Source organism: Peromyscus californicus, unplaced genomic scaffold, assembly GCF_007827085.1.
Source record: "Peromyscus californicus insignis strain IS unplaced genomic scaffold, ASM782708v3 Scaffold_6__1_contigs__length_162567912, whole genome shotgun sequence".
Taxonomy (NCBI): domain Eukaryota; kingdom Metazoa; phylum Chordata; class Mammalia; order Rodentia; family Cricetidae; genus Peromyscus; species Peromyscus californicus.
Genome location: NW_026294584.1, coordinates 149,105,598 through 149,177,686, shown reverse-complemented (window position 1 = coordinate 149,177,686; position 72,089 = coordinate 149,105,598). Strand labels below are relative to the sequence as shown.

Here is a 72,089-nt window from a genome sequence, read left to right as displayed (position 1 = left end):
GGCTGCTGATCCTACATAAGGAAGTCATCACAGGTCAGGTATCAAGTAATTAAAAGTTTAGCTGTGCTGTAAGCTGCTTAACTTCAGTGCTAATCCTGAAGCTTTCTTTGATGTTTCTGAAAATATACGAGAGTAGGAAAACACATGTTTTCTCCGTGTTCGGAGTGCCCTAGACAGGGTTTCCCACTTTTACTAATGCATATAGAGCCCAAGGGGAGCACACAACCTGGGTCCCTCTCTTCCTTAATGTTCCACATTTTGAGTAACCATAATAGAATTTTGAACCTTGAAAAGGGGTAATTTGTTACTTTAAAATGTAATATTCTCTTTTAGAAAAGAGAATGTAGAAGAACATTCCAACTCCTTCCATGAGGGAGGTCTGATTTTCCAAAGCATCAAATCTGAAAGAGATGGCAAAAATCTGACATGTACAAGCCAGTATCTTTAATGCATTTATACACAAAAATGCATAGCACATCAAACATAGCAGAATATGCAAATAATAATACACCATCAACAAATGTATTGACTGAAACCAATCAATATAATCCATCATATAAAGAATAATACACCATAAATAAATGGGTTGATTGAAATCAACCATAATCCATCATAATAACTAAATGAAGACTAAATTAACTAAATGACTAAAGAAGAAAAATTGTATTATCTATCAATTGATGAAAACACTGGGGGCGGGCAGTTAACAAAAACAAACTGTGTGTGAAGAAGCCATATGAATCCTTATGAGTTGTTTATCAGGAGTGGCTCTTGTTATTCCTCTTGGTCACCCACCAGAACTGTATGGCAAGCCCCTATGGCTGAAGACACCATGTGCGTTGGTTGTAAGCTATAGAGAAATCCAACTGAACTGAGCTGGGAGCTTCCTCCCAGCTGGTTATTTTTCACAATATCCGGAGGTGCCATGAAGGCTTCCGGGGGAGAAAAGGCATATGTGGTCTTACCCAGATGTGAATCCCACAACTTACAATACCAAACCAAGAGGCAAGGTTTGCCCACTGGTGTGATAGTGGCACAACTGTTATGGGGGACAACCAATCACTTTCTAGTTGGGTTCTAGGCCCACTCCAAAGGAAGCCTGGCTGTACAGAGTGCTGAAAATAAGGAACAGTTGAATATTCAGCCCTAAACAGGAAATTTACACCACTCCTCTGAAAGGTAAGAACTATGACAGAAGAAAGCGTGAAAAGGATTTAAGAACCAGATCATAGGGAAATGAGCCGTGACATGCTGTCTTCTGGGAGACAACAGCTGAGGTTGCCCACACTAGCCCTGCACAAGACTGGCCCTGTCCACAGCCAGCCATGGATGATGGAGGGGCTCATGAGGCCCTACCCTTCTCCACTAAATTATTGGATACTGATGAATTCTGGGAGGAGGTGGTGAAGGGAGTCATTATCTTCAGATATGTACCCACTGGTGAGCATCAGGCTCCATAGGATAGTTCCATGTCTCTAGTCACCCAGATTTCCCTAATTAAACTCAGTGGGTCACAAAATGAAACAAAAAATATTAATGTCAGAAAGATATTTTATAGAGGATGAAGGGCTTTCAGGGGTGGGTGGAAGTAAGAGTGCTCTGAATGCATTATATACATGTATGAAAGAGTCCAAGACCAAATTAATATAGCAAAAACTATTTGGCAAGATCCCAAAGTCTACTATAATTAAAAACAAAACAAAGTCAGCAAGCAAGCCAACAACAAAAACTCTCAGCAAAATCAGAATAGAAGCATTCTGAAATGATCCTGCAGATCAGTGAAACACTAGAGAATCCAGATATATGCTCTCGCACAAATGTGCAGAATTAGTTTTTGAGCAAAGTGCAAAAGCAAGGCAGAGGAGGAGGGCAGCCTATCTAACCAGTTGTGCTCGACCCTCAACACCAAGTCTACAGATATGCATAGAACAAGGCACTATTAAAAATGATCTTAACCTAAGCTTCACACATCTTCTTCACTCCAAATTTCACACCCACACCTCACATCCTGTACAAGAATCTGCTCAAAATGTATCACAGACATAAATGTACAACTATGAAATTTTTCAAAATTATTTCTTTGATTTTTTAGATTATAATTGCATCACCCCCACTTCCCTTTCCTCCCTTCAAACCCTCCATATACTTCTCCTTTCTCTTCTTCAAATCCATGCCCTCTTTTTTCATTATTGTTGTTACACACCACACACACACACACACTTTTATAAACAAATATAGCAGAAGATCTTCAGGACATTAAACTTAGTGAAGATGTCTTGGGTCTGTGAGTTAACATACCATCTGTAGCCACAGAAAGTGATCTGTTTGACCTCATTAAAGTTGGAAATGCCTGCTCTGTTTAAAACAAACAAATGAACAAACAAACAAAAAAACCTTGATGATTTAAAGATAAATGGCACTGGGAGATAATATACACCAATCACGTGCTTAACAGGGGACTGGTATCTAAAATAAATAAAGAACTCTTAGCCCGATGTGATGGCACACAGCTTTAGCTTCAGCTCTTGGGAGGTAGAAGCAGGATAGCACAAAGTTTAAAGTCTTTGACTATATAGCATGTGAGAGATCACCCTGAGTGAAAAGAGACCTTGTCCCAGACAACAACAACCACCTCTTGAAAACTCAATATTAAATGACTAAACACAGTCTGTCTTAGTAGTACACACCCTTAATCACAGTACATTGGAGGCTGAGACAGGATGGAAGTTCAAGGCCAATCTGGCTACATTGCATAACCTTGTCTTAAAAAAAAAAAACAACTACAATAAAAATATCTTAAATGTTTAATCTCAGTCACTATCATAGAAATGAAAATTAAATCTACACTGGGATTTTATCTCACCAAGAAAACAATCCAGAATGCTGGTGAGAACACACAGAAAGAGGAGGAAGCTTTAGACACTGCTGGTAGGAATGTAAAATAAAACAGCTTTCTAGAAGTCAACATGGAGGCTTCGCAATACACTAAAACATATGACCAGGCCATAGCACTCCCAGGTAGTAGCTGAAGGACTCCAAGTCAACAGAACACAGAGACATTTGCACATGAGTGTTCGCTGTAGCTCAGTTCACAACAGCTGCCATGGAAACAACCTAGGTGTCCATCCTAGGTTGGACACACACACACACACACACACACACACACACACACACAGCAATTGTTTCAGCGATAAAGAAGATTAATCTTTGACATTTGCAGCAAAATGGATACAAATGGAAACTACTACATTCATCAAATTAAACTTGTCTCAAAAAGACAAGCATTGCACGTCATCTCTCATTGTAGATCCTTGATTTTATAAACATACATAAAACCAAGTGCAGATGACCTGGAAGGAGAGGTGAGACTAGTAAAAAGAAGGCTGGCCAGAAGGGGAAGGAAAGGGAAGGAAGGGGAAGGCCAGCGGCAGGAGGGATATACTCAAGGCACACTATGTATTTCACGAAAATGTCCTTAAGAAACCCAGTATCGTGTACAATGAATACATGGCAGCTAAAAGCATCATTCAAAAGGCAAACAATTCAATTAGAAAATGAACAAAAAAACAGACACTTCATAGAAAAGGATTCATACATGACAAATACATACAATGTTTACTGTAGCCTACACTAAAGTGTGCATTAACGCACAGAAGGAGATGGCCAATGGGAATCCCTAAAAATGGAGATAGTCGGTGATGGCACGACGTGGAGAAGCTGGACTGCCTATGCTCTGCAAGTAGAATGGAAAACGTTCCAGCCATGTGCTTGGTGCTGGAAACCATCTGGCAGGTGTTTTTCTAAGTGTTAAACTAAAGTTAAACTTTAAAGTTTAAAGATTCTAAAGTTGAACCCGGGTTTGCTATTCAACCCAACCATTGCATTCCTAGGAATTTATCTAGGGAAAGGAAAATTTAGTTTCACTTGGAGACTTGTGCACAAATGTTCTAGCAGCTTTATTCATAGTTGTCCCAAACTGAAGCCTATCCAGCGTTCTGACAAGTAAATAAACTGTGGTATGTTTGTACCATGCAACATTGCCCAGCCCTGGAAGAAGCAGAGTACACACACATACACACACACACACACACACACACACACACACACACACACACACACATACACACACACACCACATACACACACCACACACACACATATACAACACACACACACACACACACACACACACACACACACACACACACACACACACTCCAGCTTGGATGAACCTTAAGGGAATTATGCCAAATAGAAGAAGCCAACTTCAAAAGTGTATACAATTCCATTTATGTAGTAGTCTTGAAAAAAATTATAAATGTAGACTAGGTTAGTGGTTGCCAGGGATTTGGGATGGTATAGGAGGAGGTGGGTATGACCATCTATAAATGAAACAGATAAAGATAACAAAAAGGTAATATTTGGTTAATGTTGATAGTTTATATCTTAATCATGGACAGATATACACACATGCACATAAATACACATACATACATACACACAGAGAGAAAAATCTGAGTAAGTGCTCCATGTTGTACCAGTGCCAATGTCCTGCATTGAATCTGGACATAACTAATAAAGATGTTGACAGTGAGAGACAGACACAGCCAAAGAAGAGGATGTGTCTCTTTACAATGTGCTATAAACCTATCATTATTTCAAAAGTACAAAGTTTTTCAAAAATCCCACTCTAAAGTATTCAGCAAGGAGACAAAGAAACATAACACAGAAGCAATCAAATCCATCACATTCAAAGCTTGAATGTAGGTGGCCTGGGTCAGCTGGCATAACTGCTCTGGACTCAGATCTCTCTCCACCCCCTGAAGCCATCCAGCTCCTCTTCCTCTTCCCCTCGCCAGTTACCTACGACTTCCCCTTTCACAGATTCTGTTCCCCAGTGTATGATCCTCTTATTCTCATCCTCCATGTTTGTTGATAGCCTACGATAAGTATGAGTAAGGCTCTAGCCCCTGAGAGAGCAGTGGATAGAACAAAATCTTTGTCCCAGGAGAACTCTCATTCTTGGGGAGAAATGGAAACTAACTAAGGAGAACATGTATAAAAATTTTAGATGTTTCATTTCGTACATGAAAATAAATATGAATGGTTGTAGAGCACAATTTTTTATTGCATTTATTTATTTTGGGGGGAGCATGCATGCTATGGCATGCACATGTGGACAACCTGAATGAGTCAATTCTCTCCTCCATCCTGTGGATTCTGAGGATAGAGCTGATTGTCAGCCTTGGCAGCAAGTGCCTTTACCTGAAAGGCCATCCCTCCAGCCTCTCACTATTTTAGACGTGTCATTAGAGAGGATCTCTTTGGTGGCTTAATATTTGAGTAGAAACCTAAATAATGACAGGAAGCAAATTATGTACGAGGATCTTGGAAAAGAGACATTCCTGCAGAGAGAATCAGTCTCCACACTAGGAGACAATTTCTTATGAAGAGACTGCAGTGGAGTAAACAGTGGCCAAGTGTAGGGTATGAGTTTAGAGTAGTCAAGAGACCAGATACTAGTGTATTAATTAGCTGGTGCCTGTTGTAGAATATTAGTTTGAGATGTGTTACATTCATTTATACTGTGGAACATTTGTTTAATGATGCAAAGATGTGTTGCATTCTTTTATGTTGCATTTGTTTAACTCTGTAAAGCTGTGCTACTTTGCAAGCCTAAAACACCTGATTGGTCTAATAAAGAGCTGAATGATCAATAGCTCGGCAGGAGAAAGGATTGGCAGGGCCAGCAGGCAGAGAGAATAAATAGGAGGAGAAATCTAAGCTCAAGACAGGAGAAGGAAGGAACAAGGAAAGGGGAAGGAGAGGAAGACACCAGGGGCCAGCCACCTAGTCACACAGACAGCTATAGAGTAAGAAGGAAAGAAATAAATATAGAATAAAGGAAGGTAAAAGCCCAGAGGCAAAACCTAGTTAAAGAGAAATGGGATAATTTAAGTTAGAAAAGCTGACTAGAAACAAGCCAAGTTAAGGCCAGGCATTCATAAGTAAGAATAAGTCTCCATGTATTTATTTGGGAGCTGGGTGGTGGGCTTCTAAAGAGTAAAAAAAAACAAAACAAACAAACAAACAAAAACAAAAAAACTACAGGTGCCACATGAAAAACAAGCCCCAACTTGGATGGGCAACAGCTTTCAACAATAATCATGTTATCTTTTCTGAGCATGTCTAAGGGTCAGTTCAGGGACACAGCTGGGTGGCTCCTGTCCAGGGTCTTAGACAGTAGCAAGCTATCATCCAGGGTTGTAGTCATGTGTAGCCCTGAGATTCACTTCTAGAATGGCTCCCTCACATGGTTTGAGAAGAAAGCTGGAGTTTCTTTCCCTATGGACCATTCCATAGGGTCCTAAGTATCATTATATCATAGTACCCCATTTCCCACTAACTGAGTGGTACAAGAGGGGTCAGAAGAAGGGACATGATGTCTTCTATAATGAAGCCTTGGAAGTGACACACCCTCACCTCCACCATATTCTATAGGTTACACAGACCAACATCACATCTGGTATGAAGATCAGGATCATTGGGGCAGGTCTTGGAGATTGGCTGCCACAACCAAACAATCTTCCAAGGCCACAGGAAAGACTCCATTTACCCATCCTTTTTGTTTTGAGACAAGATACCATATCCTTCTGATCTTCCTGCCTCCACCTCCTGAGGTCTGAGGTTAGAGTCATGTGTGACCATATCTGGCTTGTGCAGTACTGGGGATCAAACTCAGACTCCATGCTGGTGGGCAAATAGTCTACCACCTGAGCCCCGCCCACAACCCCCATTTATTCTAAATGGATAAATGGTCCCTAGCAGCTTGAAAGACTCGTGGTCTTGACTCCGTTCTGAGTGCTAGAGCTAGTGCTAGAGGCTATTGTGGAGACGGGAATATATGAAGAGGTGCTCTGGAGGTCCAGCTGAGGTACAGTGGAGGACCAGGGTGCCAGCAGTAGTTAACAGGCTGTGGATCTGAAATAGAGCTAAAAGAATTTCTGCAAGCTTGGAAAGTCTTTTTCTTCATTCCTTCTGAGTGATCTTGTCTGCTGCTTTGGTTTAAGTGAGCATCTCCGTCAACATTGTAGTTAACTCGACAGTACCTTCTGTCCCGGGTTCTTGGCTGGAACTGTCTGACCCATCCTGAAGCTCCGCCTGAGACAAGTTACTGGTGAAGTTATTAAGGCCACTCCACGTAGTTAAAAGGGAGGTTTATTTAGTGGCGTGACTTACAAATGAAGGGATAGGTAGGTTGCAGGGTCTGGGAAAGACGTAGCACAGTCCGGCCGTGTTCTCTGGAGAACTCTGCTCAGTCTACCTCCAGCGTCCAGGGTCCAGGAACCAAGAGAGCATGGCGCATCCGGATCTCGGGTCTTCAGGGTCCTCTCTTGGCCCCGCCTTGTAGGTGTGACAGTTACCGAAGCCTTAACGAAGGTTGGAACTTTCAGATCAAAGCTGGAATGGCTACCCACTACACAAGTGATGATGATTTGCCTGGATGCTGTGAATAACCCATCTTAAATTCCTATCCAGAGCCAGGTATCAAAATCCAAGCTTGATATATCGTCTTGTATGACAGAAATAATCTTACCAACACCATCTAAATTCAAACTCAACCCTCAGCAGATTCAAATGCAAGCCGTTATTTCCAATGACACATCAGTCCCTCCTTTCCAGTGCTCTGGATCAGTGGCTGGGACACAAAGGTCCCTAACAGGAAGGCTGGAAGTTGTCTGATATCCATGTGTTCTTCTTACCCTCATCCTTCACATCTGTCAATCACCAAGTCTTACCAGTTTCTCGTACATATTCCTGAGATCTGACTTCCTCTGTGCCTAACAGAACTGGATGGATCTTGTGCACAAACTATGTAAAATCCAGAGTGTATCACGTTCCTCCATCATTTTCGGTGATTGTCTGCCACTAAAGGCATGAAGCCCGAGTTCCTCATTAGTGTGGCTTATGTTCTAATGTGGTCTAGTGTGCTCTAGACTCTGAGCCTGCTCCTCTCAAACACAGTTCTCATCCTTCTATTTCAGACACTTTACATCCATCAGCCTTTGCTTCACCTCCTCTCCAGCTGCCCTGCTTTGTCCTTTTTGAAAAAGTCTAGCCCAAACTTTGCCTGGAACTGGATATACAGTACAGGATAGCCTGAAACACAGAATCCTCCTGCCTCTGCTACCTAATCGCTGGGATCACCGATGTCCAAAACCATACCCACCCATCCCAGCAATCTTTAGTTAGCGGAAGTGTTGTGAGATATTTGTACACTCTGTGAAGATATATTGCTGGGATTGGTTTAATAAAGTTGAACGGCCGATAGCAAGGCAGGAGCTGTAGGCAGGACTTCTGGGCAGAGAGGGGAAGCAGGAGACTGTAGAGGTGCAGAGGACACACCAACAAAAACTGGAAGGAGTCAGACTTACAGAATGAAAGAAAGGTAAAAAGCCACATGGTAAAACATAGATTAATAAAGCAGGTTAATTTAAGTTATAAGAGCTAGTGGGATAAACCTAAGATAAGGCCGAGCTTTCATAACTAATAAGGAGTCTCCGTCCTTGTCATTATTTGTGAGCTGGCGGCCAAGAAAAAAGCTTGCTACACCAAAGAGCCAGCAAGGCCCTTACAAACTTCCTACGCAAGCTGCTCCATTGTAGGACACCACGCCACGGCTGACACATCTCCTCCACATCAAAGGTCCTCTACAGTCCCCACTCTTCTCACCTGACCACACAGCACCAACTGTTCTTCAAACAGAGCACGTTGCAGTCACCTCCTCCAGGAAGCCTTCCCTAAGTCCTAATTTGTGTCCTCAAAATACCATGAAAACTCATTTTTCCTATTCTATCAAAAGTCATAAATTTGTTTCTGTCTCCGCCTTTATACTATTATCAAGTTTGGGGTCTAGGATTATGTCATACTTTCTTTACCTCTGTTCAGGACCTTTTACAACCTACAGCACCATAGATATCTCTCTCTCTCTCTCTCTCTCTCTCTCTCTCTCTCTCTCTCTCTCTCTCTTTCTCTCTCTCTCTCTGTCTCTCTGTCTCTCTCTCTGTCTCTCTCTCTCTGAGTGTGTGTGTGTGTGTGTGTGTGTAATGTTAGAGGAAATAAATGTGTGTAGTACCTCATACTTGAACATGATGATAAATGACTATGTTACTAATTTGCACACTGACTGGAATTTGGTGTTTTCCCTGCTATATCAGAGCACAGACCTTCCATTCAAAAAAAGAAAATTCACAGCCTCATGAAGGTCCTCAGGAGGATGTCAGAAGGTGTTATCAAGGAGATCACAGCTCCAAGACTGCCAATCCCCTGAAGACCCTGGGACAAGATGAAGTGGGTGGCTGTCACCCTGTCCGGCCGGCTTGGTCTAATGTGTATGCCTGTGCTATAGCTTGTAACAAAAAAAGTTCAAAAAGTTCAGATGAGAAAAGAGGCTTAGACAGGGTCAGACCAAGGTGCTGACAGTGGGCTCAGAGTGGATGTTTTCTCTCCTCTCTAAGACGGCTGTATCCGGACACATGTCAGAGCAGGCAGAGGTTAGTGCAGAAAGCCTTCTCTGAGTGTGTGTCTCTTTTTATGTCCTTTAAGAAACATGTCTGTGCAAAATCACGGTAGTGTCAGGAGCCAGCAGGGGAGGGTGGTGGTGGTGATCACTCTTAGAGGCTCCTGGCAAAGGTATGACCCTATGAAAGATTTATCTGGCTTTACCTTTCTGTTGTACCCTTGAAGGAGCTGGAAAATCCTTCCAGGGTTTCATCATTGTTCTGGAAATCCTTAAGCAGGTTTGTGAAGTTTAGTGACGTCACTTGGCATTAGCCTGCCTGTGTACTGAAACAGAATTCCTCTGACCACCATGAAGGTCCTGTTTTCTATCCACAGACTCTTGGATACAGGAAGCAAGCCTTGGTCAATAACTAATCCTTCTCAGCACGGGCTGTAAGGGCAGTGTCTGCTGTTTCAATCCTTAAGAAGGAATCTATTTCATTTTCTCCTCTGGTAAATAAATATAAAGAATGACCTGCTGCAGAAAAACACAGGAAGAGGTCAGCTGTGGAAAACGACTGCCATAACAATATTTTTGCAGATCCTATCAGTTTCCCTGATACCCACCATGTGGACATGGAAGGACAGATTCCATGAATGTATCACCAATATGATGACTGAAAGCAATAATCTTTAATATGTTAAGTTTGTAGACCCCTCTGAAATCGTGATAAAAATTATGAATTTCTCTGTGTATCAAGAGTGGTGCACAGACTACACAGGTCCATATGGGGTCCACAGCTTTTACCTTCTGATATGTTTCCCTAAAGTGCCTCTGTAACAGACTGTAAGAATACACTGGGCTAGCTCAGCAGGAAAAGAGAATCAGGCCTGAATAGTGGTATTGTCTCTCTTAGTACAAGAGTGAGTGGGCTCAGGTAGACCTTGACTCCAACCACTTCCAGGTTTTAAGTATGTTTTATTCTATTAATGTATTCTATGGGTTATTCTTTAATTGTCTCCCCATGAGAATGTAAGTTCCCCTGGACAGCAGAGGTTTGACTTTCATGTACCTTGGTGCCCCTAAAACTGTGTGGTAGAGAAATATTCAGCAAATAGTATCAAATGAGTAAGTATGACCCTCTTTTTCTCTTGGATAAATCATATACATTTTTTAATTTTTGATATTGTAATACAACTACATTTCTCTCTTCCCTTTCCTCCCTCCAAACTCTACCACCGACCCCCACCACACACACACTTTAAAATTCCTGACCTTTTCCCCCATTATCACATGTATATATATAGACATATATATATGCACATATGTACATGAATATATACTTTCCTAAATATAATCACCTTGCTCCGTATAATGTTACTCGTATGTTGTTTCAGGACTGTTTGGGTACTGACTGACAACCAATTGGTGTGCTCTTCTATAACCATAACTTCACCATCACTGAGTAGTTACATCGGTTTTCAGTACTTGGCATGGTTTTCCTCTTGTTGAGTGGGTCTTAGCTCCAATTAGAGAGTATTTTTACTTATAGTACAACAGTCCACTGTATTTAAAGGATTGTCTTCCACTTACATATTATCTTGAAATTTATAAAATGGCTCTGTTTGGGGGTTTTCTTAACTTTGCTGACTTTAATTATGTACTGTTTTCCTGTTTGTTTGCTTGTGTATTTGTTTGGGTTTTTTATTACTGGTGAGATAACCTTACTATGTAGCCATGTAGCCCAGGCTGACCTCAAATCTGAGATTCTCTTGACTCCGCCTTCTGAGTGCTGGATTTCAGGCATTCACCCTGACTTAGTTAGGGTCACTGTTGCTGTGATGAAACACCATGACCAAAGCACCTTGAGGAGGAAAGGGTTTATTTGGCTTACATGTCATAGTGCATTGAGGGAAGCCATGGCAGGAACTCAAACAGAGTAAAAACCTGGAGGTAAGAGCTGATGGAGAGACCATGGAAGGATGCTGCTTATAGGCTTGCTCAGCCTACATTTTTATAGAATCAAGGACCACCAGCCCAGGGGTGGTACCACCCACAATGGACTCAGCCCTCCCTCAGTAATCGCTAATTAAGAAAATGCCCTATATGACTTCCCTGCAGCCCAATCCTATGGAGGCTTTTTTTTTTTCCTAGTTGAGGTTCTTTCCTCTCAGGTGAAGTTGACATAAAACTGTCCAGCAGACCCCACATCCTCCGCTGTATTCCTTCTTCTACTTTTTCTAGGTTAGTCTGTTTTCTCACACCCTATGACCACCACCCAACCCTTGGTCACTCTGGTTCTAATTACCCTAGGGACCAAACGCAGTCCCCAGCAGTGACTTTCAAACTGAACTGGAGACCATGCAGGGTATTTGGATGAAGACAGAGTTATTACCGTTTTTTTCCAAGTGACTTTGTTGAGGTAGCAAGCACTAAGTGTATTGATACAAATACTGGTTATCGAATATTACTCTAAATGAGCACGCATTTTTGACTGTGGTCAGAGGAGCATGTAGAGTAAGTGAGACATAGAACACTGCAACTGTTTCTTCAGAAGCTTTGCATATGGCATTGGCAGCTTGTTCTCATTTAAATGACTTCACAAACCATTTCCTCAAATAGCTACAAAGTCAATTTTAGCATATATGGGATTATCACAGATTTCTGCGTTTGATGATGAATTAATGAAGTTGAATTTTCTTTTTCTATCTGCATTCCTAGATATAACCAATGGCGGTGGGGATTTTGTTGTTGTTGTTTTGTTTTACTTTTTTTTATTTCATTTGAAGGTTTGTGGTTCAATACACAGCAACATCTTAAAACTGGAACCAATAAATAAGGCTCCAAAAATGTCTGAAAATAAATTATTTAAATTTAGCACCAAGTATATACATTTAACTTTCAGAGTTTCTACTCTGCATTTCCTGCCAGCAAATTGTCTTACCAGGAAAAAAAAAGAGAGAGAGAGAAAGAAAGAAAGAAAGCTGGCAGGGGCCTCACAGAAACAGAAGTTAGTAGTACACACTAAAGCCTATACAAATTTATTACTACTCTTTGGGGGCTTCACGTCTCTCCCTGAGATTGTGGCTTTTAAACACACACACACACACACACACACACACACAATTATTCATAGCACGCATGGCCATGCGGACCATCCCCCAGCATGCACACTCATGCATCTCATGTCACATGGGCTGGTTTGCTGCACATGTGTCATTAATTGTCAAGAATGCTGCTCAGAGTTGGCTGATCGGAAGATAGGCAGCGCAAAGGAACAGGATTTGAGACAGCCCAGGGTTTCCTCTTCAAGTAGGTTTAAAACATTTCTCTCTCTCTCTCTCTCTCTCTCACTAACTTCCTTCCTGTTCTAACTGCCAGTACTCAGAAGTCAGAGTTGAGAGGCAGAGGTACCCGACAGAGACGCCCTGAACGTAAGTTGAATGCCTGAGGTGGGGGAGGCTGCAGGTGGGCGCGCAGAGCGGTGCAGGAAATCTCAGAACCAAGCTCCTGCCCCTGCTAATGAGCTGCTGCTGTTTTTCAGAAGGGTGTTTCTTTAAACCAAACTTCACGATAAGAAAGTGCTAAAGAGATTGCTGGAGCAGAAAAGGGGAAGTCAGAGCTGGGAATGGTAGACTAGCTGGAGGAGGTAGGGCCGAGGACCCTGCTACCAGAATGTTCTAGAGAAGGGCTTTGGGAATACCTGGAATGGGGGGCCACTGGGCTGTTTCCTTGCGTGGCAGGAGCTGGGATTTGGCCAAGCCTAGGAACAGAAAAACTGTACCTCTGCGCTGTGTTGGTGGATGATGGGTTGTGCTGGGGTGGGGCTGTACGGTTTCCTGTTTTTAAGCACACTTTACAGAGACTATTTGAAAAGAGAGGAAAAAAAAAATGTGTTTCAGAGCTGTCAAATACTAAGCCATTAGCAAAAGCGGAGGATTAAATTCCTGCAGTGGGATGGGCAGAAAGATATTCGCACTTACTGCCCAAAACAGTCCTTCACATCAGGGAGAGCCGAAGCAAACCCGGAAGATGCGGGGAAGGTTGTTACAGAGACAGGCTAGGAGACTTTGGGCTCAACTGTGAGTAGGGTCCGTGGCCGCCAGGCTGGCCTGGCTGAACTTTGGCCTCATTAGAAGTGCTTTAGGGATGACTTGACATGCTCTCCTCTCTTATCACTTTGCAGGCAGCCTGTCCTAAAGTCCCTATCTGGGGTAAGTGGTGACATAGGTCTGAGAAACCCTGAGCAAATTTGCAACTGAGGGAGGTAGACTACACTGGCAGGCAGCTCCCCTGACCGTCCTTTCACAGAGACACCAAGAGCCTGCCGAAGTCAGGGGGGAGCGCACATAGAGAAGTTCACTCACATGAGAGCTCCAGAAAAGATCAGTGGTGGCCTGCTGGCTGGAAATTTGTCGCCAGCAGGTGTCAATCATCTTCTCATTTCTTTCTGTGGAAAGAGTGGATCCCTGACAGTTTTAAATATAGCACAAGTTTGGAGACAAAACCAGCTTATTCCTGTGTGAGACCTGTGGGTTTCTGATAGAACAGTGATCCACGCTCCATCCACCCTGCCCAGACTCAGCCGGTGAGGAACAACCATGGCTAGCCAGCCTAAACCTCATGGGCATCTTCCTGCCCTTGGAATTTGGTCCCTCCCCATTTGCCGGAGCACGGGTCTGTCCCTAGGGAGATGTGCCTTGAGCAGTCTCTCGGTTTGGTTTTCACTGGAAGCTCAGAAAAAGAGAGTTATTCTGAGGGGAATTTATGGGAATACAATATGTGCTGAACTTCAGCTAGCAGGAAGGGAGAAGCCCTGTGAGGTGAAAAGCGAGCAGAGAGAAGACAGCCGGCCTTGCCTCAGGGTCTTCTCTGTGCCAAGCTGCTTGGTATTGAGAGACTCAAGATTTTCATCCTGAGCGATGGAGAAGGTTATTATTAAGAACCGGAGGTGTTCTGTAGTTTGACTGAAGTCATGTAGCTGGTACAATAAAAGAACCGATAGCCTTAGAAAACGCCCCCGGAAGAAGTCCCTGACCCCGACCCCCCCCCCCCCCATGCGGAATGCCTTTGTTTGATGTAGGGTGGCATCGCTGCTCTGTTAGGGACTGTGTTGGTGGACGGTGAGCTGGAGTCTCATGAAGACTCTACAGTGGCGGGTTCCAGGTCTTGCTGGCTTCTGGAACATCGGCACTTTCATCCATATAATAAGCTCTTACCAATTTGTCCTTTATTGATAACACTCTGATTTCCTCAGCCAAAGCTGGCTAAAGCTCCACCAGGTCTTCCTTGGGGGGTCTTACAACCTGAGTTCAACTGGTCCTGAAACTGTCTTTGACTTCTAATGCCTCATTCGTTGAAAACCTTGGTGACTATGTTGAGTTACTTGAGTCTAGTTTTTTGATTAGTCGTGGCTTCCAGAGCACAACTGTCTTTGAAGATTAAAGTATTATTTGTGAAAGAAGAGTGTCACATGGTGGGCAGTTGGAGAAGCACTGTAATTCTTATCTCCTCCTGCACCAACCCAGGGCTGGAAGAGCACGCTAGGAATGCAGAGGCAGGGACAGCAGACTGCTTCTCTCAGGAGGGGAAAGGTGAAATTCCGTTTCTGGGAAGTAGCGGCGCACACCTTTAATCCTAGCATTTGGGAGGCCGAGGTTTCTCTGTGAGTTCTAGGTCTGCCAGGGCTACATAGTGAGATCCTGTCTTTAGAAAAAAAAAGGGGAAGGTGGATTTTTGAAAATAGAAAGATAAAGAATTCTGTTTCTAGAACTATGTCCCCTTCTGGACAGATCACAACCTCCATTGCATCATACAAGATGGGTCCCTCTCAGTCACTAGCTTGGATCTTCTCAGCCAGTTTTAGAGTTTGGACTGCCTATGCAGCTGACTGGGTAGAGAGTGGCCTTCCGGCGCCAGGACGGGCCAAATCTTCCATGTTGCTAGAAATGCTGAAGGACTGGAGCTTACTCCAGAAGCAACCAAGAGGCCTTGTGGATGACCTGGGAGATAAGCCGGGGCCTCCTGAGACCAGGCAGCAGTCTCAATTAGCTGTGAGACCTGCAGCTTTCAGAAAGAAGCCAGCTCTCTGCTCTGTGCCCTACTGTGGGAAATCCCCTGCTCCAGCACCACCCCACTCCACCCCACCCCCACACCTCTCCCTTTCTCTACTTGCTACCTCTTCCTTGTAATGACTCAGGCGTGCAGGGTAACACCCTAGCAGGCCCAGCCTTTCAACCTAGTTAAATCTCCCCTGCATTTTCCTCCAGAGCCAGAGGGAGTTTCTCCGTCAATTGCTCTGCATCTACTGACTCATCTTACCATTCAGAGTGAGCGCTGGCTTCAGGCAAGCAAAGACTCAATAAATAAAATCCAAAATTAAATTGTTAATAAGAGGTATTTCAAAAACAATACAGTAGCCATCGTCCTATTTTTACATTCGACTCTACTTATAAACAATCCTCAGAAGTCCCTGATCTTCGGGTCTCCTCCTTAATCCTCAGAAAAAAGACTACAAATTGAGGAGGAAGGGCTGGACTCAGTTTATACCCAGGAGAAGCATTTGGCACTTAGGCAGCTACATACCACAAAACACATAGTGTCAGGGCAAGGAAAGAAATTAATATTTATTGAGCATCTACTGGCCAGTATAGTTCACAACTCACATTTTCTTCAACCTTTCAATGCCAGGAGGGAGAATCAGTTTTCCTACATCACTGGTAGATGTTAAAAGCTTACTTAGAGCTATAAGAAGTTGGTTGCAGAGCCAGGCTTCGAGCTGACCTGACTTTGTCAAAGCCCATGCTTTATCAAACATGAAGGTCGCTTCACTAAATTAGCCAGGGACAGGATTTACTTCCTACAAATGAAGAATCTAATTTATTTTTACGGCCAGCAACTCATGTGAAGCTATATTAATATCCATACATGTGTGTGTTGGCCTGAAGTTCAGTTGTATTTACTATTTTCTGTTTCTGTAACGTGTAGCTCCCTCACAGTGCCTGGTGATTCCTTTCAATAATTCATGAGCTGCACCAAGCATGTAACTGCTAAGTTTTGGTTCACAACAGTTCAGTAACTATCTGCAGCTGTTTTTATGATAATCTTTGTTATGCAAAGGGTTTAGATAAAGAAAAATGATTTACATTTAAGGGGAAAAAGGTAAGTTACATAAAATGTAAAATGTGGCACCTTTCAGAAAGTCACAGGAAATTTAAATAATTAAATGCTGGTATTATTCTCTCCCACACACAAATGAGGTAAGGTAACTGAATAGTAGCTAGGTGTCACACAATTTCAGGCAGGGAGATTCTTGCAGAGACAGGCTAGGGACAGTAGACCATCTAGAGACCATATGCCTTAGTCCCCCATCTCTCAAGATAAGTAAAGTAGAGTCCTCAAGGCTGAAACATGTGCCTAAGAGTTCACTGTGAGGAAGCCAGAACTAACCTCCATGTGTGATGGGGACTGTTCAGTATGGAGATAAACACCCCCAAATCGCACAGATCTAACCACAAGCCACATGCCCATACTTACGAGGCATGGATATCACGTGATGACCTCTGCTTCTGTATATCCAACATCTGGGTGAATAAATACAGTCTTGACTTCGAAGTTCAATCTCAATGATCCAGCAGAGCCTGGGGGGAAGAGCTTCCTCTTTAGCAATTAACCGCACTGCATTCACCAGGAAGTTACAGGTTCAAGGTCATATTTCCAACCTAGAGCTCTTAGGCCATGATAAAGATTACGAAGGGCTTCGGAGTCCATCAATCTATTGACTAAAGGAATAAAGACTTATATCTTGACTCTTTTCCTCTTTGGACTAAAGACCACAATGTTTGTCCTATTTTTGAAGAGTTTCTTATTTTTATATGTATGGATGTTTTGCATGAATGTTTGTGTGTGGACCCCAGTAGCAAGAAGAGGGTGATGGATCTTCCAGAAGTAGAGTTCCAGATGGTTATGAGTTGCCTGGGTGCTGGGAATCAAAACCAGGTCCTCGGCAAGTACAGCCAGTGCTCTTAACAACTGAATCATCTCAGCCCCTGCTTAGCAGTTTTTTTTAAGAGTCCTATCATCTCCCAAAAGATGACGGACCACCAGCTAGGCCTTTTGAGTGTGACTGAAGTTATCATCTTCTGTTCCTTCCCTGGCTCTGACCAGCATGCCAGTATGCTCTGAAGTAAAGGGTTTTGTAAACCGTAGGGGTTAATAGACAAGCCGTAGCCTCCTTTTTACTTAAAAGGTTTTGGCTGAGAGTTGCCTTTTCAGTTATTCTGTGTTTATTACCAAATACTCATCTTTCCACAGTGAACAACTTTGGATCATCTGGTCTCGTATCTTTTTCTTATGCTATAATCATGTCAAATTGTTGTAATATGGCTCTGAAATTCCTGCTTTTATTATACCAATGCCGGACACTGCCCATTGTCCTCCCTCTTCAACATCTTTAAAAAGTCTCCACAGTTTTATGAAATGCTTGTGTTTGCAATGAATTATGAAAATCTAAGTTACATCAGATTTAATAATAAGATGGAAACCCAGATGATGGAGGAATTGATTTGGCAATGGTCACATAGTTAGAAGTTCACAAGTCCTATGGCAGCCTCTCCCTCTCCCTCTCCCTCTCTCCCTCTCTCCCTCCCTCTCTCCTGCCCCCTCACCTCTCCCTCTCCCTCCCCCTCCCTCTCTCCTGCCCCCTCACCTCTCCCTCCCCCTCCCACTCTTTCCCTCTCCTTTTCCTTCCCCCTTTCTCTACTCTTTTCAAGAACTGGAGTCTAAAGGTGAAGAATGACAGCTCTTGCAAGCCAATGAGGTCATCTTGAACTGGTGAATGGGTACCATGTCACCATCTAACAGGCAGGCTTTCGATGAGGACCTGTTAGAACAGGGTGATGCATCCCACAGGTTCTTTCCCATGAACTGGGCCACCCTGGTCCCTGTAAACAGCCTGCTGCTCTATCCGGTGGGTTGTAGACTCTCCACCATACTCATCTGTTAAGCTGTTATGGCCACCAGATGAGAATCTGTCTCTTCTAATTTGTCTTATCTGGCTTGCTCTTTGTCTGTCCTCCTTAAAGCTTGTCCTTAAATTGCCCCCCAAATTACAAGATCCACCCACTGCATCCTTCTTTATTTTTCCTACCAGTTCATTCTATTTTTTCTCTGAACGTTGTTTGGAATATGAGCTGGATTAGTCATTATGTTTTCCCGGCCGCTCTCTGGAGTCTTGGCTGCTGATCTCTGGAGTCTTGGCTTTGAGTGATGTGGTTCAAGTTAGATAAGGGTTATCATAGGAATGGGCCTACATGCTTCCTTTCTGTGTAGGAAATGGACCTGGGCATTGCAATGTGGCTTTGAGAGCTACTCAGGGCTGTGGTGTTTGGCCTGATGTTTTGCTGAAAGATGAAGGAAGAGAATCCTTGTTTCTTTCTCTCCCTTCCTCCATTTCAGTCTTTCCTTCATCCCTTCTCCATACTCACCCCCCAATTTCTCTTTCTTTTGTTCCATTAAATTTGATTTTGTTTGTCTCCACTTACAAATTAATTTTCTTCTTATTGTATTAGTAACATTGAAACACAGAACTATAATCAAATTGGGCCATAAATCTCCTCATTCCTAGAGAATTCCCAGAAGTCCACAATGTCACTCACCATGGATGAGATGTGGTAGATAATGTCTTCTAGGTTTGTGGCTATGAGAAATGAAGGCTTTGCCTGTGGACAAGAAGAGGTCAGAACTTTGCCATCCTGGGCCAGGCATCACCTCTCATTGCCTCCAGCCACACACTGTCGCGTTCACCACTGTGTGACCAGGAACCTCTTAACCGTCAGTTCTCGGTTTTCCCAATGATTCAGTGAGAACTGGACTGTTTTACCTCTTACCTTTTGGGCTCTGAAGATCTAGTATCCACAGATGCTCATCAACACTCACATGAGGATAATTTTACTAGATTCCCTCCACAATTTTGTCTACACAAGTCAAGTTAGAGTAGATAATGATTAGAGAAGGAATGTCCCATGGTCCACCCAGAGGAGACCTTGTAGATAACACTATTATACAGTTCTGTCACATATAAACTTCGTGCTCAAAAGTCATGCCATCAAGTTGAAAATTTTTTTGTAAAACAAATTTCATAATCTTTTAATTAAGTGTATGATTCTCTGTTAGGCCACACTCAGAGCTAACCTGCAGTGGATAGAGAGCATAAGGTCACTAGACATCTAGAAAAATACTGCAAGGACTCAAAGAAAAGGGAAGGTTGACAGATGACCCCCTAATAACAAATCTGCACTTAGGATTTTGCCTAGAGGAATGTGAGTCCTTTGCTGTTTGGTGGCATGTCAAAAGAACACAGGACACAGAGTGAAATGAATACTCAATGAAAACAAAATGCAGAGCTGCACAAGTGTTACGGGGTTGGGGTGGGAACTCAAGGAAAACCTAGGACCCAGTGTCTGCCCTTAAGCCATGATAAGCAGTGTGTGATGGGAACCATTCATATATCCCAGGCAAGTGTCAGAGGTCTGTGTTTCTCTGGGTGTCATCTTTGAGGTCTTGCAAGTATTCAAGGAAAGAATAAGTTCATGAGAAGAAACCAACCATTTGACCAGAGATGCTCTACCTGTATATAAGTCACCATAACTCAGACTGTAATCAGGGGACAGCAATGGAGCAAAGAAAGCTAAAATTATTGGTCACTCGGACTATTTGGTATGTTTCTTCACTATCGTGTACTGTTCGCAGTGAGCTATTTATTGCTATAGTTTTATTTCTAAAAAGGAAAATTAAGACAAGTCAGAGAAATGACTGGAAAGAGTATATATTTCAAGAAATGTGTTGAGGAACAATTTGAAGATCACTGATGAGTACAGATCTCCAGTAAGGCAAGGGTGGCACCAATAGTAAGTCAAGTGGCTAATGGACCATCTTCCTGTCTCTAACATCAAGAGGAATCAAGATGACTGAGAAGGACGTACAGCCACAGCTGGACGAGGGGGACGATGACCTGGACAGCAAGCTCAATTACAAGCCACCCCCTCAGAAGTCCCTGAAGGAGCTGCAGGAGATGGATAAAGACGACGAGAGTCTAACCAAGTACAAGAAAACGCTGCTGGGGGATGTTCCTGTGATAGCGGGTATGTGTGCACGGGGAGGGGTCGGGGCAAGGCCTCCAGGGGGACACGATTGCTGTCACCCACAGTCAGAAGCAGAGGCTACACGGGTAGGAGGGTGAGGCACAATTTATACATGCAGCTTAAGGTCGTGGGCTGTATAACTAAGTCTTCTTTGGAGACTGTGTGAGAGTCAGAGGTAAGGCAGACAAAAATTACCCACAGGGAGCACTTAGAATTTCAGACCACAACTACACTGTATTCTGGTCTCCATCAGCCCCTAAGTTTTTTTCTCTTTCTTGTATGTTTCTTAACTATTCCTCTCTCTCTCTCTCTCTCTCTCTCTCTCTCTCTCTCTCTCTCTCTCTCTCTCTCTCTTTGTTTGTGTGTGTGTGTCTGTCTCTGACACACACACACACACACACACACACACACACACACACACACACACACACAGCCAGAACAAGACATGGCGACAAGGCCTGAATAGACAATGTCTCAGTATTTGAGACTTACAATTAAGATGAGTCTGAGTCTTAGTTAGCAACTTGAGAGAAAAGGGTTTATTCGTTTGGCTTATGCTTCCACAATCACAGTCCATCACTGAAGGAAGTCAGGCCAGGAGCTCAGGGCAGGAACCTGGAGGCAGGAGCCAATGCAGAAGCCATGCAGGGGTGCAGCTTTCTGGAGGCAGGAGCCAATGCAGAAGCCATGCAGGGGTGCAGCTTTCTGGCTTGCTCGCCATGGTTTGCTCCGCCTGCTTTCTTTTTTCTCTCTTTTCCTTTTTCTTTTTTTGTGTTTTTTTCAAGACAGGGTTTCACTGTGTAGCCCTGGATGTCCTGGAACTCCCTCTGTAGACCAGGCTGGCCTCGAACTCGCAGAGATCTGCCTGCCTCTGCCTCCCAAGTGCTGAGATTAAAGGTGTGCGCCACCACCAGCAGCAGCCTCAGCCTGCTTTCTTATAGCACCCGGGATACCAGCCCAGGGGAAACACCGTAACAAGTTAGACCCTCTCCAACATTAATCAATCAAGAAAATGCACCATTGGCTTGCCTGTATGCCAGTCTGGTGGCGGCACTTTCTCAAGCAAGGGTTTCTCTTCCAAAATGACTCTAGTTCCTGTCAACTTGATACAAAAGTATCCAACACAGTCAGCAAATCCCTGAATTAGAAAATCACAGCTCTGCCATTTCTATAGAGATCAATACCAAGCATAGTGAACCTGCCGTTTTGTTTCTAATGCTACTCCACATAGAGAAGTTATTTTCTCTTTATGTTCTCTTCCCTCGTTCACAACTCGAAACACACATACACACACACGCGCGCGCGCGCATGCACACACACACACACACACACACACACACACACACACACACACACACACCCTTTCCCTGTACTTACATTTTCTCTTTAACCCTGCAGACCCAACAGTCCCCAATGTGACTGTTACCCGGCTTAGCCTTGTTTGTGACAGTGCACCAGGACCAATCACCATGGACCTTACTGGTAAGTGAACACATCTCTACTGTTCAGAGGGGTCTAAGACATTACAGGGAAAACTTGATCTTCGTTCTCAGGCTCCGCTGGAGAAAACCATTAAGGTGGCGCTTGGAAACGTATATGCTGGGATCAGTCTACAAACCATTTGCACTCTGAGTGTCCACTGCTTGCCACTTAATGAAAAATCCAGCCCCAGACTCCATGTAATGGAACAGTTGAGAGCTAGACACCTTTTGTGTGTATACGCATGTGTGTCCATGCTTGTGGAGGCCAGAAGTCAGCCTCAGGTGCCAGTCCTCACAATCTCTCACCTGGGCTAGTCTGTCTGGCCAGTGAGCCCTAGGGAAGGGATCTACCTGTCTTCATCTCTCCAGAGCTAGAATGCCCAGCTTTCTTTATTTGGAGAGATTATTTGTTTCTGAAAATTTTTAACATGGGTTCAGGAGGTCAAAGTCAGGTCCTCAGGCTTGTATGGCAAGTACTTCCCTGGCGTAGCTATCTCCCCAGCCTCCATGCATTCACTTTTGATGTGTTTACTTGTACAATATTTACTTCAGATCTGTGTTTCCACATGGAGGAAGAAGCGGCTGTTCTTGTAGGAGAGACTGCAGATGGCAATTCTGACACATGCTGTGCACTTCTAGACGTACAGCACTTATATATCTGAACACCAGCAAAAGCTCCAATCCTCCCCCAGCTATAGCCTTAGCTGAAGGGGAGAAACATCCCAAGACCTCCCGAACACCGATAGATACTCCCCTGCTCAACACACTCAAAGCTCAAAGCTCCATGCCATAAACAATTTCTCCTACCAAAAAGAAAAAACAAAACCACAGTGTTTCTTTCACCCTTTGTGACTAACAGCCCAGCACTCTCCTTAGGCAGGTCTAGAGGAGATGGTCATTGACTGGGAAGGTGGACTTCATGGGAAAACAGGCATCTGCCGGGGGGTGAGAAGAGGCTCATGAAGCCAAATGGGGCATCAAAGGTGGATCTGGAGAGGAAAATCAGCTGCCAATTCAAAGTTTCACTGAAGTACAGGAAAGCACAGCTCTGGGCTGTACGTCTAGCACAGGAACTTCCCTCTCACAGAACATGTGCATTTTACCTTATATGGACTTTTCTGTCAGAGGGAGGAAATCAGGGCCTGAGAGGACAGGCTTCCTGTTCAACCGAATTCAGCAGAGCAGACACCACACACACACACACACACACACACACACACACACACACACACACACTCATAGCCCCACGTTGCAGCATCTCTCCAGGACAGAAACAGGCTCTCTCACCCAGACTCAGCCCTGTCCTGCGGCCAGGTACAACTGCCAGGTTGCAAGAGTAGGTGTGACGGTGCTGAGGACACATCCAGAAGAGAGTGAGAACACGGCACGAAAGCCTGCTCTTTCAAAATCCACATTTGGTTTCTGTCCTAGGGAAGCTGCTGAGATGAAGCCATGTAATAGTGTTTGTGAAGTAAAATACTTACTCAAAGTTGTGTGAAACACACACATGTGCATACAGACACACATATACACACACACAAACACACATACATACATATGCACACACATACACACACAGTGACACACACATACCTATAAATATACACATATGCACGCACACACACATATATACATAAGCACACACACAGAGACACACACGTACATACACATACACACATATGCACACATACATACATGCACACACAACTGAACTATACAGAAGTGTATAAAGTATATATATTATATAAAGTATAATAACCTCCCTAAGCAGGACCCAGGATTTAAAGACAGCTCTCAGGATTATGAACCCTAAAGCTGTTACAATTTAAATGATCTTCCTTACAGAAAATAGTGTGATATGACATTCCAAATGCAAGTCCAATAACTTCGAAGTGAGAACCTAATTAAATAATTATAAAAGTCAAAAGCAGTTTTTAAAGCTAGAATATGCCATATATTACCAATTGGTAATAATAATGATATCAATGATATGAATCAATGGAGGGAAAGCCTATTGAAAGCTTATCAATCTTATGAACACCAATAGCTGTTGTTCTTGTATCTATTTCCTCATATTTCTTTGAGAAGCCATCATATCTTTATCTGACTATGGATGTGCATGAAGTTTTCAATAGAAAGAATATTAACTAACTTTCCTCTAAGACGGCCAGTTAATTGATACTTTGTTGTTACTGGCAATAATAAAAAATATTTACCTTCATCAGGACTAATTGGAAGTTATGGGAAAAAAGGGATTTATCTTTATAACTACAACTAATTATAAAGCTTGTGTGTTTTGGGCATTGACATCAAACTTGCAGGAAAACCCTTTACCATGTTTCTATGTTCTTTTTAAATAACTGAACTATAAGATTCTAGGCAGTATAGGTGTGTGTGTGTGTGTGTGTGTGTGTGTGTGTGTGTGTGTGTGTGTGAACACTAATCTCAAATGCTATCTGAGTGAAGATCCTTATGAATCATGCAGCCCAGATGGGCCCAGCAGAGGACTCTGAACCTTGGTTTTCATTCTTTATGTAGCAGCTCCTGAGGATATTAACTTTCTAAATCCTCTCCTATAGGTGACCTCGAAGCCCTCAAAAAGGAAACATTTGTGTTAAAGGAGGGTATTGAATATAGGGTCAAAATTAACTTCAAAGTAAGTATCTCCCCCATGTGCTCTTAACTTTCCCATAATGCATTTCTTGCACTATTGCGCTGGGATTCTCTGGTTCTCACTATTGTTTTTGGTGGCGGTTGTTGCTGTCCTGACTTCCCAGCTTGGGTCTGAAACAATCTGTGCCCACCTCTCAGCTCTTCCCGTGGAGATCCACCCTTGCTTCCCACCTTTCTCCAGTCAGGACATCTCAGCCTCTCCCTCCATCACCCCACACTCCCTCAGAACGCCTGACGCTTACATCCACGAGGCACACACTACTGTGTACTGTGCCATTTCCTCCTTATGGAACCTGAGCAACCAGAGGCCTGCTAAAATCATGTGCCCCTTCCTTCCACCATCTCACACAGCTTTGTAAATGGTGGATCTTTATGGACACATCCTAGAAATAAATGGTTCAGCAAAAAGGAAAAGAAAGCAAGATACTCCAACTGCTCGATTATCACTCAGATCCAGGAACCATGGTCTTTTCAGAGTGGCTAGGAATTTCAGTGACATTTGTAAAGCAGGTGAGCAGATAATGTAGCAAAACTAAACAAGGAGTAAGCTGACAGCTCATGAATAGGCACACATCCCAGTGAGTAACGACAGTTCCCAGAAAAATAACCTTGACTTTGAAAGCAAATAAGTGAGAGATGCACTGCTTTGCATTCCGGGGTTTGTTTGCTTGGGCTGCCACTCATTGCCACCCAGTCATGTTCTCCGGGCTCCACCAGGGGAGACTCCATCTGCTCTCTCTGTTTGCACACTGGGCCCACCTTTCCCCTGGGTGCAGGATATGATTCAAGGTGGCTAGACAGTCACTCTCTACCACATGCTAAAATGCCTAATGTCTTTCCATCCTGTAAATGTTGGTTGACACCTACACAACCATCGCTTGAACTGTGGATGGCATGGCTTCCTGTCATACTACTCATTGCTAGAGCATCTGGGCTGCTGGTGGAGCCTCCTACCTGAAACCCATGGAACAGTTCCCGTCCGTCCAGGATTGAACCAGTTGCACTACTGTGCTGCTAGTTTAGAAAACTTGGGTTTGCAAATGAAACCCAACCGGGCGATTTTGACTGACTAAGGAGGCTAAGGGAGGTCACTGACTATGCGTGAGTGTAGAGCTGTCAGCGTTGTGGATCGAGGCATTTTCGAGTCCAATCCACTTCTGAGGTTTGCCCCAGTCTCCATCAAGATTAAGACCACTCTATCTGTAACTCAAGCTAAGGTGAGTCAGCCTATAGCTTGTCCCAGCTTGGAGCTACTGTTAGAAGGAACCCAGATCAGAGTAAAGAGTAATTAAAACGCAATTTAAATCTTTACTGACATTTCTTGGCAAACATTCAAAGAAATCAAATTTATAATACCAGTTACCTACAACCTTCCAGCATTCTGTTCCTCTCATGTTCTTTTTCTTATCCTGAAGTTGCCAACGCCCTAGAACCCTGACCTAGGGTGATTCCTTGGGTCTACACCCCATCCTCTGCCTCTTAGGGACATGAAGTCCTCCTGACTGCCACAGCCTCCAGTGTCATTCTTGTGCTTTGGGAGTTGGGAGAGCCAGTGGAGAGGCATGGGCAGAAGAGGATATTATATAAATATTCATCTTTTTCTGCCCTTGGTATGTTTCTATGAAGTGGTTCCTCTGTGGAGCACTGCTCCCACAGCAGATGCCTTCTTTTGAAATTCTTATTACTGCTTTTCCTGTTGTGTGGTCTCATCCCACCTGAACTGAACACGCAGGCCACTGGGCCCAAGGGGCGGGCTGAAGACTTGTATAAAACACATTCGTTTCTCCCATTTCTATGAGCTAGATAGATGTGAGAGTGATTGGGAAACGTGGGCTTCACTCTATCAACCATCTCTCCAGTAGATTCTGGCTGCTCTTGGTTGCTTTATCACACGTGCTAACCTAGACAGTGTGGAATCTGAGCTGACAATGTTCATTGTTGGTCTTTTTCACCTTCAGGAGGGTGAAGGACAGCCCTGGCAGTTTGGTTGTTAACTGTTGTATCCACCATATGTACCAAGAGACAAACTATTAACAGGGGAAATTATCGTAGGTGCTTTAATTTTTCTGCTGTTGAAAGTTTCCCAAGCCCTTCAGCTCATGACTCAGTGTCCTCTTTGACTTGTTTATGTAGACATGACCACGGTGAAAAGCTCACAGAGAGCCCAGTTCAGGCCCAGGTACAGTGAGTCATGGAAAACAAAATGCTGGACTGCCTACAGCGCCATCCCATCCGAGTGGATTTTCATTGAGAATCTAGGGAAAGCAGCAGTATCTTAGATAATGTCCAGTGGCGAGAAGCTGAGTGGGCTTGCCGGGTACCAGCAGACTTCATCCATATTTATGGGGAAGGGTGTTTTGGTGTGACATAGCTTTACCTCTAGGTTCCAGTCTCACTTCCACAGCCCTCTCCCAGGCCTGACTTTCCATTACCACTCCTCTCTCTGCTGTTTGTCTTTCACAGACGAGGTGGATCATTTCTGGGGATATGGTGTCTGCAGACTTACATAAAATTTTCCATTGGTATTTTTATAACCTTCTCTGAGACAGGGGCAGTGTTTTTGCTAGTATATTAAGGAGAGAGAGCTAGAAATGATTGCCCAAGCCACTAAAGAAGGAGAAAATGGTGAAGAATATTGAGACCCTCCCCAAAAGCAATTACATTGAGAAATATTACGGCAGTCAGTGATTACACCTGCATTGGCAACATTAAGTCTTGTGATTGAGTATCTCCAATTTCTAAGAGTAACACACTGAATTATTACAGAAGCACTTGATCTGTTTAGCTAGAAGAGGAAAGATTTTTTTTAAAAAAAACTGAAAATCTTTAATCTGAATTTCTTGGGGTCTTCTCACCTACAGGTGAACAAGGATATTGTGTCCGGCCTGAAGTATGTTCAGCACACGTATCGGACTGGGATGAAAGGTAGGAGAGTGTCCCATGCTTCTCACTGGTATTTCTGTCCCAGGTGTTGAACAACCTTTGGTTTTAAGCTTACAAGAGCTGGATGAAAGGTATCGGTAGATGGCAGGTCCACTCTAGGAAAACATACACAGGTACATCAGACCTAGACACTGAGACCAGCATTCAGGATGCCAGGTTCACATAAGGCAAGCCACTGGCCTTCAACATTCAGAATCTGGAATCCAAGTCTGTTACTCATTCATACATGAGGAGAGTAACCAAGATAAACTGAAGCAAAAGTCATCAACAGTGAAGAAATGGAAGAAATAACCCAGTCAGTGAAATGCTTGCATGAAGACCCAGGTCTGAGGCCCCAGAACCCCCAGAAGCAAGTCAGTATGGTGGCATGCATTTGTAATCCCCTCCTGGAAAGGCAGAGACTGGGAGATCCCTGGGCATCATGGCCAACATAGATTCATTGGTGAGTTCCAGACCAGTGAGAAGGCCCCATCTCAAAAAAACCAAGGAAGGTATTACCTGGGAAGAACATCTGAGGTCAACTTCTGCCCTACGCCCCCCCCACACGTACCCCCCCCCACACACACACACACTCAAACACACACCACACACTCATACACACACCACACACCCATACACACACACATACCCATACATACACACACATACACACACACACACTCATACACACACCACACATTCATACACACACCACACACTCATACACACACCACACACCCATACACACACCTAATATTCAAAAGCATAAGCAGTCTACAGTGTAAAACCATGACAGAAAGACAAGAAAGACCTGCCCAAGGCCTATGTGCTGGGGTGAGCTCCAGGGACTCCATCGGGAGGAGGAGCAGAGTGACAGTGTATTGGAGCAAGCCTCGGGGTACCATGGGGAGGAGGGACAGAGAGGTAGTGTGTTGGGGTGGCACCACAGGTACCATGGGGAGGACAGGCAGAGAGGCAGTGTCTTGGGGTGGTATCCGGAGTGCCATGGGGAAGAGAGACAGAGAGGCAGTGTTTGATCTCTTAACAAAGAAATGGGAATACAATCCTTTCTAGGGCTGAGAAAAAGCAGTGTCATTGAAATGTAGACCCCCATAGTCCTTCCGCTGTCATTCTGGACATTCGTGGGGCAGGAACGTAACCCAGACACTTCTACACTCCTTCCTGACCTGCCTTACTTTCTGCACCAAACCTGAGCACAAGACAACTTAGCCCAGTCCCCCAAATCAACAAAGGAGCCCGGAGAAATTATTCTTTGATATGACTTCGGGACAGAAAAATCACTCTATCAAATTCCAGAGACGATTGCAGACGTGAGAAGCCCTGATTGGCCTTGCATTATAATCCCTGGTCTCAAGAAAACCCAGCTCAATTTCCTATTTCCTTTGAGCCCAGAGGCTGCGCTGACTCACTGAATGCGCAGCTGCCTCCGACTGTGCAGCAGTCAACAGGCCAGCTGCACCCTCCCCACAGCCACTCACTGCCATTTAACCTTCTCAGCCCGGGCGGGCATTCTGAACCCACACCCCAGCAGTCCTCTCAAAAGCGAGGTCGGTTGACTGTTTCCACCATTTGTTCCAATTCCCCACTTTTAAACTCCTGACCAACTTGCTGATTCTCCTCCCATCTAACATTTGAATTCCTAAATTCTACCTATTCTGATCACCGGATGTTGCAGCAGCCCCCTCCAACTAGGATTTTCTTAGAATGACAAGGGGTCTTTAAAGTCCATGATATAGAGAAAGAAAGAAGGACCCAAGTGCTGCAGAGCTTGGACAGCTATGAGGGAGACTGAGGCCCGACTGTCTGTCCATTTTTAATGGAGCAATCTGCTGTAGCTCTGTAAAGAGGCTTCAGCCCCACTGATTTAAGTCACTAATACTCTACCTTAATAATCGGAATCAACTCTGATACTTTTTTTAAAGACTTATTTTTGGCATCCACAGGTTACTGAACCTCGGTCCCCATTATGGGGAAATGGCAACATAAATCGCATTTTCTTAAAGGAATTTTGTTTTTTAAAATGCTCTAATATATCTGCCTCGGGGGATTATTTGGTCTTTGAGACAAGATCTCGTATTCGTGCAGCCAAACCTGCTCTTAAGTTCCTGCCCCAGCTTCCTTGGTGCCGGAAATGGAATCATGCGCACCTGGCTTAGTAGAAAAAAAAATTAAGAAAAAAAAATGCCCCAGGGAAAACTGATGTTTGTCCAGGCTCGGGCACCGTTGCCTTGGGCTTCCAGCCATGTAAGCTGCACTCCAGGCTCTCTCGCTTTTAGTATGCCTTTCCTACACCAGAGTCTTAACACTAACGGACCTTTCTTTCTTCCTAGTGGACAAAGCTACATTCATGGTTGGCAGCTACGGCCCCCGACCAGAGGAGTATGAGTTCCTCACTCCAGTAGAGGAGGCTCCCAAGGGCATGCTGGCCCGAGGCACTTACCACAACAAGTCCTTCTTCACTGATGACGACAAGCAGGACCACCTCACCTGGGAATGGAACCTGGCCATTAAGAAGGATTGGACAGAATGAGGCATCTGTCTATCCCTCCCTCTACTACTTCCCCACCAGAAGAATCCTTCCTGCCACGTCGGTCATGTTCTCCCTCTCCCCTCCCTGTTCACAGCTGGATCCCTTCTCTATCACACACACACACACACACACACACACACACACACACACACACACACACACGCACACACACACAGTCTCCTCACTAATGTGTTTTATATTACCCCATCTCTTAAGGTGTTCTCTGCACATGAGACTTAAAACCGAGGCTTTAACCCAGCTTGTTCTCTCAGACTTTCTCCTCCTCAGCAGGGCCAGAGTTCCGAAGTTCTCCATCTCATTTAGCATTACTCTCTTTTCTCCCAATCTGAGTACCGAAGGCCAGAAAATGGGCAAGCTATATCATTAATGGCTCCCTTGCCTTCTGTTCAGAAATTCATCCTTGCCACTGGGTTCTTCTGGGTCAACGAATCCCGCCATCACCTTCCCTGCCAGTAGGGGCTCTTCTTTTGGGGGAAACACTGTAAACAAGACGTAAGGAAAAGAATAAAATAACTGTATGTGTGACTGAGGACCTCTTTTCCCCTCCTTTTTCCCTCAAACAAACATGGTACCAGAAGCTCACATTTTGAGTCGTCTTACGGATGGGGGTATGGGTAAGATCCACAGTACAGGGGATGTACAGATCCTTGCCAACAGGTTGTTACATTATAACGATCAGTGAGTGCTAGTAATACAGAGATTGAACATTCTAAATTTCATTTATTGTATAATATTTTCTTAGGGGACCTTCATCTAAGATTGAGATGTACACCCCACTACCTCTCATCTTAGACTTGATTTGTGGGCCAGATCGAACTCTGACTCCTGCTTGGGACTCTTCCATGGGCTCTCAACATCTACTGAATGAAGTAGAACCCTCTTTGCTAGTTTAGTCTATTCCATAAATGCCTTTTGCAAGATGGCCCCGACATCTATCATTCTATTCCTTTCCGTAATTCTCAGTGAGTAATATTCGCACACTTTCTATTTTCATGTCTGGATTTTAATTCCTCCCATGAGATGTCTTGTTAATATTGACTGTCAGCTTGACAGAGTCTAGAACCACCCAGGGAAAAGGCCCCTAGGCACGTCTGTGAGGGAGCTTCTAAACCGGGTCCATTGAGGTGGGAAGACTCACCCTACCCATGGACAGCATCACTCCATGCTGGGATCCTGGACTGAGTAAAATAAGGAACTTGAGCTGAACCATCTCTGCTTCCTGACTGCAGATGTATTGTGACCAACTGTTTCGCGCTCATACCGACATGGCCTTCCTTGTCATGACTGACTGTACCCTCAAACTGGGAACCAAAATAAATCCTGCCTTCTGTTAAGTTGCGTTTGTCAGTTATAATATTTTGTCTTGGCATATAAAGGCAATATGTGTCCTTCACACATTTTGATGTCTGGACAATCGTATTCACCCAGGACTCTGTTTGTACCTCCTGCAGGCAGATATCCTTCATCAAACCCTTCACTGCCTCAAGTGTTCTCTGTCTCTCACAACAGCCCATGAATTTTCCACATTTCACCACTCACTGTCTCATATTTAAATCATCAATTTTTGTGTTCACCTCCCCCATCAACAGTCTAAGTTGAGAGACACTGGAACAACTCACAGCTATATTTGTAGCCTCCTACTTAAAATCAATAAGAAGCACAGAGTATTTATATATTTTTATTATTTAAATGAACTAACCTGTCTTTCTTCTGGTTGGATATGTTCCAAAGCCCTGCCACTTTGAGCCATTTATCACAGAAGGTGAAGGTTCCCTTGGAGCCAGCTGTAAAGTTCCCAGAGCACTAATAACCCACGGCCATTTCACTACATCAGGCTGTCCTGGATCGGCACCCCCAAACTCAACATCTAGGGTTGGAACAGGAGAACAATGAAAATCTCCAGGCCCAGGTGCCTAATCCTTTCGTTTATCCTCTTCTGTGGGCTGGTCTCAGAAGTTACAGCAGATGTTGAAGAAGCCTCAGGTAAAAAAAAAAAAGGGGGGGTGGACAGTTGCTCCATAAGGAAGCATGTCATAAAGAGAAGAGAGAGGAATATGAAAATACTCTGGGTATTTTCATTCAAACCTAGAAATTTTTCCAGAAGTTTCTGAGTAAGGACGTGTGTTGCCAAGCATCTACCCCTCTTACTGCAGATGGTCTCCACACTACCCGGGAACCCATATGGCTCACAGACGTCTCAGCCACTGAGGAACTCATCAATGCCGCTGAAGTGGCCATCATCGGCTTCTTCCAGGTTTGCACATACACCCTACCTGCTATTCCCTAGGGTCAGGCATGTTCTGCCTTAGGGTAGCCATGATAGTGGCCTGTTGGGCTAGTGATGTTGATTTAGAAGCAAGAACGCTCAGATTCTGCCTTCAGCTGGTCATCTGAGGCCCCTTCATTTCAAAACAGTCTGCCCTCTACATCGGGTCTTCCTTGGACCTGCTTCAGGATCTCTGAGTCCCGTGGCGGTGTCTCCTTATCTATGGGCGCTTTGAAAGAAAGTGTCTGCAGGAAGTCAGCTTCCATCATTCCTCATCATTGTCCTAAATAGCCTCAGCCTGTAGTGATTGCAAATGCACTATTTAAATTTATTTTTTATTATGTATTTCAGATAAGGTCTCATAACTCAGGCTGGCCTGGAACTCTCTATGTAGCTCATACTTCCCTCAAACCCACAATCCTCCTGCCTCAGCCTCCTGAGCAGTGGGATAATGGGAATATGCCATAATGGGACTAGCCAAAAGGATAGGCTAACTCTATTTTTTATGACCTGGAAACACTTTTCACAGGCTGTGCTAAAGCAACTAGGTAGACTCTTGTTGATCTTTCTCACCCTCTCTGAACACTGAGGAAGGTGAAGTGGTCACTGACAGCTTCCACAGTGGCTGTTGGGTAGTACAGACCATTGGAAACAAGAGGGTCTCATTCCAGGCTCTCCCTCTGTCTCCGCTGAGACCGCCTCTCAGTCCTCACAGCTAACCCAGTCCCTGTTCTCTTACCTCAGACCTTCTTGTACACTTCCCTCCCTTGATTCTAACTCACATCACCCTGTCCATTCTGGGCACAAGGCTGGAAATAGTGATGGGTGCTAATGGGAGAGGAAAACGGGTTTTGGTGATGGGCAGAAAGGGAAGAGACTAGAAGGGTGCATTAACACAAACAGCCACCAGATGACGCCATTGGGTCCTTGAGTGATTCTATTCAAAAGAACAGATTACAAACCAACAGATATCCACAACTTCTAAGTGAATAACCCTCTTCCTTTCAAAAGAGCGAGTTGCCAACTCTGTCTTGTTGATCCCAAATGCAAGAATAGCAATCTTTCCTTCTCTTTGCACATGCCCTTTAGTTCAGTGAGATGCAGGGAAAACAGGCTGACTACCTGGAGCGTCTGTGGACAAGCATCCTAACACAGCATGGAAAACAGGGCCAGTGTCTGTGGGAGGACAGCTGCCACCACTGATGAGTGGCTGTTTGGGTCCCTAAGTGCATGCCTGGGATGCCGTAGATGCATGAGCCAGGAAGTACCTTCATGCACAAACTGGAGGACCCCTGGAAGGAGAGGACCTGATCCTCAGCCCCCTGCACATGTCCAGTGACTACGCTAAGCACCTGTTTCTTTATTTTGCATTGCCCTGTCCCTCCACGAATTGTTCCCAAAACATTTGCCTCCCTGGATGTATGAGTGACTGTACAGCCCAACTTCACAGACCTCTGGACGCCAAGACTTCCCTCAGCTACTATAGAATTCAGGCTGTATGATAGGGCCACACAAAAGAACCCAGGTTTAGACATAATTTTCATAATCACCTATAAACTCACACAGCCTGGGAAACTCAAAAACGCCACTGCAAGTGTAGCCTGCAAGTGTAAGGATGACTTTCGTTTGCTAGACTAAAACCCGGAACTGCTGGCATGAGCACGTTTGCCTGCCATGTTTCTTCTCTCACAAATGACCTCTGGATTTCTCTCTCTCTCTCTCTCTCTCTCTCTCTCTCTCTCTCTCTCTCTCTCTCTCTCTCTCTCACTCACCATTGTTGTTTGTTTCTTTTTGTTGTTTTTAGGATTTAGAAATACCTATAGTGTCCGTATTCCGCAGCATGACACAACAGTTCCAAGACATATCATTTGGAATCAGCAACAGTTCTGAACTTCTGACCCACTACAACATCACCAGAAACAGCATCTGCCTCTTCCGACAGGTAAGCTAGGTGGGCAGCTCCAGCCTACTCCTAGATTTTCCTTGTGAGGCAGGAAAGAACCCTATGTCCTTAACACCACCACTGGTGCCAAGTTCAGGGACACTGCTGACAAGGACAGTGACTCAATTCAGTGTAGAAAACAGGGCTGAGGTGTACAGAGAACGGCAATGCAGAGCTAAGATGTGGGACTAATGTAAAGGCTAGGTCCCTGACCAGGCAAAGGGGCAGTGAGCCACTTAGCATTTACTAGCTTTAGTTCTTACATCTATAAAATGAAATGCATGGCTATATTATCTCTACAGTCATGTTGAGCACTGAAGTTATACACACACACACACACACACACACACACACACACACACACAGGGCAGGGGGGCAAGGCAGACAGACACACAGAGAGAAAAAACAGGAGTTTTATAAATACAGGCGTGTGTGACAAGTTTCCATGTAGCTCAGGATGGCCACTTGATACATAGATGAGGATTACCTTAGACTTCTGATCCTCCACTTCCCAAATACTGAAATTACAGGCATGTGCCATCATGCCCTATTTATGCCTCGCAGGGAAACCAAACCCAGGGCTTCATGTGTACTAGGCAAGCACACTACCAAGCCCCACAATTTTATAATTTTGTATGTTGAGAAGTTGACCTATGTTTATCAAACATTTTACTAGACAACTCATGTGTGAAGTACTGATAATAGTAACATTGAATATACTCTCTGTTCTCATAGAACTTAAAATGTAGCAAAAATTATAACCAATATACTATTAGAAAACATCACTATAAACCTGGGTGATGTGGTGCACACCCTTAACCTCAGCACTCAGGAGGCAAAGACAGGCAGGCAGTTACCTGTGAGTTAGAGACCAGCCTGGTCTACATAGTGAGTTCTAGGACAGCCAGAGCTACATAATGAAACTCTGTCTCAAAAAACAAAAAAAAAAATTAGAAAACATTACTATAGATAAAATGTTATGGGAATGAAAATAGTGTGGAAATTTAGAAAAATAATACAAAAGAAACAATTAAACTGGAAAGTATATGCTAAAGTTGGCCACTCTAATGGAGAATCATGGTCAAAGGAGGAAACGAAATGTAGATAGGAATCAGTGATGCCAACTTGACTGGATCCCAAAGCACATGTTACAGGCAAAGGAGCATAAGACAGGGAAGTTTCATTAGAACATATCTGTGCTCAAAGCACAGTACCAGTGTCCTGGGTTTACACTTAATTTAACTGGCACCAGAAAGCTCCCCAAAGCATTTGGATCGGGAGAGTAATGTGGACAGAAATGAGATTTAGCAAGATTATTTTGGAAACAATAAGATGGATTATTAGACAGAGATGTGGGAAGCAATAACTCCTGCTAGCTAAGCAAAATAGACTGTGAAACTCATCAAGAGTCTGTGGGGGATGGAGAGGTGGCCCAGAGGTTAAGAGCACTGAATGCTCTTGCAGAGGACCAGGGTTTGATTCCCAGCATCCATTTGGCAGCTCCCAACTCTAGTTCCAGCTTATCCAACTCCTTCTCACCTCCTCAGACACCAGGCATGCATATGGTGCACATACATGTAGGCAAAATAGCCACATACATAATTTAATGAGGTAGAAAGGGTCTGCTGTGGAGAAGCAGTGACAGAAATGAGAAAAAGGATGATCTGCCTAGCTTGGTGATGCAGCACTGTGGTCCCAGGACTCAGGAGTGTGAGGCAGGAGGACCGGGAGTTCAGGAGTTCAATGTCAGCCCCAAAAAGGGGCTGAGCAGACCTAACCGTAGCGTGAACTCTGCTTACAATGTACTCTTTATGAAGCCCTGGTGGTGACTCTTCGAAGACCCTTCCCAGCATCTGTTTTATGTTGACCACTAGTGACAGCCCTGCTCCGAGAAAAGCCTTGGGTCTTCGGTGGACAAAATTTATGTGCCATGCCAGCAAACAAACGGGCTGGTTTTGTGCCACTTCATTGGCAGCGCTGGGAAAGGTTGGAGATTGTTCAGGCCAGCTGTTCCATAAACACTTTTTCTCGGTTTACATTTTCAAACTTTGGGACATATTTTAATAGGATCATTGTTCAGGAGTCAGAATAACTTTAGTAAAGAAAAATTGAGACCATTTTATTTTACATTGGGAAATATGAGCCATTTGCACGCTTTCTGGAACCTCCTTTTAACTTAGACCCACATTTTATTATTTGCAGCTTTCCACAATTTGTTTATTTTCATGTCTGTCTGTCTGTCTGTCCATCTGCCTGTATGTGTCTCTGTGTGTAGGACTGTGTCTGTTTGTATCTAATCTATGATAGGCACTATTATAATTCTCACAAAATTTGAAGAAAAGAATAATAATCCTGCCAGACAGTGGCGGGTGCATGCGTTTAATCCCAGCACTCAGGAGGCAGAGGCAGGCAGGTAGATCTCTGTGAGTTCAAGGCCAGCCTGGTCTACAAACTAAGTTCTGGGATAGTCAGAGCTGTTACACAGAGAAACCTTGTCTCAAAAAAAAATCAACAAAGAAAGAAAGAAAGAAAGAAGGAAGGAAGGAAGGAAGGAAGGAAGGAAGGAAGGAAGGAAGGAAGGAAGGAAGAAAGAAAGAAAGAAAGAAAGAAAGAAAGAAAGAAAGAAAGAAAGAAAGAAAGAAGAAGAAAGAATATTATCCCTGAATTTTCAATAAGAAAACTAAAGTTCCAGTAGATTGAGCCAACTCTCCAAAGTTTCACAACTGCCAAGTACTGCCTGACTCCATGCTCAACCTCCCCTTTCTTCTGTGCTATAACGGCTCTCTAAAGCACTCAAGGAAATTCTTTTTAAAACTAATTTAATGATTCTTTTAAATTTACACATGTGTCTCTGTGTGTCTGTGCATCTGTATGTATTTGTATGTTCTTTTGGGTGCTGCAGAGGCCAGAAGAGGGCGTCAGAGCCACTGGAGCTGGGGGTATAGGCAGTTATGAACCACCTACAATGGGTGTTGAATCTGAATTCAGGTCCTCTGCAAGAGCCCCAAGCGTTCTTAATGCCTGAGCCATTTCTCCAGCCCCCAAAGAAAATCTCTATCATTTCTAGGTTGTATTTATTTAGTGTTTCTCATTCTGAAGTCTACATTTCAAAAACTTTATCACAAACCACTTCCCTTAGCCCCTGGCATTAATTAAACCCCAGGATTATATCTCAGAATTTAATCTAGATACTATATAGTTTGGTAGCAAAATTCCAGAATTTAGAGTTACTTTTTTGCAACAGTAAGAATATAGTTAAAGGTATGATGAAATAATAATTACGTAAAAATACACTGACTCATTATTATCGGGCCAGCGAAAGCTGTGTTTGTGGACCGTCGGGGTTTCTATTGCTCTGATGAAACAATAAGACCAAAACTAACTTGGGGAGGAAAGGGTTTATTTCTTCTTACATCTCCCAGGTTACCCTCTAGCACAGAGAGAAGTCAGGGCAGGCTCAAGGCAGGAACCTGGAGGCAGGAGCTGAAGCAGAGGCCATGGAGGAGTGCTGGTTCCTGGCTTGTTCTTCATGGCTTGCTCAGCTTGCTTTCTTATGTACTCAGCCCACCAGCCTGAGGGAGATACCGTTTTACGGAGGCCTAGGCCCCCCACCATCAATCATTAACCAAGAGAATGCCTAACGGTCTTGCCTGTAGGCCAATCTTAAGGAGTCTTCTTTCCAACTGACTCTCGCTTGTGTCGGGTTGACAAACACTAACCAACACAATTGACTCCTTGTCAACTTGACACACAAATACATCACTCTTCAACTGTTGCCTTTGGTTCTTGTTCATCCTCAAAATCTCATATTAATATCACAAAATAAAGCATAAAGAGCTTTGAAAGTCCCAGTCTTTACAATTTCAAACACTTCCAGACTTTAGTCTCTTTAAAAGTTCAAAATCTCTTAAAAGAACCAAAGTCCCTCTAATATTCTAAAGTCTATGGGCTCCTGTTTAAAAAAAAAAAATTTAAAAGTTAAATATTTTTCTACTCCAAGAGGTAAGAACTGGGGCACAGCCACAATCAAATCAAAGGAAAACCAGACTTCAACAATATCAGTCACACACTGTCCGTGTCTGGAACTCACAATCTTCCAGACTCCAGAGGTCTTGGGAAGCTCCAGTTTTCTCAGGCTCTGTCAGTCATGGCACACATAGCTTGTCTGGGAGGCTCAAACTGGTGCCACTCCACATCTACCACTGTACTTGGCGGTCATCACACAGTCCTGGTATCTCAAATACGTTGGGGTCTCCACTGCAGCAGAGACTGAATCTTCACCAGGGGACTCTGTGGTCGTTTGAATAAAAATGGCCCCCATAGGCCCATAGGGAATGGCACTACTAGGAAGTATGACCTTCTTGGAGGAAGTGTCTCATTGGGGGCAGACTTTGTGATTCAGATGTTCAACCCACAACCAGTGTAGCATCCTCTTCCTGCTGCCTGCTCATCCAGATGTAGAATTCTCAGCTCCTTCTCCAGCACATGTCTGCCGGCATACCACCATGTTTCTTGCCATGATGATAATGGACTAAACCTCTGAAACTGTAAGCCAGCCCCAATTAAATGTTTTCCTTTACAGGAGTTGCCATGGTCATGGTGTCTCTTCACAGCAATAGAACCCTACCTATATAGCCTCTCCTGGCCTCTCTACAGAGACTTTAACCTGTCCCACATTGCCAAGCCCCCAGTTTCTCTCCATGACCCCTTCATTCTGCCAAAACCAGTAACACGTGGAAGTAACATTTTTACATAATACCAAGTTCAGTAGCCAACAAGAAGTGCAGTCTTGGCCCCTGTGAAATGAATGTGTACAAATAAACTAGTAAATGAGAAAAACAACATGTCAAATTATCAAAACACTTTTGTAAAGTATGCATTTAGCGGGGCATGGTAGTGCACACCTATAATGCTGCCCCTTAGGAGACTGACAGAAGGAACCAGAGTTAAGGTCATCCTTGGCTACACAGCAAATTTAAAGCCATCCTGGGCTACAGGAGACACTGTCTCAAAACAAACAAAAGTATATACGTGTGTGTATGTGTGTGTGTGTGTGTGTGTGTGTGTGTGTGTGTGTGTGTGTGTGTGTATGTGTAAAAATACATGGCAGCTGAGCATATATATCATATATACACATATAAAATCAGAGACATGAGGGAATTGTTGAACAAATCCTTTCTCAGTGCTACCCAAGTTGCTTTATGACTGTAGTGTAAACTAAGACCAACAGGGCGTGGTGGTACATGCCTGTAATTCCAATACTAGGGAGGTGAAGCAGGGAGGGCCTCGTGATTCAGATTCATCTTTGGCTACATTGAAGACCAATAACGAGCCTCACTTCATGAAATCCTGACTGAAAAAAATAAGTAAAACAAGAGAGAACATAAATAAACTGAGCCATAATGATTTTTCTGAAATGATTGTTAGAAAGCTCGCAGGAATGCCAAGAAGTACCCTCAGAGCAAAGAACAGAACATGCTGGGGTCTCTACATGCGCAGTGTCCAAAACACTTGAGCTTGTGGCCCTTCCAGAAGGCTCTTTTCGGCTTTTGTTGTCTCTGTTCCTGGGAAGGGTATCTTAAGTAAAATTCCTTCCAAACACTCAAAAAAATAGATGTTTCAAAAACGTTCCCAAAGTCTTGTTCTGGAGTAGAACTTTCTCTCCAGTGCATTATGCAAATGATCCCCTTGACGGAAAGCAGACTTCCTGTTCAAGACTTGCCTCCAGGAGCCCTACACACAAATGCTCCTGAGTTTATTAGTTTAGGAAATAATGAAATAGTCGGGTATGTTTCTTTGGAAGAACTTGAGAGGCTGTAGAGGAGGGGGCAGTTTACCAAAGTGCTCTCACCGCCCAGGAAGGAACTTTATCCCTGCTGCACACCAGGGAGGGGGCGGTTTTCCAAAGCGCTCTCACTGCCCAGGGAAGGAACTTTACCCCTGCTGCACACTCTTGTCCTTCCTCTGCCTTCCTGAGTCCAGAAATCCACCTGGAGTTCTTGGCGCTTCAGTTCTCCAATTCTGGGAAACCTGAGGAACTGCCTGGAAACCGGCGGGAGGGCGGGGCCTCCTGCACACAGGAGCCAGGCGTCTATGTCCTAGAAAAATAATCTTCAAGCATTTGGACACACTCAGTATTAAGAGGGCCTTGATTATTATGATGATGATGATTTGAGTGTTTGCAATAGCAGAGTCCTAAGTGTGACATATTGTGCCAGCTGGCAAGCTCCTCCAAGAGCAGTAGAGAAGATTCAAGAGAACAGCTCTCTCTCCCTCCCTCCCTCCGTCCCCCCTCTCTCTCTCCCCCTTCTCTCCCCCCTCTTTTACCCCTCTCTCCTCCTTTCGTGTGTGTGTGTGTGTGTGTGTGTGTGTGTGTATCTGTCTGTCTGTCTGTCTGCCTGTCTTTGTGAATATGTCCGTATGTCTGTCTGTGTGTGGAACAGGTGCTGGCAGATTCAGCAGAGTGCCCCATCTCCTTGGAGCTGGACTTGTAAACTGTTGCGGGTCACCCAACCGGGGGTACTGAGAGCTGAATTCAGACCCTCCGAAAGAGCAGCAAGTTCTCCTAGCCACTCTCTAAGCCCCTGTTTGCGTTCTGATTCTTTAAGACAAGGTCTTGTTCTATTGCCCAGGAGGGCCTACAACTTCCCATGTAGCCCAGACTGCCTTGAACTCCTGGCAATCCTCCTGCCTGGTCTTCTAAGTGCTGGGATTAAAGACATGAACCCCCATAGCAGCCTTCTACTTATTTAATGGTTTGGTAAGAATATTGGGAATATAAAGCTGAATGACACTTTTTCTGTTGTTCCTACATCTTTTTCTCAATGTTCCTACTGAGTGTTTTGGATTTTAACACAATTGTTTTTGTACCGGGTGGCTTTACCCACTTCAATCTCACTGTGCAGCATCAGTACCTTGAGTTTCTGATCATCCTGCCTCTCCTTCCAGAATGCTAGGGTTACAAGAATCAACATGTCTGTTTCCTACAGTGCTGGAGATCAGACCAAGGGCTTCCTGCAAGCTGGGCAAGCCTTCTACCAACTGGTCTACCCATCTCCAGCCCCATTTCTGTGTGTTTGCTGCTGGGAATTGAACGTAGGAGCTCACACATACTAAGAAAGCACGTGCTCTACCACTGAGCTATATTGACAGCCAGTACTTTACGTTTTAAAATATCCAGTGATTTGGGTGATTTTCCCAAAAAAATTCTAATTTAGAAGTACATTTCTATACTTTGACATTTATTATTTCATAAGTTTAATTTGCTTAAGATAATCTTTTAAGTTTTTTTTTTAGTTTTCTATCTTTGTATGTATGTTCTAATGTTCAATGGGGAGATGTAAATGCCAACTAATATTAGATTCTGGTAACTTAAAAGCTATGTGTTACATAATGGCAGTCTTTAAAGGGATAAACAAAGCTTGAGCAACTTCCCAACCAAAGGAAGAAAAAAAGGAAGAATTGGAAGTAACTAAGTGAAAAATAAGCCAGAGGTTAAGAAAATGGAATTCAGAACAGCTGCACTGGTGGAAAACGCATAATTTAGTATATCAGTGAACTATATTACACAAAAATAGCCCTTAAGAGATGAGTAGAGAAAAATGCCCCCGAGGATAGGAAACTTACTTCCTGTCTTTGGAGCTGTGTTCAGAGCCTGTCACATCCTCATCATCAGATGTCATTGACCAACAATCTCAGAGATGCTGCAGGGGTCGCTCGGCCCTTCATTGCGTCTTGTTTCTTTTCTCCAGGTTGATAATGAAAAATTGCATTTGGATGCTGAAGACATTGAGAACTTAGATGCCGCCAAGCTGAGCCGTTTCATTCAGATGAACAGCCTCCACTGGGTGACGGAATACAGCCCTCTGGTAAACACTGACCCCTGTGATGAGTCCTTTTGCTTCCTGTGTGATGGAGGGTCCTTGCCCCCACAGCAGAGATGTTCTCGCCACTGTTAGTAACTGTCCCTCACTGAACACCTGGCACATTGTTTATGTTAATATCCTTACTAACCCTTTAAGATTGATCGGTTTGTCCTTTCCTACTCAACAAAGAAAGAAATAGACCAATACCACAATTTGTAAGAAAAAAGCCCAAAATGCAAAGCTAAGGTACCTGGATCAGAACCTTCGGAATCTGGAGTCTTGCTGTGTGAGTGTGCTCTGTGAAGGTCATTGACTCTGAGACAGTCACTAAATCGCCTTTCTCAAGCTATGACCAAGAAGGCTGTTTTTATTTGTTGCTTTTCTTGCTGCTGCTGCTGCTGCTACAAAGGCAACTTAAGTAAGGAGGGGTTTGTTTTGGCTCACAGTTTGAGGGGACACAGTCCATCATAATGAGAAGGTGTGTAGGCAGGAATGTAAAAGAGCTGGTCACAGTGCATCCATAGCCAAGAAGCAGAGAGATAGTTACTGGTCCTCAGATCACTTTCTCCTTGTTTTACTTTTTATTCTATCCAGGACTGAAGCCCATTGGCTTGTTCTACCCTGGTTTGTTCTACCCACTTTCATGGTGGCTCTTCTTTCTTCAAACCCCTCTGGAAATGCCCTCAAGACATGACCAGAAGTGTGTCTCCTAGGTGTCTCTAAATCCAATCAAGTTGACACTCAAGAGTAACCATCATAGCTTTCTTTACCTAGAGACTGACTCTTGTCTCTGTTGTGTCCACAGAACTGCATGTGAACTCAGAAAAGATGGCCCAGTGTTTCCTGTGCACATGACCCTGGTGTCATAGTTTCCTAGATGCTAGCCAAGCAGTACAAGGACACATCTTCCTAAGCTCTTAGAACTAGCCCAGCTCTCAGCTTACAAAGTAGCTTTGTGTCTTTTTCAAATTTCAAATTATCAGGGACAGCAAAACACTTCAAGAGAAAGCCAGGAAAGAACCTCTTTAGAGAAGCATGTTTAATTTTTCTTAGGACTTTCACATCTCAGAAGTAGTCCCTTCTCATTTGGAGAGCTGCCCCCTCAACAACCAGCCATGCCCTGGTCCTGCATGTACATTTAATGTACACACTCTGTGTGGCTTTGCTGTGCAAACCAGGCTGTGTCTGATGAGATTAAACCAGCTACTTCTGCACTCTCATTCCTTCTGTAGAGATGGCTCTGCCTCTGACTCCTTAGCTCTTGTCTCTCCACTCTTCCCAAGAATCCTCTCTGCTTTACAAGTGTGGACGCCACTCTGAACTTAAGTAGCATGAATCTGTTACTCTAACCACAAAGACTGTTATAAGAAGAATCAATTATTTACCACCCCGTGTCCCTAATGTAAACTGAACCTGTTGTTGAAGTCCAACACCAGGCCTTTAGGAAATACTTCATCTGACCACACTTGCCTTGGCTGCAGTCCCTCTGTGGCCAGCTCACACGCTTCCTTGGGGTCAGCCAGTAGGCATGGAGTGCCTGGATGTTTCTGGACATCTGGATCTCTGGACAGATTGCAGGCATTTGCCAGGCTGATGTCATCTGCAGGCTCCACCAGTGCTGAAGAAACTTGTTGGAAGAAGGTTCACTCTTGTGGCCAGCAACCTGTTCCTCTTGCTGCTGTATAAATCCATCCTTAGGGCTGCTGTAACCATACAAATCCAGCCTTAGGGCTCCCTGACAGCCTCATGCTGGACTGGCTGTCCCTAGAATAAAGGGTGTAACAAAGAGTTATATATTTTATGGCCTAACCTTGGACTTTCCATCAAGTCCACAATGTCCTCTTAGCTACTCAGTTTGGTTATATTTAGTGAGGGGCAGAGGATCTACACAGCTACCAAAAACTGGATGGTTGTACCCAGTTTTAAGATGCATTTTCATTATTTTTAACACTATGCATGTTGTTTATCTCTTTGTTGGTATGTGCACCATATGCATGCAGGTGCCTGCAGAAGCCAGAAGAGGGTGTCAAATCCCCTGAAGCTGGAATTAAAGCCAGTTGTGAGCCACCCAGCATGGGTGTTAGAAGCTGAACTTAGGCCCTGTGCAAGGATAGTACAGGATCTTACCCCCTGAGCTGTCTCCCCAGCCCCCAAATGATTGTACTTTTTTTAAAAAAAGATATTAGTATTTATTTTATGTATGTGTGTATGTGCTTGAGTAAATGTATGTGCACCACATATGTGCATGAGCCAGAGGATACCAGAAAAGGGTATTAGATCCTCTGGAACTGAAGTTACAGACAGTTGTCAGCCACCATTTGGGTGCTGGAATGTCCTCTACAAGAAGGATTAAAGTGCTCTTAACCCATGAGCCATCTCTCCAATATCCAGTTAATTTTACTTGTTAAAAATATTTTTATTTATTATTTGATAATTCTATACATGTATACAAGGTGTTTTGACCACATTTAAGGTGGTGAAACTTAAGAGCATCTTAGAGGTTATTTGCCTTTGTATTATTCTGTTCATTGCATTGGCATATCTCTGTCTCTCTGTCTCTCTGTCTCTGTCTCTCTCTTTCCCCCTCCTTCTCCCTTCTCCTATCCTTCTTCTTCTTTTTTTTTTTTTTTTTTTTGGTTTTTCGAGACAGGGTTTCTCTGTGTAGCTTTGCGCCTTTCCTGGGACTCACTTGGTAGCCCAGGCTGGCCTTGAACTCACAGAGATCTGCCTGGCTCTGCCTCCCAAGTGCTGGGATTAAAGGCGTGTGCCACCACCGCCCGGCTTCCTATCCTTCTTCTATAACACATTTTAATTTTCCAGATTGCAGCTGGCTTGTTTAGCACTATGATTCAGACTCATCTTCTCCTGATGATGAACAAGGCTTCCCCAGAGTATGAAGAGAGTGTGCTGAGATACCGGAAGGCAGCTAAGCTCTTCCAGGGACAGGTGAGTTGGGAATGGTCCCCACCAGAGGAAGATGGCGTTAGAGAGAAGGACTATAGTATGGTTTCAAGGGTATGAAGTAAGGAGTGGGAGGTAAGAAGTGAAAATTTTTGAAATTAAAGAAACTTTCTTTTGCAATATTAAGACCCCAGTGATCAGTGTTCCTTCCAGCTGTGGCTATGTGGCTGTCTGTCTGTTTCACACTGACATGTGAGGAGACAGTAAGTATAAATATGCTGAAGCCAAATCACCTAGTCAGAATTTGTTTACTCATCATACCCTCTGAAGGCTGGGACAGACAGCAGGGACTACTCCTCACATGAGTACCTACAAAACACCTGGTGCCTACCTCAAGCGCACCATGATCTTGTATCTGCCTCCCTCCCTCCTGGGTGCAGTTCTGCTTGAGGTCTCTGAAACAATCATGCTCATCTACCCCTGCATTGCAGAAGTCAACCAGAAACCTTTTTAATGAAAGCCATCACATAAGCTGTCTTGGGGAGGACTGGTCCCCTGACATGGGGATCACTGAGTGTTCCTGAATACAGACAATCCTCTGCTCAGAAGACCTCAAGGATTTTCACTTTGGGTAGACTTGACTTAATAAACAGCCCATCTTCTCCTCCCCTCCCCAGCTCATTATGGTCTCATTTTCTACATTTCAGTTACCCACTCACCCATGGACTCAAAGTAATAAATGGCGAATTCCAGAAGTAAACAATCCATGTGCTTCAAAGAGCTTTCACTGTCACATATTAGTACAATGGTTTTGTTTTGTTACCAGCTGCTATATTCAAAGTTTGTACATAGAGCAAGGAAGAGCACTATCCCTGACTCTGGGGAGCCACTGTGGTGGGGGGTTCTTACTATGTACCACAATTACTGAAGGTAACATCTCCTTTCTTCTCTGCCCCCACCGGAAATTTTACAAATAAGAAAACTGAGTCTCAGAGAAACTAAGTTGCAAATCACACAGCTAAGAAGACAGCTGCATACTTCACCTCATTCTCTGCCTTTAATCATTAGGCTATACTTCGTTGCTTAGGGAATCATCAATATGTCTTCAAAGTCCAAATTCTTTTTTAAAAGATTGTCTTTATCTTTAATGGGAGGCAGAGGGGGTGGGGGGAGGGTGTAAAAATGCCCAGAGAGACTGTAAGAGTGTTGGATCTCCTGAAGCTAGAGTTACAGGGGGTTTTGAACTACCTGGTTTGGTATGCTAAGAGCCTAATTCTTAACCTCTTAGCCATCTCTCCAACCCCAAATTCCATTTTTTTAATTTTTTTTTGTTGTTTGTTTGTTTGTTTTGTTTTTGTTTGTTTTGGTTTGGTTTGGTTTAGTTTGGTTTGCTTTCTCTAGACAGGGTTTCTCTTTGTAACAGCCCTGGGTGTCCTGGAATTTGCTTTGTAGACCAGGCTGGCCTCAAACTCACAGAGACTGGCCTGCCTCTGACTCCCAAGTGCTAGGATTAAAAGCATGCACCACTGTGCCCAGTCAAAAATATGTAGCTAAGGCTGGCCTTGAACTCATGATCCTCCTGCTTCCTCTTCCTTCAGCAAATCCTACCGGCGTGTGCCACCACAACTGGCCAAAATTCTTGTAGTTAAATTTGACTAGAGGGATAAAATACCAAAGCAACAAAAATAAATTTCAAATTCATTTAAATTTAATCAAGATGTGTTTGAAGGGGGTTGTTCTTATATAGCCCAGGCTAGCCTCAAACTTGCTGACTGGCTGTAATTAAATGTGACTTTGAACTCCTGGTCCTCCTACCTCTGCCTCCCAGGTGCTAGAATTACAAGTGTGCTCCATCTTACCAGGCTTTAATGAATTCAGTCTGTGTAGTGACAGAGACTACTGGCATCTCTTTGTCCCCTGGCTCTCAGCGGGACCTTTTCCTTTAACCCCTTCCCATCTACAGATCCTCTTTGTTCTGGTGGACAGCGGCAGAGGGGAAAACAGAAAGGTGATCTCCTATTTCAAACTGAAGGAGTCTCAGCTGCCGGCTTTGGCCATTTATGAAACTGTGGATGACAAGTGGGACACACTGCCCATCACAGAAGTTACAGTGGAGAAAGTCCGAGACTTCTGCGATGGATTCCAAAAGGGGGTGCTGCTGGTGAGTGTGGGGCTTCAGGTAAAGCGATCACTTGTTGCTCTGCTCTGTGCATTTCCTTTCAGAGCAGGGTGACTTTGAGCAGATAGTTAACGGGACACCATTAGCTAGAGACAGTCATTTGCAAAGGGTTTGTATACGAAAACTCGACTTGGGATTTCTCCATTTTCTATTCAGGGACCAAGGGGAAATAACCTAAATCTTATATAAAGAGCTCATGCATGAGGTGTGGTGTGGCTCATGCCAGGTACTCTGGAGACTGAGGTGGGTAGATTGCCACAGTGAATCCAGCTTGGGGTACATAATAAGTTTAAGTCCAGCCCAAGCTGCATAGTGAGACCTCTTCAAAAAATAAAACAAAACAAAACAAAACAAAAAAACAGCATCAACAACAGAAGGGCTCAGCAGTTCAAAGTAAAGGTGGACTTAAGGTTTTTTTTCAAGAGTAATCAAGTCTGTTCTCTAAGTTCAGCATCATTGTGTTTTTCAGAGAGATCACAAAGCAGAAGAAGATGCTGGGAAGGAGGAACTCTGAGGCTCCCTGGTACATGTGTCTATTCCGTGCTGAATAAAAAGGAGCAGTTCGAATCTCTGCAGCAGTAAACACGGTCATCCCATCCGGTGTTCTAACAAGGGGCGGGAGGATGGCCATGCTCCCTTTGTGTCTGAGCGTCTCCCTTTCTTGCCTCTTTTGTTTTCAAATTCCCATCCTCTCTCACACAGCCTAGATTCCTACATGAGTGAGTACTGAGGAAGAGGGGCTTCAGAAACTGGGCATCTCTGTGAAGGAGAAGCATTCCTAGAGAGAGGCTGTTCCTGTGCGTCACTAACATTTTAATTGGTACCCGGCACACGGCTCACACAGTAGTTCCTTTTCCTTTGGGGTCATCTGAGGATAGAAACCTCACCCTCCTTCATAAGCACATATCCTTCTCTGACTTGGGGCCAAGAACAAAAACATGTTTTGAGTTTATTTCTCTCCAAAAGTTCGACGATGTCTCCAAGATTCTGAACACGTCAGAAACAGAGCATGTCAAAAGCTACACTCATTTAGTGATTGCAGCTCCCCGTGTAAATCAGCAACCCGTGGAATAAATAAAATCCAACACTGCTAAAGGAAGAGTGGCATCTCTCTGCAAGCCAAACCCTTTGGAGGGAACCCAGCTGCCCAGCTCAGCAGTACATGCCCCGCCCTCCAGGGCTGTTTCCTTTTAGGTCAGGACCCACTGATATGTTGTTCCCTGTGTGGGTGAGATCCCATCCATCCTGCGTGAGGACTGATACAAATGTGGTAAAGGAGCCAGGAAGTCAATTAGGTAAAAGGTGAGGGAAAGAAAGAAGTTGGGGGCATTTGGCGCCAGGGCACGCTGGGACTAACCACGGTTACTGCCAGTAAGGTGTGCGGTCCAGCCCGCGGGATGCAGGGGAGTTTGACTGTGGGTCGCTGGCCCACAGGCTGTTACTGTGGACACACAGATGCTACATTGTCACAGCCTTCCCGCCCCCTCCAGGTCCTTGGCTCTAAAGAAAAGGGTCTAAGTGCTGAAGAGCTGAAAAACCACAGATGAGCAGAAAGACGGCTCCGGGCGAGGGACAAGGAGTGAAAGGGTTGCTTGTTCCTTTCTGTGGGCTAACCCCATGGCCCCTGGGCGTGGTCAGTGGCTGGAAAGGAGACTGTGAAAGCAGCTCTTGCAGTAACACAGGAACCAGGAGCTTGAGGGGTCACCGGGTCTATCCCAGGGCTGCACAGTCACAGGAGCACGCAACAGGCTCATCTCAGAATGCTTCCTGGACATTTTGACATTTTGACATTTCCACTCAGGAATTATTTCTGACGGATGATCCCCTGCTGAGTGAGGTTTCCCAGACTCTCAGGATGCCTTTTCTTGCAACTCTGAAAATTCCTAACACCACGAAGGCAGTGGTTCTCAACCTTCCAAATGTTGTGACCCTTTAATACAGTTCCTCATGTTGTAGTGACCCCCAACTGTAAAATTATTTTTGTTGCTACTTCATAACTGTAATTTTGCTATTGTTATGAATCGTAACATAAATATCTGATGTGCAGGATATCTGATATGTGACTCCTGTGAAAGAGTCATTGCACACTCTTGTTGGGGTTGCGACCCACAGATTGAGAACCATTGACCTAAGTGCCCCTTCAACTTCATGGGGTTTTTTGTTGTGTTTTTCCTTTTTGGTTCTCTTAGGAATTGAACCTGGGGCCTTGCTCATGCGAGGTGAGTGCTCTACCACTTAGCCACACTCTCAGGCCATCTCCTGGTTACTTTTAAGCCCATTTACATGGTGTCCAGTCTTCCACACAATCCAACCTTTTACCATTTTCATTTCCAATGTATTTATCAATTGATCACTTTCGCTCTTCCCTTTTCCTCAACTTTCCCTCTTTCTTGCTTAAAATAGTAATACTTCAAGCTTTAGTAAAGCCCCCAAATTATATTATGTTTAAAAATGGGTTAATTTTACCATTTTTATCCTAACATACCCTCCGTCACATGCTGACAGTCAACACAGCCTCCATAGATATTAACAAAATCCAGTTGATTTTGCTGGTTGATGGTGTTTTGTAGCAATTTTGTCAGATATTATCTTGTATGCTTATGTTTGTGGATTTGTAGCGTTGAAATGAATTATTCCTTATGAGCTCATGGCTCTTCAAAACGGCCAGGAATTCTCCATGTCTTTGTCAGTGCTGATCCTGTTCTTTATAGCTTTGAGGACTCAAGACCAGAGAATGGAATTCCTTTAGAGAGAAGAGATTTGGGGTTATTTGTGTGTTTGTTTGAAGTCTTTGAGGTTCTCTACCTGTGTAACCAGACCCTCCTGCCTCTGCCTCCCAAGTGCTGGGATTAAAGGTGTGTGCCACCACCGCCCGGCTTGGGAGAACCACTTTTTGTCTCTGAAGGTTAATTTAAAGCTTGTTGAGGATAATAAAATAGTTTCCATACGATGTTTTGAGATTCCAGAGTGATGATGCATATCAAGGAAAGTCTGGAAACCCTGACACATCATGTCACTTCTCCAATTGTCACAGCTTACGGAAACAGAAAGGCTCATTACTGACTTCCTTAAATGAATGAGCCTTCCCAAAGGAAAGTTCTGGAGATAGCTGTCTCTAACGCCCTTTCGCTATTACTCAGCATAGTTAGGCCACCAGGTCAGAAAACAACCGCCAGTGTTAAGATTATTGGTTATGCAGCATTTGCAAGAAATAAAAGCTGACTATGCCGTGGGGGAGGGTATGCAAGGGAAGCCCCTCCAGCACATGGGTGGCAGTGTGAGCAACAGGGTGGTGTGGGCAAAAGCCTTCACAGTGCTTCCCATGAGGAAGAATTGCCTAGGAAGGGTGAGGGCGAAGGAGGGCAAAAAGCTGAGTTGAATAGTATGCCCAGGCTCACAGGCACAGGGGACTGTCCTTAGATGTCTAGAGCTTGGCTCTGGGCTGAGTAGGACAACTGTATGGTGGTTAGAACATAAGATCTCATCAGGAAGGTAGGTGGGGTAAGGACTCGCTATGAGTTAGTTTGCATCTGAAACATGAATAACAGGTGACTTGTTTGATATCTCTAGAAACTGGTTAGTCCTGGTGCCCTTGGATTCCATGATTCCAGAGTCATCCATCTCCTCAGACAAACACAGAGACTTAAGTAGGAGCTGATTTGTTGAAGCAAAGGCAGTAGCTGCTCTCTCAAGAAGGGCAGGACACCTGCCAAGCAGTCAAGTGACTCTGGTATTGGAGTAGAGAGACCTCACAAATTGAAGGAAAACTTAGGCTAATCTCATGTACATCATTGTGGAATTCCCTGAAACTTTAGAAGATATTTCTAGGATCCAGAGGAAAAGAAATGGTTTCACCAAACATGGTACTTTCTAAACCAAAACAATAGTTTTTGGTAGGCGCATGAGTTCAACCTTAGCAACCATGGAATCCACAGGTAATTCTCTGTATTAGTCAGGATTCTCAGGAGTAGCAGAACTTACAGAATATATATAAAGGAGATGTATAAGAATCACTTACAAGCTATGGTCCAACTAATCCAACAGTGGCGGGCTATGAACAGAAAGTCCAAGAATCTAGAAGTTGCTCAGTCCATGAGGCTGGATGTCTCAGCTGGTCTTCAGTAGACACTGGAACCCTGAAGAAGTAAGCCCTAATGCCAGTGAAGAAATGGACTTGCTAGCCAAGGCATGAGCAAGCAGTCAAAGAACAAAGCTTTCTTCCATGTCCCTATAGGCTTCCAGCAGGTATGGCCCAGACTAAAGATGCATCTTCCCACTTCAAGATTCAAATTAAAGACATGTGCCTTTCCTACTCAAGATCTGGATCATAGATGTGTGACTTCCTACTTCAAAGGTCCAGACTAGAAGTAGATTCACCCACTTCAAATCAAGCAAGGAATCTCTCATGTAGTCAAGATGACAACAAAGAATAGCCATCACACTCCCCCAGAGAGAAGAGCCCAGTACAACAGTAGGATATTATAAAGGACTTGGGATAAACTATATTATACATTATCCTATGCTCAGATCAGGTCACACAATCAGATTAGATTTAAAACGCATTGTTCTTGGTCTCTCTGCCTACTCAGGTTTTTAGGAAGGGAAGATTTTCTAGGACCAGTGAGGTCTCAGAAGTCAAAGCATCATAGTTATAAATTATCCTATCATTCACTTGCTGTAGAGTGCCTCTCCCAGCTCACCTCATTGGGCTGTGCCTCAAAGGAAGGCTGTGTCCATGAAATCTGTATTAATACAGATGTTTGGGTAGATGAAGGAGAGGATGTGTGTTGTACAGTATGAGAAAGTGTCATTTATTCATGTACTCAATCATTCATTTAAATATTTATTAACTAGCTATGAAGGTGCCAAGCAAGGTTGCCTCTTGAAGGAGGGAATAAGCTTGGCCTTGGATGAAGAGCCATTGAGCAGAGAACTTTCTGTTGTAGTGTAACACAGAAGCCTTCAGACTGTGTCTGGGCCATGACAGAGATCAGCAGAACAGAGAAAGCTGGAGAAAGGAGAAGAGGTATGCTGTGGGGAGCAAGGAACAGGAAGTGAGCAACGGCCCAAGGAGTCTCCAGGGATGGAGGAGGAGCCACAATGAAAAACCCACCAGAAAAGGGAGAAGGCTCCCCATGGGCAAATCACATTTCACAGCTGAATTTGGAGCCAACCCTGTTTGTTTCACCTTTCTAAAAATACCAGGTCTCTTAAGAAAAAAGTAAACAGGAAGTGGGATGGACCTGACCCCTGGTTCCTAGCTGAATAGACTTTGCATGGAAAGATGGAAACATGGAGAACATGAAAAGGTCAGGGCTAGGCTCCAGGGTCTTTGGGGATCTGAGGCCCTGGAGAAAAAGAACCATAGGGAAAAAATCAAAGAAATAAATGAGTTTTAAAAGCCTATCTACAAATATGAAACATTTAACCCTCTCCAAACTGTAAGATAAATCATTTCCTATTATGGAACCAGACTTCAGTATTATTGTGAACTTGACCATGGAAAGGTCGAGTCATGGTGGGAAGGTGTTGGGGAGAGAAGAGTTGGGCAGGGTCAGGCCACTTTTGTAGGATATAAAAAGTCGTGTGGAAGCTGCACATTAATATTTAACTCTCCAAATAATTACTCATGTCTTCATGGCATGATTCAATTTCTACATTAGACCCAGTGGTCTCGATATGGCAACATAGAGCCAGCCTAGGTTCAAGGAAGAGAAGCAGAACATATTTGACACCATTCAGGCTGTGGTGAAGTAAGAATTTCAACAATAACAAACAGCTTAGACTGCAGCTCATACTGCCCAGGAGCAGGGTAAGAGATGAAATTTCCTTGCAGGAGGTTTACTGGGGGAAGCTCCTGGGAGTTTTACTGAAATGGAAGCAGGACTGGACCAGAGGAAAACATAACAATGTCTTAGACTGTCCTATGGGGATCTTTATGCTATGGTGTCTTGTTGAACTATCCCAAGTTGGAAAATGGGGACCAGGCCTTATTACCTCAATACTGATCACCACAGGTAGATGCCATGCAACTCCCAAGGACAGGATGAGTTTATTTAATATTTCTAAAAGAACATTGAAATACCTCATTGACTGTGCAGAGAAACACATCTTGTTATCATCATAGAAAGGACCAGAGTAGGGCTGGGGATGTTGTTTAATCAGTGGAGTCTAACATGAATGAAATGCCTTTAACCCTGGGTTTGATCACCAGCACCACATATATCAGGCATGAAGGCTCACCCCTTTAACCTCTACACTCAGGAGGTGGAGACAGAAGAATCTGAAGTTCAAGATCATCCACATCTGTCTAAGGAGTCCCAGGCCAATCTAGGATCCAGGAGACACCATGATACTATGCCCCCAAAAGCAAACAAATGAACAGAAAAGAACTAGAGCAAACCTCTAATGGCAGAAAGAGAGTCTTCACCCCTCACCCCGCCCTTCATCAAGCATTTATTGACCAGCTATCACAAGGTAACGATAAATGAGGGAATAGATGAAACCCCACACAGCATCATCTTGACTTCACCCCCTTCTCTCCTTGGTCATCTGAATTTTGAGGTATGCTCTAATTTCTAATGTACTTAACAGGTAGTCATATATTTTGATAATGACAACAGATAGCAAAAAGAAAACAGAGACAGAAATTACAGGTTAGGAAGCATTGGTGTTAGATTTGGCTGTAGTCAGACCATAATGCTAAGTTATACCAACTAAATATCTTAAAGTCTCTAATAATTTGTTAAATATCATTTCCTTGGATACCAAGAGTTGTCAGTAACAACTTCCTGATTCACTTCCTGCTCCTGACCCTTCTGGAATGTCACCCTTCCTGCTGACAGTTACCCAACAGTGGCCCGTTCTTCCTTCCTTTCTCCTAAAAACTCAGCAGCCTTTGCCTCTGCTTCTCTCCATCTCCTCTCCCTAGGATGTACACCAGGTGAGAATAAGACCACTACCACAATTTTTGAGGCAAATTTGAAGCAAGCTTTATTAAATATTGGCCAGGACAATGGACACTGGCCAGGTCCATACCCAGGATTCCCCAAGAATGGCCTAAAAGTAGTTAGTCAGGTGCTTATAAAGGCAAAACCCACGAGGCTACATACTTCCCACCTTCGTCCAATGGGGACAAACATACATCCTGACATACTTCCTGCCTACATACCTCCCACCTACATGTGATCAAGCACATCCTGTATAGTTGGGGCAACCAACCCTGTTTACAGAAGTGAAAACACGTGACTCATTATCTTACACGAACAACAGCCCTCAGCAGCCTCAGCAGTCTGGGAAGTTATCTGTCCTTGGGCAAATGGGGCTTACCGGTCAGAGGCATTTTTGATTTATAAACAAAATATAAATAAATATAAAACATTTATAAGCACAGTACTTAAAACGTAAAACATAACTTTAGCCCTCACAGCAGCTCCAGGTAGTTACATGGAGCAAAGCTTCCAGTATGTTGAGATAACATCATGGCTGAGCACAGAGGAGAGTACTTAGGAATGGAAGTATCTGAGAGGAAATAGATACACATTGGACAGTACATAAAAGGTTCTGGCTTTTCCTGCAATTTCTACGGCCATTAGAATCATATTGGTCCCAAAGAGATTACCTGAGTGATGTGTAACCTCCACTCTACCACACTCTGGCAAGCACATGACAGTGAAAACGAGAAATTGATGCCTGTGATCTAACTCCTCGGATGTGACACCTCTCTTAGACTGACTTCATTCTACTTACCTCGCATACTTCTTGTGAACACCACTCATGACACAGCAGAGCCGGAGCAGGGAAGAGGCTGTCAGTCAGCCGTGGAAGTGGGAGGTGTTTGTGGAAGGGCAGGGTGCTTTGTGGTAAGGCACTTACACGATTGTGAAATGCAAGAACTGCCCGAGGTGTTGTTGATTTAGAAAGTGGGAGTAAGAGGGTCAGGAATTGTTGCCCTCTCTGATCCAGCTGGTAACTGTGGGGAATGGCCTCAGCAAGGCCCATCTGGACGGAACTAAGCTAGCCAGACCATGTGCTAGAATGTTAATTTACTAACGCTATCTTCTGAGAACTGTCATCAGGTTATAACTCTCCACTTCCACCTTTCATTCTGATTTGCCAGATTAGAGAATGCCCAAGTTCTCCCGGATGCCTCCAGGAGAAAGTCGTCCCTCCTCAAACTGGGGGATTTTAATCACAGCTTGGTTTCTTAGTGCGGGCATTTTCCAAAACGTTAAGTCACTTAGTGCATAGCTTTCAAAATGTCCGCTTAAGCACAATGTTTCCAGCTTCTGAGCAGAGAGAGAAGTTTCGGGGCTAAAATTAAAAGACGCCTGTGCTTTCATGCCCGAGGAATGTATATGGGAAGCTGTGATAACCACCAACAGGATCCTGGAAGGCATATTTGGGAAAGGGCATGTATTAGTAACAACAGATCTTAATCACAAACAGAACAGAATCCAAACCACAGCAAAGACTGTGGTGTGTGTGGAACTTATCTCAACCTCTCATGTTCCTCTGTAAATTCCTGAGTGTGTTCCTAAAAGGAACACACCCCTTAAATAAAAGATATTCAAAATCCTGCGACTAACCTCCCTGTTTCTTCTTTCCTATAGAGAGATCGAACCTCTGAGATTAGAGAAAAGTTCACAATTGTCTGAAAATGAAGTATTTCAAAAGAATGGGGAAGTCACCTAAGAATAAAGTTGCTTTTCCAAGCAGCTACTGAGCCCACTAAGGTTCTTTCCTCCATTCGACACTCATAGGACTGACACACAGCCTCGGAACATCTAGACTTCTGCATCTGTCACAGGGAGATGGACATTAGAAGTCAAAGACTGAGTATTCTCACTAACAATAAGTATACATCTGTATAGACTCTAATGTGATGTTTCGATTCACAGACACACACATACACACACACACACACACACACACACAGACACACACACACACACACACACAGAGGAGGTGAGAGAAAGAATAATAATTGAATCAATGTAGAATTAGCATGCCCATCATCTTAAACATAGACTGTTTTTCTCTGGTATGTGCATTCAAAATCCTGTGTTCTAGCTGTGTTGAAACAAACATTTTTGCCAATAGAATTAACCTTTACTGTGCCATAGAAACCAGAACTCCTTCCTCTTATCCAAGAGTGTACCACTGAAAAAGACCTTTGAACATCCTCAGCCTCTGCTCTCAACATCCACGAGACCAGTGGATTCTTGGATCCCACAGATATGATTGTGGGATCACAAGGGGCTGGTCTTCCTCTGTCTGGCTTGTTTCACTTAACTTTAATGCCCAGGTGAAGATTAGTGTTGTTGGGCATTTCTCCATATGCCTGTTGGCCATGTAGTTCTTCTTTCTTTTCTTTTCTTTCCTTTATTTTTGAGAATTGCCTATTCAGTTCTTAAGCCTAATTAAATTTGTGTGTGTGTGTGTGTGTGTGTGTGTGGTGTGAGCACATGTGTGCCACTGCACATGTGGCGGTCAGGGTCAGCTTTTGAGATTCTGCTCTCTCTTTCTACAGTAGATTCCAGGCATGAAACTCAAGTCACCAGGCTCTCATGGAAGCACTCTTAGCAGCTGGGCCATCTTGCCTGCCCTTAAAACCACTTTTTTTATTTGATTTATTTATTATTTTTGCTGTTGAGTTATTGGAACTCATTATAAATTCAGAATATTAACTCATTGTTAGACGTATCATTTGTGAATATTTTGTCCCACTCTGCTTGCTGTCTCCTGATTCTTTCATTTCCCTGGATCTTCAAAGGTGTCTTAGCTGACTGTCACCTTGCTTGTCAATACTTGCTGCTATTCTCGATGTTTTTAGATTCATATAAAAAGCAAACAAACAAACAACTTCGCTTAGGCCAACATCCTGAAGAATCTCCCATGTGTTTTCTTTTAGTAGTGTCGGAGCTTGGGGTCTTCCACTTAAGTCTTTAATCCAGTTAGAGTTGACATTTGTTTCTCTGGTGAGATAAGGGTCTAGTTCCACTCTTCTGCGTGGATAGATGAGGCAGAATACTTTTCAGAACAGAAAACTCTGAGAATGAATGGTTCTGTCCTTTCGCCCAATCCACGCAAATGTTAAATAGAGTCCAGCTAAAACTGCCATTATGGTCTCATGTCATATATCTCTCAAAGCCAGAATGTCCACACACATTAATTAAAAGCATTTTTGCAAAAATGATCATAAAATATGCATTCCCTTCAGTGTTGATTCACTGAACAACTTTCCTGGTTCATTTTAATGGAGGAACCTGGGAAAAATCATGCCATGTCATAAAGAAAACTAAAACAAGGGAGATTTGGGCTCTGATTCTGTCTTCCCTGTTAACCTCAACTCAGGGTTATTGTTGTGCCCCATTCTTCCTCCATGTGAAATGGAGCTAAAATAACCTTCCCTCTTCCCAAGTGCACACAGAGAACAAAAGGAAATGGGGAATGGGAAATATTCTGAGATATAAAAATCCATGTTGACTTTGGCCTGGGCTCAGGAATCCCTAGGAACTACCATTCCATAAACATGCCCTCACTGGTGCCTAGATCCTGAAGTGATCCTGAAGATAGTTTAAACCAACTTAGGGTGAGAAGAGAGAAACCAGATAATCTGCAAATCTACCAGTTCATAGAGAACAGGCTCCGTGGCCCCACAGTCCCGTGTGTGTGTGTGTGTGTGTGTGTGTGTGTGTGTGTGTGTGTGTATGTGTGTGTGTGTGTGTGTGTTTTCCCAGCCCACAGGAGACAGAACTGGATCGCCTCCCATCTGTAGAGCCTGGTAATTTAGGGTGGACAATTTCTCCAAGACTAAGTTTCCTCTACACAAAAGTCATGAGAAAATGATCATAAAGTTCCATACTAACATTCTGAGTTTTGAAAATTGAAAGAAAAGGAGAGTTGAATGGATGGACCTATGACCCTTGACCTGGACACCAGGCCAGATGTTTGCCTTCTCAATTGTCCTCTGGTCACAAAAATAATTTCAGTTCAGTTAAGGCCAAAGTAGCTTTAATCTAGTACTGGTTTGCAAATCAGCCTGTAGCCTGAACTCCACAACAGCTGACTCTATTCCTGTCTGACTTTCCATGCCAAAACTCAGCCCCCAGTTTATTTGGTTTTAATAAATTTATTCTGTTTCGGACATTGTGTAAAATGGAAAAAAAGAAGTCTAGACTGGTTTCAGTTCAGGAAGTTAGGGCTAGGTCTTTATTCTAAATAAACATCCTCCTCCGGCTTCCTTTACACTCTTTCTTGCCAATCTGCTCCCCAAAGTCCTGGGAATCTGGGTCTCTAACACGTGATTATTGCTAGAGATTATGTTCAACACTTGACCTCTTTGGAATGGTAAAGTTAAGAATAAACCAAGTTAGTTCTTCAGGATCTTTAGTGATGACTAAAGTTATTCACCTGCACCTTCATAGAACCTTTTGTTTTCCTTTTATGCAAGTTGGTACCTCAATTCCAGGGAACGAGCTGCATTTTTATCTGAATCTTGCACTGTAATTTCTGACTTTGGCTCTCCTTCTGGCGTGTTGGTATGGCTCTCCACACAAGAGCACACATAGTCACAGACACACACACACACACACACACACACACACACACACACACGCACACACGCACACACGCACACACGCACCACGCATGCACAAATGCACATATACACAAGCAAAGAAAATTAGCTTGGTTACCACCAAGAATGAATTTGTTGAAACCATTGCTTTTCTCCTCTTAAAAATAGTGCGTAAAGGACAGATTCCAAGAGTCAGAGAAACAGCGAGCTTGCTGTGAGACTGTGTCTCCTAGGAACGTCAAAAGAAACAACCATGAAGTCTCACCAACATGGCTGTCTAAACATGACCCAAAGAAGAACGATGCCAATAGGCATGCTAACACAGAAGGGGGAAAGCTCATGAGGCCTCAACTTTAGACAAAGGACTATGGGCAACTAAGGAATGCTGAGAGGGGCAGAAATAGTCTTTCCTAGGGAAGAGCACACCAACTGGTTATCCAATACCAAGTGGTCAGCCCTGAAACAAACATATAGGTAACACACATACTGAGGGTGTTGTCTTGTTGTACTTATGAATATATACAGTGTGCATATCTCTATTTCATCTATCTGTACAGATAGATAGATCAACAATTAAAGAAAAAGAGGCCATGTAACAGAGTGGGGGGAGGGTACATGGGAGGAGGAGAGGGAGGAAAGGGAAGAGGAAGTGACGTAATTATAGTCTTAAGAAAATTTGTAAAAATTACTTTTTAAAACTCTGTGTGTGAGGGCTGGAGAGATGGCTCATTGGGGAAGAGTGCTTGCTACTCCTACAGGGGACATAATTAGGGTCCCAGCACTCATGTCTCTCAACCTACCACTGTCTATAACTCCAGTTCCAGGGAGTCTGATGACCCCTTCTGGATTCTCTGGGAACCTGTAGTCACATGCACTAGCACGTGCAGGCACAGACACACACATATAATTAAAAATAAAACAAAAATTTTAAATTTTGTGTGCATGTGTCTCCCAGGATGAACATATAAATTAGCCCCCTCTGTGCAAATTAACATTTTGAAATTTAGCTAGTTATTCAAGTAGTCTTTAGAAATTTGTAAGCATAGCTTACCCCAAACATTCATAATGAGAATTGTATCAGGGAAGAGGAAAAGTTGAAATATAAGAAATGACTTTTTGTACATGAGTGTTTGTAAACAGAGAACCAAGACTGTTTAAAAGAATACAGACAAAAGGAAAGACTTGAGCTTTATTTATTTCCCCTCTCCTCTCTCCCCCAACCCCACTCTCCTTCCTTGCAGTCTGATTCTAGAAATGATCATAAAGCTCTAGGGGATGAAGACTATGAATTATATAGGCAACAATTCATATTATTTAAATCAACAATAACTGTAAGGTAACCTGGAGTGTGGAGAGAATTCAGATCTGAGTTCTGATCACAACCTTAGCCTTCCCTGGGTCTATCTATGAACAGACAAAGCTTTCCAAGCCTAAAATATGAGCAGTTTCCTACCCAGCAATTTTTCCATGAAAATTAGAACTAAGCAAGGTGTCTTGAATATAGTAAGCACTTATAACAGTGGATCTCAACCTTCCTAATGCTGCACCCCTTTAATTCAGTTCTTCATGCTGTGGTGACCCCCAACCATAAAATTATTTTCACTGTACTTCATAACTGTAATTTTGCTACTGTTATGAATCATAATGTAAATATCTGTCTCCTGATATAACAAGACAACCCTTGTTAAAAGGTCATTCCACCCCCAAAGGGGTCACAACCCACACGTTGAGAACAACTGACTTAAGTACTAGTGATTACTGTTATTAGCTCTACAAAATATATAAAGCAATATAAAGGAAGCATGATTCATGACCTCAAGCAGGTTCACAGACAACAAACATGCAGTGTGTGTGACGTTTTAAAATGTAACTAGTTTAGGTGTTTATTTACTTCCTAATGACTGGGAATTTTTAAAAAAACTAGCTAAAGAAGAGTATCTGAAATTACTGGAGAAAGAGCACCATGCTTAAGACTCACAAGGGCTTTCAAACGTCCCTTCAGAAATAAACCCAGCATAATGCATTGGCATTTTGATTAGGAAACAGATTTATACCCAAATTGTGTTAAAGACAATTAAATAGCTTATCAATGGTTACATAAGAAGTAGGACCTCTGCTGGTCCACAGAAAACAGGAAGGATCCAAATGAGCGAAGGAACACATTTCAGAAGAATGCCTTGACAAGAAGCAAAGAGACCAGGCGCTGAGGAGATGGTCCTGAGCTTTTAAACACCATCCAACACCTGCCCAGCTCTGGGGCAGGACACGCAGGACATCTCTGTGTAGTCACAGCCTCTTTTAGGAGTTTCTTTCCTGGACTCCTTACAGGGAGCTACTGACCTCAACTCTTGACTGCCCACACGTCCTATCTACATCCTCATACCCTCCCCGAGAGCCAGTCCCCAGGCCTACTCCTATGGCTCCCTTCAGCAACAGCACCTTCAGTTTGTCTGTTCCGGTCCCTCCAGATCACGCAAACTGATCCCACGAGGCTATTTTGGCCAGGGTTCATGTCAAGTCCTTGGTCTCTAGAAAGGGAATAGAAAATAGGATTTGCCATTAATCTGCCTGAAGCAGAGTATTAGGGAAGATACGTGGTTTTTAAAAAAGGCAAAAATCTTTTACAAAAGTATACGGTTCTTTCCACATTGCCTCTCTGAAGAAAACACTCCATATTTGCTGAATTACATTAGCCAGTGAGACCCACAGCACACACAAACAATGACAGATTGAAACCTTGGGCTGAAGTCCTGCCAGTGCCTAAGCTGCCTTTGTAGCTGAAGTCAGCCTCCAGGGTGGAACGGACTTTCTCTTGTCTTCATAAACGGGAACACAAACTCAATTAGAAGTCATCCCTAAGAAAGTGATTTAGCAGTATTTTCAGTGGGTCAAACAACAAGGGTGTCTACTCTACGAAAATCACCCCCGGGGAGTCATGGGTTTCAATTTCTCTATATTTAACTCAATTTTATTGAATTATGCAATACGGTGTTTGGTTTTTTTATTATTATTACTCATGAAGGAACAAGAAGAGTACGGAAACAGAAATGACACTCATTCCTAAGGAGTCATCTTTTTACCCATTGTAGGTAAATACAGGGAAAATAAGTGGGAACCCATTCAGGCAGAGGAAAACATCCATTAATGTTGAAAATGGATGCGTGTGGTTTTTTTTGTATGAACTGATAATCCCAAATTTGTATTTCTGGGTCAGATCCAACATTGAACCTCAATGACTTACTTTATTTTTTTAGAATTTCACATGAGTACTATATTTATGTCATCTCCACCCTTCCCTCTCCCCGCCTCCAGCACCTCCTGTGCCTTCCACAACCTCTCAAATTTGTAATCTCTTTCTTGTTGTCTTATGGGGGGGGGGGGGGCACGCACGCACATAGGCACACATGAGCATGTGTCCCCTGCTGAGTTCATTTAGTGTTGTCTATTTAATATTCTTCATATGTGTGTATATATATACATATATATAGCCCTGGCCACTTGGGGTTGGATCAAGGGACTCATCCCTGGAGAAGATTAATTCTCCCTCCCTTGGCAACCATTAACTGCCTCTAGCTCTTCATCTAGGAGAGGGACCTAGTAAGGTTCTCCCATCTGTGTTAGCATATCAACTGGTGTTGTCATTGTGGATGTCTTGTTTAGGACATCATATTGTTGAGAGAGAGCTCATGGGTATAGCTTCCCTGTCTCAATAGAAGACACAATCTCTAGGAAGATATCCTGGGTCCTCTGGATTTCTGGTCTTTCTGATCCCTCCTTCTTCACATTCCCTAAGCCTTAAGTTAATGGCTTGTTTTCACATTTCTAGTTATCACAAAACAATCTCAACTCATTACATCCGTTTTTACTTCTCCTTGAAAACTGCTCTAGATTATCACTAATTGTAGTATACAGAATTGAAGGCGCCATCCTTGACACCAGACATTCACTCTTATGCCAACTGAGGCAGCATTGGCCTCTAAATAAATGCTGTCCCATGCTCTACCTTCTTCCATCATGACACCTTCACGGTTTGAAGAACTGTCACCTGTACCAGGCCCCTCCCACCCCCAACTGTCTGCACTAACTCTGCCCCTCTCTATACGTTTCCAACAATGCTATCTAGTCATTCACAGAGCTGAAATAGGGCCATATCTCTCTTTTCTCACCTGGTTAGTCAGTGTTTGCATTTCCTTAAGGCTTCCTTTAAAATCAGGGGCTTTGCATTTTCACACAGCCCTGTCTGATTCACGTCGCCTTCAGAGCCTCCTTCTGCCTGCAACCTGCTAGGCGCGTTCCTCCAGTCTTCCAGACTCTTTTCGCCTGCCTCCACCCATTTACTGAAATTATGGATTGACCGTCCCTTTAAAAATGACTTCCAAACCCCTAGATTATATCTGGATCCCGTGACGTGGACATATTTTTAACTGTATTTTTCCTTTATTTATTTTATCAGAGTTCATAATCATACATTTTTTACAATTATTTCATTCCACTAGCACTGTTTCCTCCTGGGAAGAGACGTCCCACCCTCGTCCATTAGCATGGCACAGTGCAGTGATGAAGATCTGTGGAGGGTAGACAGAGGAGACCGACCCTGAAGAGCATCCAAGTGTGAAGACGTGAACGGGACTCGTGTGAAGCGGGCACACTCTCAGAAGTTGTTTTCCAGCTTTCCCTTTCCTTCTGTGAGAGGTTCCCTTGTTTGCTTAGTCTTTATCGCTTCTACTAGAACTCACTTCTGTGAGAACAGAATTTTGGCTTCCTGTGCGTAAACCTGCCTACACATAGTAGGAAGTTCAAAAAATTAGACTTTGAAAAATGAGTGAAAGTGAACGTTATATTAGAATGGAAAAAAGCTTTAATTTACCATTTCCAGAAAAACGGCTCTTATGCTAAAAAAAAAAAAAAAAAAAAAAAAAAAAGAACTTGTGACTTGTGACTGAGTCTAAGGAAAGAAAGGATGATGTCTGTAAAAACCAGGATAAAAGTGTAAGGATCCACGGAACTGGAGAGCGGAGCACAACACCAGGGTAGTTGTGGAAAGCACCGCACGCCAGAATTCCATGCTGAGCTGTGTGGCCACATTACTGAAATGAGTTCTTCTATCTCTTCCATTATAACTGCCATTATGTTTTTACAAGAATGGGTAAAACTGACTGAAAGCTATTAGCCAGAAAGAAGAGTCTAATAAACGCCATTTTTTTGCAGTCACCCCCTAAAATCACCTCCAATGGGGAGCCTTCTCTTTCTGCTCTTCATGTGCTAATCAGCCATGTTTGGAAACTATACTGCCACAGATCCAGGAGAAAGGAGCCTAGTACCCCAGGCTGTGTGGAATTGCGAGGGGGAGGCTTTTCAGAGGCTAAAGACATTTTTGCTTATGTGTTTGTTAATTGCGGTTCCAGAGACTAAGCCTAGGGCTTGGCACATACTAGTCCAGTGCAGAACCAAAGAACAGTATCCCCGTGCACAGGACTGACATGGTGGAAAAAGATAACCTACTCACGCAAGGTGTCCTCTGGCCTCCACGTGCACGCCATGGTGTACACACACACACACACACACACACACACACACACACACACACACACACATGTGAGCATGCACACACACAAATAAATGTAATTAACATTTTTGAGCTGGGCATGATGGTGCACACCTTTAATCCAGTACTTGGGATGGAGAAGAATGTGGATCTCTGTGAATTCACTGTATTAATACAAATAACCGATACTAAGGAGTGTTTTCTTTCTTTCTTTTCTCTTTCCCTGGTCTATCCCAAACAAGTTTCTCATCTATGCGTATATATAGTTTAAAACAAGGCACAATTTTTAAAGTTCTATTATCATTTTTTAATTTTTTGAGAATTTCCTACAGTGCAGTTCAATCTGATTCACCCCTCTTCTTCCCAGCCCCACTCCCAACTTTGTGGCTTATTTTTTTAGAACCTGTCCCATTCAATTTATGCTGCACATACACTCCTATGTGAGGCCATCCACTGGGCTTGGTCAACTTACTAGAGACCAAGGCACAGTTTTTAAGTTAAAAGGAAAAATACAAATTCAGTGTCCACAGGCAACATACAGAAAGCTAGTTCATAAAGAAACATCAGTCTCCCGAAGTCCCTCCATTCTTTATGAACGCATTTTTAATTAATTAATTTATTTTTTTACAATCACACATTACTGAGCAACTGAAAAGAAGAAGATTCTGCCATGTTCTTCCTTTCCCAAGAATCTGTGGTGTATTTGTTGGAACAAACCTCAGCACTTCCCATCCCCGGCTGCCAGAGGCATATGAACTTTCTCACAAGGTCAGGACCAGAGCTGTACACTGCTGAGGATATGCGATTTGGAGCCAAAGGATCCTGGGAATGAGTAGAAACTCTGGTGCAGATGTTGGCTGCTTTCTATACCACGGTGGTGCCTCGACGCCTCATGTTGTGTTGCCAGAAGTAAATCTAATGGGATGTGGTGCAATAATAAAATGTTCTTGGAACAACTGGGGGCCAGCGCTGTCCTTAGCTAAACCGGCAACCTAACATGGACTTTTCAGCCCCCACATCTGATCTTTACAATGTGTTTTGTACTGTGCTCACTGGGCCAGGCAGAGTTGGGTTGAGATTTTTCCTATATAGGCCCAAAGTGAAAAACCCGACTCCCTGTCTCTCTGTTGCTCAGGAGAGCAGTGACACAAGGTAGTTAGACAGGCCCACTTGCAGGAATGCTTTCCACATGGTCGATGTTTAGATGAACTCAAATACAGGCTGCTGAGAGAGTCCTGAGGCATTTCAGTGCCCTGAGATTAAGATTAAAATAAGAAGATATTGAAGCCTTTCAGCCAGCGATTCTGGGTGAATTTGTACTGCATGGGCAATGACCTGTCTGTTAAACTATCTAGGTTTAAGTAACATCTTAGGGGGAGAAAAGCCCCACTAATGATATACACCAATATTTGGAAGTTTATTCATTTTTCTAATTTTATGTGCATATGTGTGTTTGTGTGACTTTATGTGCACCATGTGCATACATGTGGCCTCAGAGGCAAGAAGAGAGTGTTGGATCCCTGAAGTTGGAGTTATAGGCAGACATAGGCTGGGAACAAAACTCAGGTTCTCTGAAAGAGCAGCAAGTACTCTTAAGCACTGAGTCATCTTTCCACCTCCATGCACAAACATTTAAATATATATATATATATATATATATATATATATATATATATATATATATATAGAGAGAGAGAGAGAGAGAGAGAGAGAGAGAGAGAGAGAGAGAGAGATTTTTGAGACAGAATCTCACTATGTAGCCCTGGCTATCCTGGAACTCACTATGTATCCCAGGCTGGCCTCAGACTCATAGCAATCCTCCTGCCTCAGCCTCCAAGTGCTTGAATTATAAGTTTGTACCATTATACCTAAATTTGTGAGTTTTTTCCCATTGAACTTATCATACCGGTAAGTAGCCGATATTTTATTCTGACACTAGATGTAAAGAAAAATACCTAGAAGGAGAATTGACATCCCAAACACAGTAAGGAAACTTTTTAAAAATAATATGCTCTTCTTGAGGAATTCTTGCTATTCTAGAAGTTTCACTAATATTTTCCTTAAAGAGAGTGTATATGTTATAATTTAAGTTTCCAGTGTTAATGTCTTAAAACTTTTTAGGAATATTGCTATTTCATAAAAGGACAGTCATTTAATTAAGTAGTTGGGTTAATACCTCAGCCAAAGACAAATACAGTATGTAACATGAATTGCTAAATAGTCTTTTAATAAAAATAAAAGATAAATAAATAAAACTAAAAAAAAAAAAACAATGCCAGATATTGGGGTAAATGCTGAAAGATCAGAGAGACAAAGGAACAAGCCACTGCCACATCTTACCTCTAGGACTCCTCAGCCGAAAAGAGCCTTAGTTCCTGTCTCCTCACGCCCTATATACCTTTCCCCTCCCAGCCATCACTTCCTTCCTCGTGCTGGGATTAATGGCACGCATGCTTCCCAAATACTGAGATTAAAGGCGTGAGATCTCAAGTGCTGGGATTAAAGGCGTGTGCCACCACTGCCTGGCTCTGTTTCTCTCCTAGACTGAGTCAATCTCATGTAGTCCAGGGTGGCTTTGAACTCCCAGAGATCCAGACTCATCTCTGCCTCCTGAGTGCTAGGATTAAAGGTGTGCACCACCACTGTCAGCCTTTATGTTTAATCTAGTGGCTTGCTCTGTCCTCTGATCTTCAGGCAAACTTTATTAGGGTATAAAATATATGACCACAAAAGTGACCATACTGTATCATTATTTTGTATCTCCAGCTATGACCATTTCTTATCCTAATGTAGGTCAGGCATGTGGCACACACTTCAGATGCTGAGATAGGAAGATCACAAGCTCTGGCCTACAAGGTAAAACCTTGTCTCAAAAATAATCTGCATATTGGGCTAAAAAGATGGCTTAGCCTTCAAGAGCACTGGCTGCTCTTCCAGAGGACCCAGGTTCAATTCCCAGCATCCACATGGCAGTTCACAACTGTTGGTAACTCCAGTCCCAGCGGATCTGAAGCCTCTCCTGGCTCTTCAGGCACTGCATGCATGTGGTACACAGATTGTAGTACTTCCATGAAAAATACCTATACACATAAAGTAACGAAAGGAAGGAAGGAAAGAAGGAAGGGAGGGAGGAAGAGAGAGAGAGGGATGAAGGAAGGAAGGAAAGAAGGAAGGAAGGAAGGAAGGAAGGACGGAAGGAAGGAAGGAAGGAAGGAAGGAAGGAAGGAAGGAAGGAAGGAAAAAAGGAAGGAAGGAAGGAAGGAAGGGAGGGAGGAAGAGAGAGGGATGAAGGAAGGAAGGAAGGGAGGGAGGGAGGGAGTTCAATTAGTTAAAGGGTAGGGATATTTTCAATTAAAGAGACTAATCTGGTGTGGTGGGGCATGCCTTTAATAACTGCGCTCAGCAGGCAGAGGCAGGGGGATCTCTGTGAGTCTGAAGGCAGCCAGGTTATGTGGTGAGTTCCAGGACAGTCAGGGCTACATAGTGAGACCTTGTTTTAAAGTAAATAGCTGGGCAGTGGTGGCACACGCCTTTAATCCCAGCACTCAGGAGGCAGAGGCAGGCGGATCTCTGTGAGTTCGAGGCCAGCCTGGTCTACAGAGCGAGATCCAGGACAGGCACCAAAACTACACAGAGAAACTCTGTCTCAATGAATGAAGAAAGAAAGAAAGAAAGAAAGAAAGAAAGAAAGAAAGAAAGGAAGGAAGGAAGGAAGGAAGGAAGGAAGGAAGGAAGGAAGAAAGAAAGAAAGACAGTCTTGTACTAAAACATTAAGGGTAAGTTTATTGAAGTTTTGTGGTGTTCAATGAATATTCAATTTGCAGATTGGCTCAATTCAAGAAACATAAATGAACACCTACGGTGTGCCAGAAGAAATATCAGAGACAGGCTACAAAAAGGGAGCAAACGTAATTCCTGACTTCTCTTGAGAAGCTTAAGATCCAGTGGGATACAGCCATGAAAGCAGGTGGTATCAATATTCTGTAATGAGTGCTACAGAAAATGTCATGGGGTTAGTGCAAAAACTCACAAGAGGCTTTTTAACATGATACGCATGTTCAGTAAGCAAAAACAAATTCCACCTTTCCAGAAACAACGATTTCCTGCATAGTGAGTCAGCACAGAGCTATAGATATGCATGCAGAGGAGAAAGGCAAGATGGTGGCTATGTCACCATACCTGGGAGGTGTGTGGTGACAAGACAGAGCACAAGAATGCTTATAATGGGGAGCGGGGAGAGATGCCAGTGAGAGACAGAACACAGAACTAAGAGAGTTTTAAAGAAGGGAAAATAACATACTTAGGGAGCCTAAATAAGAAATTACATACCAGCTCTTGCTTGGGCTAAGTTTTAAAAGATGCCTGAAGGCTGGAGAGATGGCTCAGTAGTTAAGGGCACTGGCTGCTCTGGCAGAGGACCCAGGTTCTTTTCCCAGCACCCGTATGCCAGCTCACAACCATCTGTAAGTACAGTCCTGGGAGATACGACACTTTCCTCTCTCTTTTAGGGCACCAGACACACATACAGTGCACAGACATACACTCAGGGGAAGCAAGTTGCCTGAGGTTGCCATAGAGATAGAAAACAGGGAAAGATGATTGTTTTTTTTAATGAGCAGATGTAAGACAACCAACACAGAAACATCTTGCAGTGAGTATTTAGTCTGCCTGGAGCATGTGTTCCAGGAAGAGAAATAGTAAAAGGAATGAATGGGAAAGATAAACAAAGGGGAACTGTTGTTTAATAATGGTGCACATTCTCAATATTTTATAAGGCTCATCTCACTGAATCATTACAACAATTCATATGTTACAATCAGGAATTACCTGGAGTCACATAATGGCCCCCATTGGCTTGTGTGTTTGAATACTTGGTGTTTGAATACAGATTCATAGACTGCTTGGGAAGGGTTAGCAACTGTGACCTGGTTGGAGGAGGTGTGTCTTTGAGGCTTCCATTCTCATCCCAGTGTGTTCTCTGCTTCCCGTTTGTGATCAAGATGTGAGCACTTAGCTGCTGCTCCAGCACCATGTCTGCCTGCCTGTGCCATGCTCCCCACCATAATGGTGATGGAGTCCAATCCCCCTGGAACTGCAAGCCCTAAAAAACGCCTTTCTTCTATAAGTTGCCTTGGTCACAGTGTTTTGTTACAGCATTGGAAAACTAACTAATACACATAATACACCATAGACCCATAGCACATCCTGACTACAACTATATGACCATGTTCTTCCCAAGACCACCTCCATTCTTCCAGACAAAAATATTAAAAAAGAAAGATACCTAAGCATGTGGATATAATCCAATAATCCCAGCACTTGGAATAGAGGCAGGAAGATCAAGAGTTCAAGGCCAGCTTTGGCTACATACCAAGTTCAAGGTCAGCAAAACTCTATCTCAAAAAGCAAACAAACTCATAAAAGGGGGCATTGGAAAGATGATAAAGATTAGTTAGTGGCAAGTTCTGCTAAATTCATGTTGGGTCCCCTTGACTCCAAAACCCTAGTTCTTTCTTGGTCTCTGATTGTGCCATCACAGAATTGAGAATCATGTGAGAATGATGCTAGCTTAGTTCGGGAAGCAAAGAGGAGCTGCTGTGTTTTGTAAAGATAAATAAGATTTGTTGTGGTAGCATACACCTGCCATCCCAGCACTTGGGAGGCTGAAGCAGGGGGATTCTGAGTTCAAAGCCAGCTTGCGCTGTATAGCAAGGCCTTGTCTCAAAAATAAAAATAAAAACAAATAAAGAAGAATATGATCCAGAGGCTATCTTCAGGGAACTCACAGTCTGATGGAACAATAAAGTCAATAAATATCCATGTCAGACTCTCAGTCACAGCACCATGACCCCTTGCCATACCTGCTCACAAACCCTTTCCTTACTGTCTCAAAACAGAACAAGTGAAGAAGGTAATCTCATTGTCTCCTGTTCCCTTCCATTTATCTCCCTTCCCTTTGGTCTTGTCCACCCTCCCACTTATATATCTCCTACCCAAAGAATCCCAGTAAATACTTGTCTTTCATTATCTCAAGAAAATAAAATTTTCTTCCAAAATTTCATTATGTCAGGGAATAAATAGCAGGGGATGGAGAGAAAACAAGAAACTCAAAGACTAATAAGTTAGAAGACCCTCAGCCAGCATCCAGGCCACCCAAATTCAAGGGAACAGTGATTATAGAAGGTTTGCAGAAGCTCCAGAGGGCGGGGCTGAAATGAGTCTCCACAGGTCAACCGAACCCCACTTCTTGGCACTTTTCCCATCATGGTTCTAGCAGCGAGACCTTGGATTTGGAAATACTCCTCTCTCGAGACCTGTTCACTTCTCAACTCAATCAGCGAGGGTACACCCCTGTATTCTGCCATGTTTAATATTAACCTCATAGTGTTTCCATTGAGCCCTTCTTTGGCTTCCTCTATGGACTCCACCTCACCTCTTAGTTTACAGTAAGTAGACTATGTAGCCAAGGAGACAAATTACAGAGTTTTAGATCTCTGTGAATGGGTTTTCTCGCAGGAACCAAGCCCTGGCTGCAGAGAGTGTTTTTCTTGTAGCACAGATTTCAAAGCCTGTGGTGAACTGAGAAGTTGCAGTGGATGGAGTGTATAGGCAGGCAGCGCTCTGAAGGGCTTTTGCAGGCTATCTTGCAATTGCTTTGCAGGCTGAGGTGTGGACATTCAAAGAGCAGGCAGCCCATGAAGGACCTTGAGAAATTGTATTAAGAACTGAGTGTTCCTTCAGGCCTTGGCTCACAGAATTGTCTCTCCAGTTTGTTTATCCTTTCAAGACTGAATAATTTAGAAGCCCAAAACTATAGTGGTCTAGCCCATCCCTTCTGTTTACAAGCACTCATAACTTGCTCAGGACTCACATGGCCATGGAATGGCAGTGTCAGAACAAAGCAGGCTTTTCGAGACCCCACTTCACTGCTGGCTGCACAAGACCTTTCTGATTCAATGGTGCAGATCTACTTTTTGTATTTTTTCCTCTGTTTTGCTTATCACTAGTGGTCTAGTCTCCAAGTACTGAAGAAGAGGTAGAGGAGGTGACTCTTGATGGAGCTGAGCAAGTGAGATTTTGTTGTTATTGTTGTTTTAGTAATGTGTGTGTGTGTGTGTGTGTGTGTGTGTGTGTGTGTGTGTGTGTGTGTGTGTGTGTTCCATGATATCTCATGACAGCCTTTTAAACTGGTAACTCTATATGTACTGTCTTAACTTAGCCAACATTCTTCAGAGTTGCATTTTATAACATCCAGTTATGTCACTAATAAGCAAGAGGCTCTTGACTTTAAATAACATGTTGAATGTCACACAAAAAGCAGATGCAAGAGCCAGGATTCAGGTCCGAATCCAGGCTTTCTTATCTCCCAAACCGCATATGTTAGCCAAACAGGTGTTACTCTTTATAAAGCCTGTCTGTCCTTCAGGGTCCTGTTCTGCTGATGCAGTGGCTGATTTTAGAAGCACCAGAAGTATTGAGAGAGCAACAAGGTGGAGGGAAGCCGGGTGAGGCTCACCCT

At 43.6% G+C, this 72,089-nt stretch overlaps 2 protein-coding genes across 3 annotated transcripts; both read left to right on the top strand.

Moving 5' to 3' along the window:
• Window positions 1-12,697: 12,697 nt before the first annotated feature.
• Window positions 12,698-30,821, top strand: Arhgdib (Rho GDP dissociation inhibitor beta). 2 transcript variants are annotated; one of them, XM_052721238.1, is made up of 6 exons: window positions 12,698-12,814; window positions 20,456-20,643; window positions 22,042-22,125; window positions 24,704-24,780; window positions 27,659-27,722; window positions 30,071-30,821. In XM_052721238.1, the coding sequence occupies exons 2-6, from the start codon at window positions 20,466-20,468 to the stop codon at window positions 30,268-30,270; spliced, it is 603 nt and encodes a 200-aa protein (XP_052577198.1). In that variant the 5' UTR covers window positions 12,698-12,814; window positions 20,456-20,465; the 3' UTR covers window positions 30,271-30,821. The 2 variants fall into 2 exon arrangements, with proteins under 2 accessions (XP_052577198.1, XP_052577197.1); XM_052721237.1 differs by lacking the exon at window positions 12,698-12,814 and adding an exon at window positions 12,821-12,936.
• Window positions 30,822-30,945: 124 nt separating this feature from the next.
• On the top strand, window positions 30,946-48,444 carry Erp27 (endoplasmic reticulum protein 27). The gene is made up of 7 exons (XM_052721239.1): window positions 30,946-32,274; window positions 32,445-32,545; window positions 34,362-34,499; window positions 42,251-42,367; window positions 45,185-45,310; window positions 47,229-47,426; window positions 47,914-48,444. Exons 1-7 carry the CDS (start codon window positions 32,181-32,183, stop codon window positions 47,956-47,958), a joined length of 819 nt encoding a protein of 272 aa, XP_052577199.1. The 5' UTR covers window positions 30,946-32,180; the 3' UTR covers window positions 47,959-48,444.
• The last annotated feature ends 23,645 nt before the right edge of the window (window positions 48,445-72,089 follow it).

Excerpts from the sequence above, each read along its gene's own strand:
- Arhgdib (XM_052721238.1), top strand. The coding sequence starts at position 20,466 with ATGACTGAGAAGGACGTACAGCCACAGCTGGACGAGGGGGACGATGAC. Across the intron at positions 22,126-24,703 it reads AATCACCATGGACCTTACTG|GTGACCTCGAAGCCCTCAAA; the intron begins GTAAGTGAACAC and ends CCTCTCCTATAG. Across the intron at positions 27,723-30,070 it reads GTATCGGACTGGGATGAAAG|TGGACAAAGCTACATTCATG; the intron begins GTAGGAGAGTGT and ends CTTTCTTCCTAG.
- Erp27 (XM_052721239.1), top strand. The coding sequence starts at position 32,181 with ATGAAAATCTCCAGGCCCAGGTGCCTAATCCTTTCGTTTATCCTCTTC. Across the intron at positions 32,275-32,444 it reads AGATGTTGAAGAAGCCTCAG|ATGGTCTCCACACTACCCGG; the intron begins GTAAAAAAAAAA and ends CTCTTACTGCAG. Across the intron at positions 42,368-45,184 it reads TGACGGAATACAGCCCTCTG|ATTGCAGCTGGCTTGTTTAG; the intron begins GTAAACACTGAC and ends TTAATTTTCCAG.